Below are 62,308 nucleotides of genomic sequence, written 5' to 3'. Positions count from 1 at the left end.
CATAGTTGATACCTCACTTGAAATGTTTTTCACATAAATCATTAACGCTGTCTATTGATAGATCCCCAAAATCGCGTCGCAATATAATTAAATATATTTTAATTATTTGCCAATGGGTGTCACTAAATATATTTATATGTTTATTTAATTTTGTAATACTGTTTATTTTATAATAAAATAAAAATAAATGAAACACTATTTATTGACCAAAAGAAAATTAAAAGAACACAACTTACAATTATTAATGAAACCATTTACACGTCCTACTGACACGAGGTACGATTGAAAAGTGATTTTTTTACGCTCGTACGAACACCTATCTCGTGGGCGTAAAAAGTCTGCTGACCTTGAACTTTACCGCGGCGTACAAAGTCTGCCCGTGCGAACGCACGCTTAATGTTCATGAAGTTAGACGCGAATGATGCGTAGACACTTACCATAACGTGGATTCAAAACTTGCTAACTATGGATATCTCAATTATCGAATGACGTTAATAAAATAAATAATAATTCAAAAGATATTTATTATTCCCATTGTAGAAAAATCATGGATATAAATTGTATAATATTAAAGTTTTAGCCGCAAATCTTCAAGTAGCGTAGCTTTACGCAGCTTAGACGACCGCTCTTTGCTATAATTGCATAGCCTCTGTGGAGCAATTTCCTCGTAACGCCTTTTTAAATATATTTTTTCTGACATAGAAATTCTTCCCTAGGGGCAAAGTTCCCTTTACTTTAAATCTAATATTTATTTTTACAAACTGTCATAATTTTTTCTGTTACGTACAAAGACTGTTATCATAAAAAAATCTCTCAAGGATTTCTTGTAGATAAACGACAAGTGCCCTCATTTAAATCACCAAGTGGCTTTTATTAATTTGTGACTCCATTTTACTTGTTTTTCTTTACTTAAGAATAGTAATAAAATGTTTAAGAGTTTGGTATCGCTTTGGCCAGTGGAATAAAAGTGAGGCGCCATCTGCTAGCACGCACTCTTATTTAATTCACTTCAATAAGACATAATAAACATAACATGAACTGAATGTAAACAAATCATGACAGGAATATTTATTCGTAAAGTTCTCGTTTGCGGGTTGTATAAATCACGACTGGCATCTGCGGGCTCTAGACAAACTGCCGGCTAACGGCCGCAGATAAAAATGATTGCGTCCGACTGTACTCATCGTTCATTTGTTTTGTTATAGTTTGAGAATTGATGTTCAGATGTTTATATTTTCATTATAATGCCGCCCTTTTCGGTAAACTGTCATATTTCATTTGCATTCGACTTTCATAGAAATGCTTTTTGCGAGAAAAGATGGTAAACATGCAAAAGTTGATCCGATGTTTGTTACATTTTTATTTAAATGAAAATAATAATTTAGTTAGATGTTTATTATCTGCAATAATTTTCTTATTCTTTGCTATTCTGTAATTTAGTACAAATTGTATTTGCCACTTTCCATTTCTCGTATACTCAATGAAGTTTTTTCACATATAAAAGGTGGCCAGATGCATGAGTAATGATTATGAGTAGGATATCAATAACGCAACATTATGGACTTTTATAACAACTGGGAAGCAATATCGACGTGACGTAGAGTGACGCGACGCCACGTGATGGATGACCACGGATAATGGCGGCGCGACACACCTGGATATAACGCATACCCTGTCTATCCGCGCGAAAATAAAAAAAAATGTTGAGTAGATTTGCACACATTCCAGGTTTGTAATCTATCTCTGTTCTAAATTTCATACAAATTACTATCAGCCGCTCTGGAGTTAGGCCATAACAAACATCCATCCATCCATACTTTTATATTTATAACATTAGTAAGTTGTACAATAATTTATTAAACATAGGTCACTACTGAGTTTGGTATTGCTTCGCCGCTCGCCGCATACAATTCTCGCCGGTCGGAGAATACAATAAGTAAGGCGGCTGCAATGCTCGTAGATTCCCCGCCTGGTTAATTTAGCCAATATAACCGCCGCTTTCATTGCCGACATACTCAACATTCTATCGATTCCAATTTCATAGTGAACATTCATGTATGCAGCATATATCGATTATGGATGTGGTATATTAACTTTCAACGGAAAAGTTATGTTTTCTTTAATAAATCTGTCAGTATTACTTTGATTAACTATACTCGATATTATTGTATCATGAGATATAGGAAAAATCTTATGATTGATTATAAATCATATACAACGCTGGCAAAATAGAAATAAAAACCGATATTAGTGTAACTGGTAGAAGGTCGGTAACACATATGTAACTCCTCTGGTATAGCAAACGTTCAGCATGGTGTCCCACCGCTTGCCCCCTTCTTTTGTCAAAAATAATATATTCTGTTAATTCGCAAGTGCAGGTTCCAGCAACATTACATCGCGTACGCGCAAATTCGCCATTTGCCTTATCCAAAATACTGCAGCGTTCTCTGCGCGCCGCCCGCCCATAGCACTGGCCTAAACGTTAGAAATTTCTGTCGTGGAACCAGATTATCTGATAAACACTAGTTAAAAGCATAAAATTGTTTTCCACTACATGGTGTTGTAATGCCTGTTTTACATAATGCGCAATTAAAAAGGATTTACATCATTTCGAAAATATATCTATGACCTCTAAAATTAATTTCATAGATTTAGGGCCTTTCCCACCACTGGCTGATAGACGCTCAGATAGCTTAAAAATGACGTTACTGTCAGATAAGGCTGTCAGATAGGGGAACAAAATCCGATATTTCAATCACATATTTTACACGTTCGATTATTATCAGACAATTTACAATTTGGTGGGACAGGCCCTTAGTGTTACTTCAGCATATCTAATATTATATATAGCATATCGTATTGGGCGTGTAACCGTATACCAAGGAATTTCCATTATCACATTTCTCATTCGGAATCCACTTGTAGTGTAGATGCGATATGATAATTCGCTAACTTTATTTGTTGAGATCAGATCTCGGGAGGTTCTCGCGCAGGGCAATTTAAATTTTTATCTAAAAAGTTTTTATGGTATTGTTGTGATAATCTTGAGTTAGACACAAGTAAGTAATAATTTAAAAAAAATTAGAGTCAACGAAATTTATCCTGACTTTGGTTTTTTACAACGAGTTCATTAATAAAAAGTTAATATTACGAGACCATTTGAATCTTCCAATCTCAAATTTGAATCGCGGTATTCGAAACGACCCCTGTATTAGTAATCCATTTATTTGATATAAGGCCATTGTAAAATATATTAGTAACGTTAACATTATTAAATGTTTTTAACGTATAATATCTTCTGACTGTTCTGAAATGATTTGATGATAATCTACATGTGAGTTTAGCTGTTATTCAGTTTTATTTAGAAATATGTGTAATAAAATTTTACTCGAAATCATTATTGGTTTGTTAGACGTTAATTGCGTTCCGCGATCGCCTTTATGCGGCACTAAGCGAGTTTTAATCACCGCCACTGCCGCGCCGCCCTGCCGCTCCTCGCATAGAGACCAGCATGATTGACATCTTTATGAAAGGATTAATTTACAGTATTCATTAATTTAAATTTTATTTAAAACTAAACTGAAATAGCGTTGAACGCTAAAAAAGATTTATTATTGAAGGCCGAAGCCCACTTTTTGCTAATCAAAGAAATAATTGACATTGGTATACAATTAAGAGGCTTCTATTCTTATTCTCTAAATTGTTTTGAAAGTTTTTATATTATAAATTTGAGTTATGTCAAGGTTTTTAAATTCGAATTGTTACAAGTGGAAATAGTAAAATAAGCAAAGACAAGTGGAATACAGAACACAAAGCCGCAACAGCGGCGTGGCTCGCGCGATATTAAGCGGCACGCGGACAGTTTCATTTGCATTAGAAAATAAAAATGGCCGCCATTTGTCGTTACTCGCTACAGCGGCAACCAGCGACAGCCGAGAGCATTATTTATCGTTAGATTTTATTTACCAGCAATAAAGATGACTTCTTGTTTTTCAAGTTATAACGATAACCGTTTGCACTAAATTAAGACATTTATTAAGTTAAGAAGTTCAAATGTCAACAAGAAATTTAGAAAATTTAATTGGGACTCGGGACTACTATAAGCCGATCTAGGGATAGGATCGTTCTTTGATGTATATCGTATTATAAAATCTGTCTTTAGTAAGTCTTCATTCAACGTTAGGTAATTTTTCCTTAATTTATGTAGGCTTAATAAATGTTGAATTTTGTCAAAACAAATAGTGAAAGCATTTCTATTTAGCAAATCCGAAGACCAAAGGAGACAGCTCAGATTCCACGAAACGGTTCGCAAAGATTTCCCAATTTACTTCGTAAACTTTTTTACGCAACTTCGTCGTCGAGTCCTTTATTCTCGTTAAAAGAAACTGTCCACCTCGGTGAGAATTTCTTTCATTTACCCGTCAGCAACTGCGATTCCAGGAAACGATTTACTGGAAGATTTCGTGATCATTAGCGTTGTGGTCGATCACCGTGGAGTTTTAGTCGATGCATTCCGACGTAAAAAAGAGGAATTTTCAGCGATGGGTTCCAGGCAAGTAAATCAGTTTTCTGTTTATTACGACTTCTCGTTCTCAAAGTAAATACCTACTAAAATTCCTTGTTGAGTTCTACGGCTATTGTGATCGAAATGCATTGATAAAACGGCGCCTTACATCCTCCGTGACGTCGTCGTTACGATTGTCGATACGATTTAATTATTGAAAACTTAAATGTCTTTTGGCGAGATATTAATCACAAAATTAATTTTATACCTTTTTCAGGTATTACTGAAAATAAACTCCTTGTACTTCGTGATAAAATAAGGTTAAAACAATAAATAAAAACATTTTTTTTATTTATTATTTCGACATGCAAAATATGCACAAGGCATGGAGATTGTGGAAAAGCGTGCCTGTACATCTATAACCATATTTCGTTAATCTTAAAATCTCAAGGTGTAAATATCCCCATTCACCGTGTCTTCAGTTCACAGTCCACGCTGGATTAAGTTTTAATTGATCCAAGATTGCCAACAATACAAGCAAGCAGAGCTCTACTACAATAAGCGAATATTTTGCATAGACTCGACAATTGTTCAATAACTCGTATATCAAGCTATTGCTTTGCCGTTTATTGTATTGTTCTGGATCGTGAATTGTTATTTATATATAGCATGCATTAACAATATTATTAAGAAATAATTCCTGAGAAACCTTTAGTAATTTTTTGGTAACATATTTAACATTTATGAGTTTCATGAAATTAAATTTTGACGATATCAGTGTCTAAACTTGAAATATGGATAACTACTTGGTATAATACTAATTTATAACAAACTGTTTCTATTATAAATTGTAGAAGGTATAAGTTAGATTCTATATAATCCTTGAATTAATTCGACTGTTACTAGGGGATTTATTTACATTTCTCAGAGTAGCAAGAAAAATACGGGCTCTCAGGGAGCGTACGAATAGAACTTGTTCGATAAATCTTCAACGTGCCGAGGACACTGTGCCGGGCGGAAGAGTCCTTCAATATCTTTATTGTAATAATGTATCATCATTTGATTAAACAAGAAAACACACAGATAGCTACCGCTTATTATGTCACCTTGTATTAGTCTATATTTTCGTTTTAAGCTTGATAGTATGAATAATTATTAAATAAATACTGTTCCAGTACTGTGACATTAGGAGGAATTTCTCCAGAAAATTTCTTTGGAATCTTTTAAACGTATTGAAGGTATTAAATACACTAGGCTTTAGTTAAGTTCATACTAAGAATAACTTCTATAGTATAAAGTGCAAACAAGCGAGCGGCCACCGGAATTCACTAAAGTAGTGAAGTGACCGCTGCCCATTGACATATGTACTTTTGTATGCGTTGTACCCTCTTTCCGTATATTCCTTAAACCGTAGCCTAAACTTTAGTCTGAGCTAACGTTTAGAATCTTTTGTCAACAGAAATTTGCGCGCGACCCGCTCCAAGTACTCAATCCATTAGAAAGCGTGCGAGGAGCGCGGTGCGGTGTCCCGGGCTCCTCTTAATGGAGAGCCTTTGCCGACGAGATTACTGGGATCGAACCCTTTCTCATTTTAAGCATGTTTTAAATCTCTTTAAGTGTTGGCAAATTTCTGGGAATTTGCAAGCATTGTGAAATGCACATTCTTCTTTAAAGTTTACTTTTAACTTCTTATTATATTTAAATAATTTAATTGAGATAAACAAATAACATAACACTGTCAATAAAATGAGTTGGTTACATTGTGAAGAATTTCACTTTTACCGCACTGCTACACAATGATTCTGAAAACGTCTACTAGACATTTATTTTTCCTTTTTCGTAGATATTACACGAGCGAAAATTTCTTGATAATAAATATCTAAGCATATGAGAAGAGGATAATATTTAATTTCTAATAAGTCAAAAAATCCAATAATCGTATAATGTGCTCACCGTTCAGTGAGAGCGGCGGTGAACGTACAGCCAAAAACTTGATATTAAATTCCTTAACTTCGCTCGTAAGGCGGGATGAGTTTGTATTTTTAATCAAAGGTATTTTGAACAGATTAATAGCATTCTATTGTCCGATGGTGGATGGCCGTTACACTATTCATATTGACGGATTACATAAAAGTGTATTGTTCCGTCTTCACTGGTTATTGCAAATAAATTGTAGCTTCTTACTCGTAACCTGCAAGAGAGTGGTTCCGAAAAACCTCTGTAATATCGACTCTAGAAATTAAAATATTTAAGACAAAACGATGAAATATAGTTACTGAACTTCTTACTGAAGTTTTCTTAGATAGAATAATTATTTATGTTTGATTTTTTACCCATTTATGATTGACATATGACCGCTGTCATAGCCGCTAAGGTCAGTGAAGAGTTATGATGTAGGGTTTTTGCTTAAACTAACCCAAGCTCGCGTTATACAAAAAGGGGTAAAGCATCCACGCAACCATCAAGTACCATATGGATATTTGTATTCAAACATGTTTCCTTATTGAAATACGTGTCAAGTTCTAAGTTTTTTTTTTTTTATAATACGAGGTGACAAACGAGCAAGCGGCCACCTAAATCCACCGAAATGGAAAGCGACCGCTGCCCATAAACATCCGCAATTGCAGATGCGTTGCCTACCCTTATACGACGGAGGAGGAGACGCACATAAAGAGGACATTTTCCCTTCCTATGCGTCTCCTCCACCGTCAAATCCACTTTTCCCTCCCATCCTTTCCCCTTAAGAAAAGGGTGGAAAGGAAAAGGGACTAAAGTTAGGCCTCCGGCACCACACTCATCAGACGAAACGCGGAATTGCTTCCACTTCACGCTTGTTTTCTGTGTGGTCGTGGTATTACACCGGGCGAGCCGGCCCATTCGTGCGAAGATGTTAAAGCGTCACTACCACTGTTTATAAATAATATAGTATAAGATTTGATTCTTAACTAACTCTAACGGTTTAGGCAGCGAAAGTCGAGAAAAGTTTAGTGAATTTTTAACGCTGGTTTCCAGAAACACGCTGTTTATTAATAGTTTCTAAACATTAGTAATAATAAAATATAGCCTATGTTACTCACAGATAAATTACCTTTCTGATGGTGAAAGAATTTTTAAAATCGGCCCAGTAGTTTTTGAGTTATTTCAATACATATGTACAAAAATACAAATATTTCCTCTTTATAATATTAGTATAGATATTATAGGTATATATTGTAAGTATAGATATAGATTGTTATTACTTGAAAAGCTTCGCATTGTGCATTGTGTAGTGGTTATTGTAAGCAAGGTTAAGAGTCGATGGTAGCGCCCTCTTTCGCAACAAAGCAGCGTTTTCTAAGCAATACTTAACAGTTTGCCGAGGTCTCGAGTGGTCTGGCGATATTTTAATATTGCTTTACAGTGAAAAGCTTACAAAAAAAGTGTAGCCTCCATTAGTCCAGTCCGTAGCGAATCAATCAACAAATTCATCTAATACTGCGATTGATTTTGATGTCCGATATAATAGAAATTTGATGTTAGAAATATTTTTATTGTACCCATCGCTAAATTCTACTTGGAAAGTTCTTTAACTAAGTTATTAAAATAGTTAAGATACTTGTATTTTTGTAAAATTTTATTACTACTTGTGTTAATTCAAAAATTCCTTCTCCTGAATAAGATAAGACAGAAGATATAAACCTTGTAGTGCATTAAATGTTTTCTTATATTTTAATGAGTTTTTTACATCATGCTATTAGAGTGAGTTTTGAGATATTATAAGTGAAAGTATAAGTGAACATCAAATTGATTTTTATAAGTTTGCATAAACGTTACGTATAAAATTTGAATACTTCACATAATCCTAATTATGCGAAAGTTTGTATGTACGGTAATTTCTTAGAAAGTATCTCGTAAACGGCTGAAATCTACATGCATTTTGGTATACAAAGATGCAGAAAATGGTCAGAAAGGATACATAGGCTACTGATTCCTTTTTTAAGTACTCCCGGACGACGTCGAGGACGACAGCTAGAGTATATATAAACGAACGTTGTTTACAAAGCGCTTGTGTGCGTCTGATGTGAACTTAGAAAGTGTAAACAAGAAAATAATTATAACATTAACTAAGCAAAAGATTTTGAAACTTTGATTAACTTTTATTTAACTTCAAATTGATGTGATATTGATTAGTAATAAGTTAAACATGAGCTCGGTTAAGTGATGTTTAATCACATACTGTACTCAAACGTTTAGTTAATAATTAACACGATACTTACATTGTATAGAAAAAATACCCAGCAGTTGAATTTTAAAGTTATTTACACATTTAAAAAATATAGTTGGATAAATATGTAATACATAAATCATATTTAATATGATACTAAAATAATATTTACTCACAAAAGAAACGTGGCTTTAGTTTGAAAGGATATATGGAAGGTCGCTACGTAATTGGGTTAATCTTTTAAAAACGCCGATACAAAAATATAAGGAATTGTAGCTGTAGAGAGAGCGAACGTAAGCGCTTTGACTTCTGTTATCTAGTTTTGTCCAAAACATCTGTCGGATTACGGTCTTTTAAACGTTTTGAGAACATTTATTTATAATTTTCAAAAGTTATCACAAATCAGTATTCATTTTGCTGTAAAAACTGTGGTAATGTGTTTAATTAATAACAAATATCTCGGTGTTGGTGGTTGCGGTTTGATGGAAGCTTTTGTCTTGCAGTCTTATAAATTTCACCAATTATCAACCATGTTACACTTGCCACCGATCTCGTTATAATCTTCAAGGCGAAATTTAAACGAAATAATAAAAATTAAAACGAATGATTCTGTTCTACAAAATAACTTGGACCATTATATGAAGTTAACAAGTTTACTGAGATTCATTATGAACTTATTTTTTACAAGTCGCCATTAGAGGCAATAAAGTGAGTTGAGGCAGAAATCGCAATTTGTCTTAAGTTTGCGTCTCGCTTTCATATTTCATTGATAATTGCTTTTGCATGAATTGCGCAGTCGTTGGGTCTCGGACGACGTTAATCTGATTTGTCCACACTTTTATCTCTACAGGAGTAGTGTATTTACATTTACTTCAATGTTTTATTATTGAGATGTTGGTTGCTTGATAAGTTGCGCTTATAATATAATATTTAATACAATCCAATACAAAATGGCAATTATTTGCTATATCTACCTCAGTAAACAGCGACTCTCTGTTGGATTTCAAGCAGCAAGGAATTACCAGATATACTCGTAACCACGTCTCGGACTCTGTTGATTGATCTCTATAGTTTACTTGCCCCCTCTGGGAGTAGTTTGCCTCCTTGTATTCGGACTCATTCTCGTCTACCTCCGACATCGGTGGGAGATCTGTGAGGCACGTCCGAGGGACTGCGACCGCTACAAAGAGATTGAGCCTGCCGGCTCTGCACGCTCGCAGTCTATTTACACACAACTTATAACGTCCATATAAAGGATTGAGGTTTAATATGAGTGAAGGAATAACGAAGTTCCTTTTTAAAATTAATAAATTCGATTATTGAAGTTAACTGAATTGTTACTAATTTAATTATTTCGAATTCAATATACCCAAATCTGTTGTTAGATCTCAAACATCTGTTCGAGATGATGACACAAAAATAAATTATTACTAAATATCACTATTTATTTGTACTTGTGAGGAGCAACGCATCGCCTAAGTGACCTCTGAAATCGTTTTGGCAAAATGTCGTCGCTCAGAAAAATTCAATTAAGGGAGAACCATTTCTCTTGGGCTTAATTAATGGAATGGAGTGATTAAGCCGGCGAGTGCATCGTACAATTTTATGAATCAAATATTTATTACTCAACTTTGACGTTGAAATGAATCTTTAAACGAAATACCATACAGTTCGTCTGTATGGGAATTTAATTACATTAATATTTAATCAAAGCTTTCTGACTGGTGTCTTTCATATTGAAATATAGTTCTTTCAATTATTTTAAGTAAGAATTGACGAAAATTCTAAGTAATTTTTATACATTATTATTCCACATAAGTGTACTAAAACGTTATTGGATTTTAATCTTACAAGTCCTAAGATCTTCCGCGTATTGCTTCAAAGAGGTCTTATTGAAACGGATGACACAGATATAGCCTTTGATATTTCTCTCTAGATTATATTCAAAGTGTATTAGAGAACATTTCAATGTTGAACGTTAAGAGATCTTTGTATGGTAGAGTCTTAGGAATTTTATATAATGCACCTCTGAGAGAGGTCACAAATGATAGATATGTATAGTAATAGAAATCATAATAGAAATGACAATTAAAAATTAATTTAGATAGATTTAACATTTACTTATTCCTAGAAGCTTTTCTATTGATTCAGGGAAATTCGCTTTGTAGCCGACGTCTGCTGGGATCATAAAGCTTTCAGACGACTCCTCTTACTGCTTACGATACGCGAGCGATACGATTTTAAACATCTGTTAGAGGTGTACACAAATTACTTACATGTCGATTATTTGTACTGGAAGTGAGAATTATATTAGACTAGACTTTTCTTGGAAGACAGAGCTAAGACTCCACTATTAGATAATATTTAAACATCAAATAATGTGACGAATTCCATAGGAAAAAAATTCGCATGTAACATTTACATGCTTGCTATGTTTAGATTAGTTTTAATAAATCTTGCAGTGTAAAAGGCTTTATTCACATGCTCTAAAGCCAGTGTATGAGTAGCTCTAGATTAAGTTTTAATCGTTGCAGGCGTGCTACACCAGCGACCCCTTGCCTCCGGAGACGCAATCGAAATTACTATTCAATGATATGAGTCAAGCTAGCTTCTAAAATACAACACTAAACAAATAAATGCCTTAAAAATGTTAACCGTAAATTAAAAAAAATTAGCGGAAACTAAGTTAATGTTTTCTGTTATAAAACAAGGCAAAATGTGTCTCTGGGTTTTGTATTTCATATTGAAACCTCTTAAATTAAAATTGCATAACTATTAGATTACAGCTTTGTATAAAGGAAACAGATATTTCAAACAGATGTTAATCTGCCAAAGCAGGTACATACTTACTCATACCGTAAACAAGCGGCGTCCTTAGCAAAATCAATATTATTCTTGACGGAAGTGTTCTAAGAAGATTATGTCCATTACGTTTTGCTCCTCGTTTTAATTGCTCCACGATCTTGAGCAGAGATAGCTTACGTCGTACAAGTGCGGGTATTTCAATTTAGCATCTTATACAAAAAGGGAAAATTCTTTCACATAAAGTATTTCTTTACCGATTAATAAAATTATATAGATCAAATATTAATATATAACATGACATTCAATGTGTCATTTGTTCTTGAGTCTCCTTATAGAGTCAAAAAATCATTGTCTAAACTGAAATAGTGAGAGGCACGCCGCGACATTAGCGATGCTCAACGCGGGGTCAAGGTTAATGCTTTGTTTTTTTTAATTACCACTGGCTTAAATACCAAGCATGAGAAGGCACAACAAGACTCAAAAGCCTTCTTTATTTCAGAGCAAAGCTTTGAGGCAATTCGTTATGTCCTTTCGTTACAATCTACGAAGGACTGCGTCAACTTATGTGACGTGAATTTTAAACATCTCCTGCCATCAAGACAAATGATCACTTTGAGCTCGAGATTTGAAAAAGTATTCTTACTCTTTACTTGTCACTTAGTGGTGAGTAAAGTAGATTAGAGTCGATACGAAGTTCATGAAGTCACTTTTTGAAATAAAGAAAACGTAAAAGAACGATCAATACGTCAGGTCTGTAAGTATTTGTTAGTTACTTAGGTCTGTTTAAATTAGTGTACAGTAGGTGCCGCGCGGCGCCATTACGCCGTCACTCCGCTGCCGGCTTTCCTTCTTTGATGGATGGTCTCCATTAGACCTGACGACACTTTAAGCGTGCCTTTCTCCTAACTAGTATATAAAATACCTTCAATTTTCCTATCAGATTTTAAATTATAACCTTTACTATTACCTAAAACATCTTGTCAATAATATTCTGCATTTTAATTTCAAAATCTAAAGTTTAGAAGAGAAAAATAAAAAGATTTTTTAAAAAGTTCTGAGGTATGTGTAGAAGCGTTTTATTCTCAAAGGACTAATTAAGATCGCAAAGGCCTTTTCACCTATTTTTTCTATACTAACGCAATGATTTATATAAGTTGAATTCCAGTCCCTTTGTGATCTGCAATGCAATCCCGACTATAATACAATTGGGTCAACTTGCATTTAACCTAATAATTAAGGCGAGGTAGTTCGGTTATACATTTGTCTACACAATAGGATTCAATAACTAAGCAAAACTTAAAAGAGTTGATACTGTATTAGGCAAGAATCGTTTAGTTCAAAATCCAAGGTATTGTATATAAAATATGCAGAGAAAGATTGTGGTAGTACTTCTTAGCAGTATATTTTCTTATGTTCGATTTGTTTAATACATTGTAGCGGTCGTGTTTCCCTCGCGCCTGAACAATGTTCTCGTCGTGGAGTGCTACTCGTGTGTACTTCAGGTTACATTTAACACTCCGCTTGCGATGGACGACTCTCGTGCGGTGAGTTCATAAAAGAAATTCACGTTACACTTTTCCCGTAAAATGTTTTCTGGAAAGCGAAATGCGGATTATTGTTATATAATTTGTTTAGATACCAAATATTTTTCAACGAAAACGTCTTTTACCTCGAGGTAAAATGTATATATAAATTCACTTTGTACTTTTTAAATTTTTTTTTGTTTTTTTTTTTAAATGGTAAAATGATATGTCCTTGTCATGTGCTTGGAGTAGGTAGTAGAGTAGATAATTTTGTAGTTTGTAGGAAGTAAGTTCTAAATTATTACAGTAAATATCCTTTGTTAAACATTAGAATGTAGAGACCTTGTTAAAAAATTGCGTGCTTTTTTTAGCTTATCATGTTTTAGGTAAACTGTAGATAATAACACATAGAAAGTATTTATTTATCATATAAATAACATTATAGTTAATAATATTAGTTAGTCCTTGTGCTGTAAATTGTAAATTTACCACACAAAGGTTACTACGAGTTACGAGATGGCTACGCGTGGGCGTAGATCCACTACGAGGCTACGAGCGTAGTAGTAGAGGCGTGTCGTTTGTTGTTATTTTGACGCCAAGCTGTCTGGAAAACTCACACATTTTTTTACATTTCTACAAAGTTCTGCCTAAATTATTGCAATTGCAAGTTAATTAACTGTTTTCTTAAAGTGTATGAAATATCAAATCATAAGTAGGTACAGGAATAAAAATGTAATACATGGTCTAATTAATAACATTTTTCTCAAAAAAAAAATCACGATGCATATTTTTTTCGCTCTTTGTAGAACAGAATAAAAGAGATTCGACAAATTTACTTGTTATGTTGTTAAACAACAGAAGGTCTTAGTCGAATTATTGCTAGACTCTCATCATTTTTCTATGTAAATATTTTTTAAGACAAAATGAAGTCTATTTTTAATATTCAATATAACATATTACAAGCTTTAAAACTCTCAGTCTCATTTTTATGCTTTTGAAATATCATTAGTTGATAACAATTAAACATTGAATAAACATTATTATTTGTATGGATACAGTTGTAGCAATAAGGTTTACTTAATAGCATCTGTCACAAAAGGTATAATTTGTCAGTGAGGCGTGTAAGATAGAAACATGGCTCCCTTTGTTTAGTCATACACATGTAAATAATGGTCTCTTTTTATAATAGCTAATTATATGAGTCGAATAGATCAAATTTCTCACTGCTCTGTAAGAAAAATTATTCTATTCTTTATAATAATCCCGACCTAAATAATAAAACAATTGAAGATAGAATACAGTTCAAGATCGCATCCTACACTTTTGCTTCATCGAAGCATAAATAATTCTTTTTATAGGTCGTCTCGAAAGTTACGTAGAGTAAACTATTTTTTCCATGGAAACGAAATACAATCGTTTTTATATCCAAACTATATGAACAATCATTCGTTTTAAATTGATTTGTAATAAGTGAGTAAACGAAGGGAAAAATACATACTATTCGTGCGTAACCCAACAAAAGCCAGATAATTACGAGTAGGGAAGAAAAAAAACATTATTGACGCGGTACGTTATCGCGAGAGGGGTAACCTCCCGGGGGTGAGGTAGAGGCTCGTCAAGGGGTCTGCGGGACGAGGGAGGAGCGGGGAGGGGCAGGCGGCAGCCGGCGGCAGACGAACGCCGACGCGGTCGCGCGCGGACGAGTCGACTGCATTGCGGCCGGGCCACGCGCCCGCCGCGCACGCCCGCTACACGCATACAACATTTATTACTTCGGGTGAGTTTTATGTATGATTTTAACTGTCAATATGGTTTTTCTTTTATTGATTTTTTACATTTTGGTTTCTTATTTTTTATTTTGTTTATTTGGTTTTGTTTCAGTAAAATGTTTGTTGTATTGCGAGCATCAAAACCTAGTGCCGGAGAATCTTCAAATTTGACTTAAATAAATTTTTTTCATATAAGTTTAGCATTTCTTTGAATTTTTCTTAAAGTTTTATTTTTGCGTTTCTTAAATTACCCATTACTTAAGTTTAAAAAGTTTGATAACTTGTCAGTTACGTTATTACCTTATTTTATGTTAATTGAAATAAAATCTAGAATATTTAAATTAATGTGCAAATTATTTGTATATTAACATTAATTAAAAATTTACTTGATTTATCGTTTAAAATAATGATTGTGAATATTACCTTTGATTGTTAATTAAAAAAAAATATTAGTTTTATGGACATCTACGATCATGCATGCCGTTTATGCCGAATTATAAATAAAAGCATTCACGTCAAATTTAATCGAGGTCCGTTCAGCACATTGAGCTACAGCATCTAACATCCATCTAAATATTCGCATTAAAACCATTTGTAAGATTAAAAAATAAAGTAATAAATAAAAATGTGCACCTGTAACTTGTCTGCATACTTTAAATTATATTTTTTAAAAATGTTTCTTAATGTACTCAAAGAACCATATTAGAACATCTTACGTTAATGTCAATTTATCTTTCATAGCGATATCTTTTTGGCTCGAGGCTCGCGATAAATTGATTACATCAATTAATTACTAGGGTCCAAATTATTTAAATAATCCTGCTAATTGCGCTCTTATTGGGTCTGATCTTATGAAGATTTCAAAGTACTTATGACATGAACAGGAATATTAATTAATTTTCTTTTAAATGAATGGATTACTTAAAAAAAAACATCAAAAAGCTTTAAAATCGTGTCGTATTGTTCTGTTTTTAAAAAGGTAAAGAAAAGAAGTCGCAATAGAAGTTTTTTACTTCTAATAAAAATCTATACTATTATATTAAAGCGTAAACACACACTTCTTTGTTGCCTAAGATGTCAGCAATTACAGCATATTTTTGAACAATTCTTTTTTAATATTTTTTTTATATTTTCACATTAAACTTAGGGGGTAAATATTTTGGATGAAAACCTTAATGCGGGAAAGAGACCATAAGTTGCTGCCAACATCAAGGAAGCAAGATTGCCAAGGTTTTTCATGTCATGTCATTTTGACATTTGCTATTGATAATTTGACAAATGTAAACAATAAAATAACAAATAAATTTTCATAATTTCATGCAGATGAAGCCGCACTGGATCAGCTAGTATTTTATAATAACATTGAATGCAAAAAATAACATTTGTTGCTCTGTTCGCAAAACATTAGTGTATTGAAAACCCAAGTAGAAAAAAATCAAATCCATTTTCCAACATCCATTCCAACAAATTACATTAAATAACATTAAAGTCGTATATTTTGTGCACTGTAAACCTTTATGTATGTAGCTTTTTTTTTATAACACAAGGTGGCAAACGAACAAGCGGCCACCTGAAACCGCCAAAATGGCGAAGCGACCGCTGCCCATAGACATCCGCAATTGCAGATGCGTTGCCTACCCTTGTAGTACGGAGAAGGAGACGCACATAAAGAGGATATTCTCCGTTCCTATGCATCTCCTCCACCGCCAAATCCACTTCCTCTTCCCAACCTCTCCTTAAAAGGGTGGTAAAGAGAAAGGGACTTAAATTAGGCCTCCGGCACCACACTCATCATACGAAACACGGAATTGCTTCCATTTCACGCCTGTCTTCTGTGTGGTCGTGGTATTACACCGGGCGTGCCGGCCCTGCAGTGCTAAGATGTCAAAGCGGGCACTACCACTGTCAAAATAAATTAACAAATAGTCAAAATGAATAAACCATTTTTTTAAATAATTAATGGCTAACGAAAATATTTTCAACATTCCAATGTCCTTCAAAGGACACCTTGGAAGGTTTAAATCCTACATCTATCAAGTGGCACTCGCTGTCTTACTCTAACCCTTCAAGACGGAGTAAGACGTACTATTCAAGGGTACGGAGCCTTCAGAAGTAGGTCAAGCTGAGCTGACATCTGGACACGAATTTAACGCCCATATCTCTGACTTAATTTGACAATAAATAAAGTGCTTTATCTGTTAGTGAAACATCTTTAATGGAATCGTCTGACAAAAGTTACGAAAAACTGTTAAATTATATTTGTTTGTTTTAAAATTTGAATTGAACTTAGATAAGTTGGAGGTCCCAGCTATCCCCTGTTTAGTTATGATTTTATTTTAATATATTATAAGGTGGCTATTGAGCAAGCGGCTACATTAATCCACCGTTATGGAGTTGTTTTTTCTATACTTAATAAAAAAAGCAATAAAAGTGAGTTGAAGCTGAAATCTCAATTTGCCCAAACTTTCCAGTCCCACAGTCTCGCTTTCAACTTTCATCATAATTGCTTCAGCATGAGATGGGGGTTTCTGTTAAGTTATGCGTGATATTTTGTGTTATGTTTATCTATTTTTATCTAAATAATAAAAAATACGTGCATTGTAAAAAAATATTATTTTTTTATGATTAGATTTTATTAAAATGAATTACGTTGTATAATACAATAAATAGTTTATGAAAATGTTTTGAACTGTTATAATATTTCTTTATCTTACCTTTTTCACATTACTGTGCGGGACAGTTGCGTCTGCTCAGTTGGACTTGTGCCAACTATTTGAGAGCTTTCATCGCTTTTTGTTATCTACTAGATTACTATATAAATGTGTATAACTCGTTTACTCTCACTTTGTGTAATTTGAAATATACATTCTTCGTTGTAGGAATAAGACTAACGATTCGTTTTAATTACCTAAATGCAATAATATATATACGCAATGCATACGCAACGCATGCAAAATATATATATATACAACAATAATATATAATATACCTGAAAAAATACATGTTTTAATAGAATCTATAGTAAGAAATGTTTGTTAGTTTAACTGGGGTAGAGCCCGCTTTAACATCTTCGCACGAATAGGCCGGCTCGACCGGTGTAATACCACGACCACACAGAAAACAGGCGTGAAATGAAAGATTTTCCGCGTTTTTTCTGATGAGTGTGGTGCCGGAGGCCTAATTTTAATACCTTTCCCTTTCCACCCTTCTCATCAGAGGAAAGGTTGGGAAGAAAAATTGGATTTGACTGTGGAGGAGACGCATAGGTAGGAGAAGTGTCCTCATTATGTGCGTCTGATCCTCCGTCATTTAAGGGTAGGCAAAGCATCTGCAATTGCGGATATTTATGGGCAGCGGTCGCTTTTCTTTTCGGTGGATTCAGGTGGCCGCTTGCTCGTTTGTCACCTTGTATTAAAAAAAAAGTTATCGTAAAAATATTTCGCACCTACTAAACTCTCGTTAAGGTTAATATTGATAGACTTGTGCCAGTAACTATATTCTATCTCTCAAATAATATCATCTCGTTAAATGTACTTTAACTTGTGTTTATCGTCGCAACAGTTATTTTATGGTTTCTTTTTAAGAAAAAAAGAAATCTCTTAAACGATTAAGTAATTAATTAATAACTAGCTGTTGCCCGCGACTCCATCCGCAAAACAAAAGTAAGTAGGATATGTGTTCTTCCAGATTATCCTTTACATTTGTACTAAATGTCATCGAAATACGTTCTGTCGTTTAGGCTACAAACTCAAACAAACATCCATCTATCTATCTAAACTTTAACATTTATAATATTAGTAAGACTAATAACTTTTGTTATTAAACGAAAGATTTAATTAAAAACGAAAACTGTTTTGGCATATTTTAACATGGTTCAAAGGAGCTGATTTGATAACATCTTTCATAAAGATGTAAGCAAAATTCGTCGAATAAGTCCAATCGTTAAATTAACTAAATTGGATTAAACAGAAGCTTGTGTTATTTAAATACCGACCTGTCGACCTCATTTACTTTAAAAAGCCACGGAGAAGATAAATAATAACGTTAATGAGTAATTATTATAATAATAACAATATGAAATTAGGTATAATTCATCTCTGATTTAATAATTTAATCTCATATATTTACATAATAAATAAGATGTGTTTTCATGTACACGTTGTGACTCGTTAGTGGTAAAGTTTTCAGAAGCGAGCGCTCGTTACAAAGCTTTGTGGTTGCAGTGTCTTATAATATCTTAACGTAATAAAGAATCTTCTTTTGAGGAACATGTTTGTAAAATTTGATAACTTCGTAATAAGTTTCTATCAGCTTCGGAAGTTTCTTTCAAGCTTTTCACAGCTTTGACTGAATATAACACATAAACGAGACTTTATCGTATATTTGTGGCATATTTGACATTTTTGGGTTCGAACAAGCTTTTATTTTGTCAAAACTTATTTCACTGATAAGTATTATTTATGTTCGACATTATTTTACTTATATTCTTATATTAAACACATTACTTAACCGTTCACAAATCTATTTATTTAATTGTTTATTAAGTGATCACCAGGTCACCGGTATATTCCAAATCCAATGAAAAGAGTAAAAGAAACAATAGGGTAGGAAAAAGAACCATTTTTTGTCTTGCTAGTGATAGCATTGTCCGAGTGTCTGTTGCATTTACAAATTTCAATTTAGCACCAAACCATACGCCACGATTTCGATAATGGATTTCAGCATTTAGCTTACTACCTTAAATTGATTACGAAATTAAATTATTATCATCGACTGATGCATGAACCTGTATGAATTGGCTTTATAGAATTGGATGAAATCAAAACATAATGATACTCTACGATAGTTTGTAAAATGCTTTGAAAGTTAATGCCTTTTGGCTTCAATGTTCTTCTTTTGTTAATGCAAACAGGTAAACGAAGGAGAAAAACAACTTAATTAAAGTTTTAATTAAGCATAACGACACAGTGCTTTGTGTAATTAAAAGAAAGTTAATTGCGAAAAACATGCTTAGGCTCTCTGCGTAAATTACGATTTCGCTTGTCGCATAACTGTGTAACTAATGTAGTTGGCATTTTGTTGTATTTGTTATGTTCTTTATTACTTTTTTAATGTTTTCCATGATTATTTGTGTTTTAATTTGAAAGGTTCCAAAATATTTTTTTACGTATTATAAACACAAAATGTATTTCTAACTTAACGGTCATTTTAACACTATAAAAACTCAAATAATGACATAAAGATGTAATATTTCTGAATATTGTATAATTTTTTTAAAAGAAGTGATTTTACATAGGCAACGAATATTGTCAGATATATCTTGAATTTGAAGTTGAAAAGGTAGAGACAGGAAATTAAATTGCCAGCCGACGTGCGCCGCGGCGAAGCAGCGAGCACACGAACCACTACCGAATGTAGACCTTTTTTACGGAATATCTATTCACTGAAACCTCAATACCGACTGTTTGTGAATAAAAACTTTTCTATCGGATTTTTTTCCAATGTTTATACGCAAACACCTATTTAATTACATGTAAAGATAAACGATATAATCGACGGAACACTAGACACAGATAAACAGGATTTATCCCCTTTCTGTGTGTGTTCCTGTTTTTTCCTCCCCATTTTCTTTGAAAAAAGAGTAAGAAGGAAAATTGACTAAAATTAGGACACCTAGACCATGGTATTTTCTATCGTAAAAAAAACTTGGTAGGTATAAGAAAATATTAGAAACATAGCTATTAAAATTTTATACGCGCATCTGACGAGAGCACATAATACATCAGCCATCAAGCGGAATGACACGCGTCACTCTGCTGACGTTATGTTAGTGATGAATGAATGGATAGGAGAGTAACAATTAAATACAAAAGAGTTACGAATAAGTTAATTTACTGTACGTTTCTTAAGTTTATCATTATGGGAACTAAGGAAGGGAGTAGACAACTTAATTAAAAAAAAACTCCGATCTATTTTAATAAGATTTGTTTAATTATGTACGACATGTCTAAGGTACAGTAGTTGTATTAGTACTACCACAAAGAAAGTTTAATAAAGTGATGTTCACAGGTGCTGGCCGGTCCCGCGGGCGTGTGTTGGCCACGCGTCACGCACTACGTACGACGCGCCACTCGCCGCGCAATCCAATAGATGAGGACAGACCGTGATGGCCTCCTTCAAAGGTAGGTGATCTCTTTATCACTTATTTTCCGTACTTTAACAAATTGTTAATCGAAAGTATTGTTTGTACAGAATTGTAACAATATGCTTTTTTTGAGAATAATGATATTTGCTTTAAATTATTCAAACTGAATAGAAATAGGAGATAAGTATGACAGATATTGACTAAACGTTTTTTAGAAACATTGTGGAGATTAATATTCGCAATATTACAAATGGTGCATATCTTGACTACAATTCTATTTTCGATAGATTTTTACTTTTCATTACAATGAGTATAATATATCAAATTGTTTAGAAATACACCTGAGTTGATATTTTGGTTGAGGCAATATCGTAAGCAGCAAAACAGAAAGCTTTATTCCGCGCCACGGCCGCGCTGCCGTAACTCCGTTATCCCGCTCCGCTGGCGACGCAAGCTTTTGAAAGCTTACAAGCCGGATGTGTATAGTACGTTTCAAATAACAAGAAAATTATTACGAAAAATTAACATTTTTAGAAAACATTTTCAATATTGACATCTTAATCACTTAGGCAGACTTGCACGTGTAGAATTATTTATATTTGTATTTGGATATGTAAAATCCTCAATTACAAATGCCTGGTATTAGCAAACATCTATCCATCTAAATTTTCGCATTAATAATATTAGTAAGATTGATTACGCAATAACAATTGAAAATACCTTAATTACGTAAAATATAACATGGCATTTAATTCTTAAGAGATGACGTCAACGTCTAATCTTTTGCGGATTTACGTCTTCGCCGTAAAATAACTCATAACAGATTATCAGCAAACTTTTTGGTCTCAATTCTATTTCCAGCCACACAATTGATACCCTGAATTGTGTGTTTATTAGGTTCCACTTCAAGGATCATTAGGAAGTAGAAAGGTACGAGTATACGGAACTTTTTTGGTTGTAAAAACGATTACCATAGTTGTTTGCTGTGGTTTAAAGTTAAACAGAAATTAGAAAACAGCTGCAAAATGTGTAATAATGCAATAGAAATAACTCAAAGTATTGCTCCCATAACCACATTGTTTAGGTTCGCTTTGTGGTCGGCCGGCGATAATCTCAGAGTTAAATATCGCCCCGCTTTAATTGTTCTCCAACCTTTATACTAATGTCATTTTAATTGTTAGTTTTACAATGATTTATATTATACAAATATTCAAATGAATATTACCTTAATGGGGCAATTCAGTCAGTTAACATTTTGAATTGCTTTTACAATCATTTATTTTGAAATATGACAATCTATTGCTTGGGATTAATTCGCGTAAAAGATGAAAGTCCCAAATCGTTTGTCTTTAAATGTAAGGAACCTGTAAGAGAAAAACATCTCCATTTGAACTTTTGATTCCACCACGTTAGATCTTTAGAGATTAAATTACGAAAAAAACAGTTTTAGTGCTCGCCAACGTAGTTACAGAAATCACAAACTAAAATTATAAGTAAATTCTTATATTTCAGTTCAGAACAAGCAAGTCAGAATAATTCCGTAAATAACAGATCCTATATTATAAAAAAATTAAAACAAGGACAGATAGAGATTGTAAAATTTTAAAACACAAAAGTTCAACTAAAGTGAATTAATTGGGAAACAAAAATCTTTGCTTGTCTTTCATACAAGGACGTTATTATTTTCATGCTTCGAGTGAAAAAGTAAACTATTGCACGCGTTGATACGCTCTGTATGACTGACAAGCGTTAAACCATTGTCGTAAAATAAAAAGCGTAAGTCGCATTCGATGCGGGGGGACACGAAGGGACACGGTGGGACGAGCTAAATCTTTTATCAGACCCCTCAAGCTTTCGTCTCTATCATTCACGACACTCTATATAATTACAGTTTTCACATCTTTGAACGTACTTAGTAAAGTAATATATTTTTTTCAAAGAAAACGAATCTCAAATAAACATTATACTTCATTTTATGTCATTACATGTTTGCGTCTTGCGCCTGTAGGGTATGTTAAGCAAATACGTTTTTAATTAGAAGGCAACGTTAATATTCCGCAAGGCGCTTAATTACCGAACCTTGAGGATGCTACCTCCAATTATTTTTCTTGTTCGGGCGTTGATTTTATTGAAATTAAGTAAACGGGCTGCTGTTTAATTAACTCAGACCTCTGCTTTGTAAATCGTTTGTTTTAAATAACTATTAAATTTAGTAATAGTGTTTTAACAAAATTTAGTTTAAATACTTTAATCAAATCTTTATTACTTGTATTAAAAATTTAAGCTAACTGTAGTTAAATCAAAACAGACTGTTATTATCACAAAAATAATATTACTTCTCAGTTTATGTTCCTTATCTACTCTATTGATCTGTTATATATGATATATATGATAGGTATGATATATATTATATATGATATATATGATAGGTATTAACCTATCACTGGAACACAGAGTTCAGTGACATTGGGCGTCTCATATGACAACAAACTCTATTGCACTCCCATAACTTCGCCTAGCTCCCATGTGCGTAACGCTAACTTTATCATTGCTGTTCTTAGCAGTATAATTACAGTTATTAGATTTGTAGTACTTACTCTCATACATTTGTGTATAAAACACATTGAATGAGTGCGGGTCGTTTTTGAAGTTGTTGAGGCGTGTACACACGCGGAGTCACGACCCTTTTTGTTGGACAACTCTCACTGCCTTTATATCTCACTTTGATTTGTAAACTTTTAACCACAACTAGACTATTTGTAGTGTATTAGATTTGTTCGCACATCATCAGATAGACTCGTCGATATGCGAAATAATTTAGGCGACGTAACCAAAAAATAATAACATTTAAAAATGATGACAAACTATTTTTTTAGAAAGACTGCTGGTAATCTAATTTTATTGGATTGCTGTTTTACAGTAGGTATTTGCTTGTGATATTGACAGAGTAATGTTTCACCCTTTTGTAAGCTATGATTCTTTTTGGTGCATATTACTAAGACACTATAATCAATAAGCCACAAAGTATATAATATGTTAAAATGTGGGACGACTTCCGATGATACTCTGTGCAATGACAACCGCAGCGCCACAGCCGCGGTCTGCACACGCCCGACATGTGCATCTCTCTGTGTGGTATAATTCAGTTAATTATTTCAATTAGTAATAACTAGTAGCTTTCGCCCGCGACACCGTCCGCGGGGAATAAAAGAAAACAAAAGTGTGTAGCCTGTGTGTTCCTTCAGACTATTCTTTACATCTATACCAAATTTCATCGTAATCCGTTCTCCCGTTTTGGCTACAAACTCTAACAAACATCCATCCAACCGTCTAAACTTTCGCATTTATAATATTAGTATGATTAACTGGGATCTTTATTCGCATCTCTGCATACTTGAATAAGATAATGTAAGAACAACGAAAAAGCAGTAACTAAGATAAGATTGGACTAGGATTAAAGCCACAGAATACCTAGTCTTACGTATTTATAGGAATTAAAGGTTTTTACTCATATTGCAATGTGTACGAAGTAGAACTACACGTTCTAATTTGACACATTTCGCTCTGATTGCCCGGTCGCCTGTGGCAGTTGACGGAGAACTCAAACAGAAGGGCAGTTGTCTGCGGTCTTGCGTGGGTTCATTACAACGCAGCCCAGCAGTGGAGGTTTTGCTAAGTTTGTCAATATGTAGTCGGTAGATATACGAGTAGTGTAAAAGGATTCAATAGCTGTACGAGTCAACTAGTTTATGTCAATGTTTAGTGTTGTTTATGAAATTTATGGCGGACTAGGGTAACAATGTTTTTTTAATAAATTTTTATGTTGCTTTTTTTAAAATCGCTTTACATTTGATAATCCCTCCAGACTAGAAGATTAGTATCAAAATATTATAGAAAATAAAAATTTACATCTCAAAAATAACAATCCTTTCGGGTTGTGTGTTTTATCCAAATATCAACATCTGTTAAACATTAACGCTAAAATCTTTAACAGTTAATAAACTTGTCTACGACTGTCTGAGATGTGAACTATGATCTAACTTGACAAAAACAATCCCAGCATTCAGCGCGTACCGAAGTGTTAGAGCGTCATTAACGTGTGATCAAACACCCTGTGAACACTGAAGGCTGGAAGCTCTCCGAGCGAGCGGCGCTTATCAGATGCCTGAGTTTACACTCTTATGGAACCACCGAGCTAAGCAATTAGGGCGGGGCAATGATCTTTTTAGTGTTATCGGCCCTTCTGACAGAGTCTGAAGTTCGATGAAAGCGACGTCAAATTATATTTGGACTTTATTCTTTATTGGACGCATAATAGTAAATAGTTTTATCTCATAAAGCTTCTATTCCATTATCAGTTTATACAGATCATTAATAAGCATTAATGCGAGTCACAATTGCGTGTAATTAATTGGCTTACACTACGGTTACACTGATACTCTGCGGGAGACGCACCTGATGTTAAGTCGTAATGAGCCTTTGATTAATTAAAAAAATGACTGCATTAAGAATAATAATAATAATAATAATAATAAAACTTTATTTCGAGAAGATCTCATATTTTGTTAGTAAAAAATCTTATTGACTAGTGTTAGTAAAAGAGTAATTAAGAAACAATTTATAAGCAATTAAACTAGTTACATTATTAGCAGTGCAAGTTATTGAAGCGCCGCACTATTGCAGTATCCCATCTGGCTGCCAAAACAATCAGGAGAGAGTTTTTACTGCTGTAGATACGGTCAAAAAGCGAAGCGCACCTGTACCGCATGATCGCGAAAAAGTCATTAACCTTGGCTTCAGCAAACATTGCTGAAGCACTCCCAAACCGTGGTAACCCCAACATTGTCCTGAGTCCGTTGTTATACTGGACACGCAGCGCGCTGTATGCTTTCTGCGTGAAGGTGGTCCACAGGCTGCACGTGTAGAAGGACTGGCAGAACGCTCGAAAAAGAGTTATTTTCACTTCACGCGTACACTTTGCAAACCTGCGGACCACCATATTGCATCGAACAGACAGCGCCCTGCGTTCCCTTTCGATATCCAAGTCATCGTTCATACCGGAAGTAACCCAGTGCCCAAGGTATTTAAATTTATCTACAACCTTGAGGGGAACACCCTTTAATAGTACAGGCGGTATACTGCGAAAACGATGGGAGGCTGCCTTAAAGACCATGATTTCGCTCTTTTTGACGTTATACGTAAGGTCATATCTTTCAGCGTAACTCTCACATATAGATATTAACTTCCTAAGTCCCCCGATCGTGGGACACAAAAGAACCATGTCATCAGCGTAGCTTATACTATTAAAACAGACACCATCTACGAAACAGCCAACCCCGACGTCATTTAGTTCGGTAATCAACTGATTAATATAAAGATTAAAGAGCCGGGGTGACGTTATACCACCCTGTCTAACACCACATTTCAAGCCATACTCCTCAGAGTGCTCCCCTGCCCACCTGACTGTATTGACCTGACAACTATACCAATGCTTTAATAGCCCTATTATCTCCCTCGGAACGGTTGTTTCTTGTTCCATCTTACGCCAGAGCTTATCGTACGAAACAGAGTCGAAAGCCTTCGAAAGGTCCAAAAAACAAGCTACTACTGGTGTCTTACGAGCCGTATAATACTGAACGGTGTGCTTAAGTGACAGAATTGCAGTCTCGGTCGACAGGCCAGGTCTAAATCCAAACTGTGCGTCATGTATTCTAATGTGTTTCGCCATGAGTCTATCGAGCAGCCCATCCAATACTTTGGCAATGACTGTGGCCAAAGAAATTGGCCTATAGTTAGATGTATCAGAGGGATCCCCGGTTTTGTTTTTAATGATTGGGGCTACCACCGTTCTAGTTAAGTCCGTAGGCAAGTATGTGTGACGTATGCAGAGCGTAAAAAACATAGCCAAGATTCTCGGCAAGTGATCACCGGCATGTTGTAGGTGTTCTATGCTAAGGCCATCGTGCCCCGGAGATTTAACTGATAACAGTGTTTTCTACGATATTATTTAAATTACATTGTAAAATAGCAACCTTTAAATTGAGTAACGGCATCTTTTTTTAATAGTCATCTTATTCGTCTGTAAAATTAGGAAATCTGTCAGATTAGTTGTTCAGTGAGGTGAAGTTACTACACTACTGCGCCGAATGCAAAGTCAATGAATTCGAGGTTCTCCGGGATATTATTTCTCTTGTAATTTAAAAACTATTTCAGGTTTATAACACGCTCAATAAAATTTTTTGTTCAAACAAATCGTCGGGCCTATACAAGAGACGCTTTAATTAAATTTTATCGGCGATGTTGTGTCGAACGTTTTATTTTGTGTTTAACGAATATTTGTGTGTGCAAATATTTGTGGTAATAATTTCATAATTAAATTTGCCTTAACCATTTTTTTTCTTCTTTACACAATGCAAAATCTGCTATTATCTTTATATTTTCTCTAACGGATCTTTCAGACTTATTGTTTAAGTTCTGTCAAGTTGAAAATGGAGTTTTTTTCTTGACTTAAGAATTTGTTTCGTTGGCTTTAAGAATTTTAATTTCATCAACATTGGCAGAACTTTAAAATCTTCGAAGCATCGTTTTAAATGCGTAATTAAAATATTTTGTTAAATTATAAACCAAATTTGAGAATGAATTCTTTTCTCCGTCGTTATTTTCCTGCTCTTTTCCAAGTTAACGCGATGTCAGGAACAGCAGGTTTTAAAATACTAATAAATTTTAATCATTAAGAAACAAATGAATAATAATAATTGAAACATATTACATCCCTTCAGCGAATACGTAGATAATTATGTATAAAGATTGTAGATTTATACCCTTTTAAGGTGGTTCTCAAGCAAAGATGTGAACGACGTAAGAACTGTTTGATGTATGTACTCGTACATATGCAAACACCTTTAACCTCTGTTCCATTAGTTTCGCGCGTTTCTCTGAATACATTTCTTTTAAGAGTAAAACATCACGCGAAGGGTTTTATAAACATCGTCTTGTTTCTATTAAAATTGTATTATTCAAATTCACATACAGAAATGATTTTGCAAACAGATTTTGAATCTACGCTTTCAAATTTAAAAAAAAAGTCAAATAAAAAGGTTTTAAAATGTTATTATAAGAACAATGTACGCTAACCGCGTAAGCTCTAATACCCACAAATGCATTGGAAGGACTTCAGAAGCTTATAAAAGCTTTGTCACTAGGAATACTTTTGAAAGTATTAAAATTTCTTAGCAGGTCTTTTATAAGATATTTTAAATGAATACCTAACCAGGATTTTAATTAATTAGTATTCGTAAGGTTTCTGTTAGTCTTAATTAGACGATACAGTAAAAGGTTTAAAAAAAAAAATTCTATAAACAATCAATGTGCTAAACATGTTGCGAGCTTTCGATTCATATCAATACTCAATTTAACGTTTTACATTAAAGTTAACAACGACTTGGTAATCCCGAGTGATACAAGTGCAAGCTTTAGTAGCTTTTGAACCTAGGAATATCATACCTCAACATTTGTTAAACCTATCTTTGTAATTAGGAAATAAAACGTAGTTATATTTAATGTCAATAATTATTTTTTGATACTTTTTCCTAATTCATTTGTAGTATTATCATGAAATAATTTCCTCCAAACAACAGTATTATTAGATCGCAATATGGAAGAACGTACATTCTTTGAACAATTCATTATTCTATTCTCTAATCCGGATTTCGCAGAGAAGCCATTAGCTGGTACCTTAGTGCGGCTAATGGATACACCGATCACCATTCTTCTCATAAAACAAACGACATTTTCACCGGATATCCGGGGATCGAGAAATGTTTAATACTTATAGAATCGATTTATTGCGCAGACTACACAGATTAAATAATTTAATTGACCTAGTTCAAGTTAATATAATTGCTCTAATTACGAGTACTTTGCCGCACAATTGGCAAGATTAATGCAATTTAATATCAATAAACATGTACTTGTACGTCATACGTTCCTTCATTTCCATTTCATTTTCCAGAAATTCAGGCATACTTTTATAGTTTTACTAGTTTTCGCCTGCGACTCCCCCAACGTGGAATTTAAAAAAAAGACTATCCTCTACATCGATGCTAAATTTCATCGAGATCCGTTCAATCGTTTAGGCTACAAACTGTAACAAACATCCATCTATCCATCCATCCAAACTTTTCCTAATTATTACATAAATTGACAAACAATCTGATCAACTTTCCTGTGTTTTGTGTTATAATAGCGTAGACATTACTGTCTTAATTCTATTCAGAACTATAACTTACCTAGTACCAAATTCATCTCACCCCCGCCCCCTTTTTGCCCCCGCTCCAGCAGATTTATTACTTCCCCCAACTGCTGATATTGGAATCGGCTCAGCTCTATTGCCCCGAGACTTGACTTTGTCTGATTGCCCCGGTCGAGGCCCATTACTATTCAATATTCCTTCATTTAACATCTTTAAGAACTTCCATTGAACAGCGGTTCTCATAAAGGTATTTTAAAAGCAATTTTAAGGTTTAGGATAATTTAAATTGTAGCTGTAAATTTTAGCTGATTGTAAATGCACGAGAGCTTAGTTGGTTTGCAAGTTAAGGAACAGAACGACTTTAGTCATCTTTACGAAAGATTAAAAAAAAATGAATATATTCGTCGTAATGCTTCCAATGAGACTCCATACTTATTTGTTATTAGTGCATCAAATATCATATGGTTTTGCATTTTTTCCTAACATGGTCTTTACATTGTAACAATTGAAAACTGGAGTGAGCAGTTACTTTGTAATAATGTACATTTCAGACACAAAGTTTTTATAAGTAATTAAGCTCGGGTCTAAGCTAGTATTGAGTGAGTGCTTGAGTTTGAGAGCAACACGTGTGGACACGGTCTACGCAGCTATTAAATGTTTACGAGCTAAAGTTGCTTCGCTCCGCCCCGATACTGCACAACTTTCACTTTAATTATTAAACTGTTTTATTACAGTCGATGAAAACTGAATAACAGAGTCAGTAAGTTCATTTTAAAGAAGGAATTATTTACCTCTCCGTAGGAATACAGATTATTGATAACTAAGGAATAAGCAGAGTTAAAAAAAGATAAGCATAAGATTTGTAGGATGTTTCTCGACAGTAGATTACATTCTAAAATATTGCTGTAACTGGACAGATTGAAGACAGATGTAGTTTTATGCATCTTCTAAATCATTTGTAGAATTTCAATCAATTTCTATTGAATTGTAAACCTATGTTTGTAAATCGACCGTCGGAGTCCTATAATAACAAGCATTAAGATCTCGAGCCACGGCTGCCGATTTAATGAAACATACCTAAGGGTCGTGGGGGACGGACGGCGGGGGGCGGCGAGGTCTGATCGTACAGGATAACCGGCAGGATATAGTATGGTCACGCGCCACATAAATTGACGACTACGTGGGTCCTCTTCGCCTAATTCATATTTAAATCAAGTATATCATGACTTAAATATCCTGCGTTTTACAATATAAATGACCTTTACAAAATTACCTTCGGTTATATTTGTGTTTCTTAATATCTCGTTTTAACTCTGACATAAAAAAAAAATATATTTATATTACGATGTACATAAAAGTTTGTTGTCCATTTCATTGTAACAGGATCCGGTGACGTCACGGATATAACTTAAATCATTAGCACCGGCGCTCGTTGGAGCTGACTGACGTATCAAAACAAAAACTAATAGAGAATTTGTCCTATTAGCAAATAAACTGGCAGCCGAGAGCAGACCCTCGTCAAATTGCGTACGGCCGCGTCTCGTCTGTATAATTCAATATAACTGTAGATTTATTCAAAGAAAGATTCTATAACAAGAAATAAATTATATCATAAGAAAATTATTGGCTTAACCACTTTATTACCATTAGATCAGGCCATTTAACTTATTTAAAAAACTTACAAAATTTATAAAACACCTTTTAATTAATTTCGCCCATAATATCTGAATCAATAGCTTATATGCTATTTCTCTGAATCGTTTTTATCTGCCTTTTCGCAGATATCCGTAGTAACCAATGCAGCAACGAAGTAAAAATCTTATTACGCCACTATTTATATCTTTAAATGTAGTTCCATATATTTAACAAATCCTCCGTATGTTTTCTTTAATTTGACCTTATATTCCCATGTGTTTTTGAAAATCGACAATGGAACTTTATTTTCTTACTATTTTGTTGACACGTCTGTCTCTCTGGAAATGTTCACCTCAAGCCAACAGTACGAAGTATACTGAGAAGCCTTTAATTTTATTTTATGTAAACGCACACGTGTTAGGAGCGACTATATTCATTATTTATACGTTGTACGTTCATATTATGTCCCAGCTGTTGTAATAATTCATTTCGTAAATTACTCGACCAAGCTATCGGGAGCCCCAGTTTAGTAATAACCAAACTCTTTTCGTATAAAACCCCGTGCGCCGTACGGAGTGCGCGGCTCCTGGCCCACCTGGTCCACCTGGCGGCAATAATTCAACTTTCTATACGAGCTCGTGTCGGTGACAAGTTTCCTATACTTTCCGCATTAATGAAACATGGCGATATTTACTCTGCAATGAATTTTTCCGAACTTTCTTTATTTAGAGCGCGCTTAGATATCTGATCACCTTTTATATCATCATTCATTAAATATTAAAAGTATGTTTCTTAGCTTTGTACTTGATGCGGTAAATATATTTTTCTTATTTAAATTTTCCTCCAATCCATTACAGAAGGTCTCATCTTACTTAAATGTCAGTCCTTTACTCCGTAAAGCGTAGGTTTACTTACGTACTTTTGAGGATATTTTAGTAGAGAATTATGAATTTTCATTAAATGAAATTGCTCAGGATCGAGCAAATAATTACATCAAAAACTGATTTTAGTGTGCTTAGTGATTTGAAAGGAAACTTTATGTATCATTTATTTTTAAATATCCTGTTTGAAGTGGCGTTGAAAACGGAAAAAATCTCTTTAGTTAGAAATATATGAGGGATTCATGCAATATGTATAGAACCAGCTTGTTTTATTAACATTACGTAGAGTTAGAACCTCTCAAAAGAAAGACGTGATAGAGTAATAAATTTAGTTTAATAAGTTGCAAATCCAGTGCAGTAATTGCAGTTTTCGTACACGTGATGTCAATATTAACAATTAAAGTATCGCAGACTGGCTGACGGTGACGTGGGCGCAGAGCGGCATGCAGCTGCAGCCGGCCGCCGCAGACGACTCTGACCCTGCCAGGAACCGGTGAGTCCCATTTGTTTAGTTTACTGGAGGTCACAATTCATTTGTAATTAAAACATATATTACCTCTCCTTAATCTTAAGTCGGGTAACAAACAATGCAGTAGGCATATTCACTAGAAAAATCCTTATTTTAATTTACTCTGTATAAGAATATTTATATCAAATGTTATGGTGAACCTGAATCGATATATCATTGACTTCCATGCTTACAAACATAAATAGTAAAGATATCTCATTCAGTAGCTGTTCCGCGAAACCCATTTACCTAACGTTATTTATAAATGGAATCATACATTTGCAAACAACAAACATTTTTCTGAAAGTGAGAAAAACATATTAAAATATTACACACTGTAATTAAATCAATCAAAATGTTGATTCTTTTAAACGACTGGGGAAATGTTTAAATGGAATCAGTAGGGTTGTTACCAGGTATTTACCGAAGCTTGGATGACCTGAATAAAAAGAAAATCGTAATTTTGTTACAAGTAATAAATAATACATTCTGTATTGTGTAAAAATCACATGAATAGCTAAATTATATGTGTATTTCATAAGAAATATCTACCTTTTCCCAGTAAAGATTTGCTTTACAAAGTAGATGCTTTCATCGTATATTCGTGCTGTGTGAGACTTCCGAGGAATAATACAATAGAACATTCAAGGTAATATCTTCGTCTTTGTACAAGATATTATTTTTCTCTGTAGACCGGCCAAGCTGGCGAGCGGCCAACATGTAACCTAGATATATTTTATTTCATGTCTAACCCTAAAAACTATAATCTTAAACACCTCAAAAATGCTTTTAATTGCTTTTTTAAAGCAAGTCAATAACAATGAACCTCGTCAATATTTTTATATTACACTATTCTTATCTACATTTTCTAAATATACATGTATTGATATATTTTATTTTTTAGTGACAGCCCTATTGCTAATGTTATTTACATCGGGTCAAACTCAATCAGTTGGACATTAGGCGGCCTCTAATTGTGTCAGCTGATGTGCCCAATGGTTGTTCGCGGCTATTACCAGCCTAATGACATAAAGTCATGTTTTAAAATTTCATCGAACGAAAACTTTTTTTATCTTTTATCGTTTCAATGAATGGTATACTCGTATGTGCCATAAGGGCAATACAGCTGTGTAATGCGGGCGCGTTACTGACGGTGTTATGATGACCATTTCATTGAAATCCAAACTTTTTGATATTCGTCGTATTCATTTGATGACCATATAATCTGGTTTTTTTTTTACAACAAGAGGTGGAAAACGAGCAAGCGGCTCATCTGTTAAGTGACCACATATTAATTATTCGTAGCGCGATAATGAGTTCAGTTGAAGGCGGTAATAGGTTACAATTATCTCTTATCAAAGGTTCCGGCACGTGTCCGCACTCCGCTTGACGTTAACCTCCGCGACAACCGCTCACAGTATACAACTGACAGGCAATCACCGGCTTCGCTACCGGTACATTATCGCGGACATCCGACTCCAGCTGTTTATTTGTACTCATGATTTCTTACCATGTTTACCTTCACTATGTAAATGAAGTCAGTCAGTTGCAGACCATTGTCTAGTTTTTGTTACTGTGGCTTTGTACGCGAGCAGATGCGGACGAGCCGGCAGCTTGGCGGTCACGCCAGGTGAGCGGCTGCTCGAGCTGCTGCGGCCAAGCGCGGGGCCGGACGGGCCCCTCGCGCCCCGCCGACACTCTACCGCCGCGTGTGCGCCGCCACCGCGCCCCGCCGGCTTCGTCTACTGCCCCTCCGACGCGCTGCCCTACTGCCCGCCCTCGAGACTGGCGCCGCCCAGGCCACACGTCAAGGTGCTTGCATACATCATCATTATCAGCAACATTACATTTTATCTATCCACTGTTGGACATATCCTTTCCAATTCCTTCTACAGAACGCGTTATCACCTAAAAAAGTAATGTTCTTGTCTTAGATATTCATTCTCTTTTGATTTTTTCAAATCAATGTTCAAGAGTGTGAATTCAATGAGGAAAAAAGCGATGCGATCAGTGTCTTAGAGTTATTTGAATAAATACACAAAACAAATTTAATAAACGTCCGACGCATGGTAATGGTACAAAACTGTTAAATATTAAGTTTGCTTGTCGACATAGATTCGGCCGAAATTGCGCTCAGTGAGCTGCGCTACTCTTAAGATTTTCTCTCAGCTTCATCGATCCTTCTCAAAGTCATTATAATTAGCTACTCAATGCGGCGGCTATTGTTGCTGAATGTAAAATAATATATTGTACAAAGAGTATTAAAATATCCTCTATTACCGGCTTTCTTTGCCAACATTCAAAGGATCCTCGGCGGGCTATCGATTTATATAAGAACAATAAGGGTGATTAATTGTTTCACCGGCGCTACGAGTCGCTACGAGCCGCTACGAGCCGCTACGAGACTGTACGTTTAGATGTCTTCATTGACATTGATTGCTTTGATAATACAATTTTATTAAGCCCAACATCGCTATGTTCCCGGGCCTATTAATATTGTTTAGCTGTATTTAAATATAATAATTGTTAGTAGATCGGAATAAAAGCTCTATCTTTGTCAAATTTTAGACAAAACAAAAATGTACTTTCAAAAATTCTGTCAAAAAATCTGTTTTTTTTTAATTCTAATCTTTTTGTGACAGTTACCTCCGCCGCCGCAGGCGCCAACCGCCCAACCGCCACCGGTGCCGCAGCGCGTGTTACCGGTGCCCCCCGCGGCGGCCACGATGCCAGTATCAGCGAACCCCGCGGTGACGCCGGTGGCGTTGGCCGTGCCTCCACCCGCGCCGCCGCGCCGTTCATCGCCGCAACCGCCGCGTCGCGTGCCCCCGCCTACGCCGCCGCGACCCGCGCAACCGGCCGTTCCGACAGACCCCAACGGCAACCGACGCACGGTGCTCCCAATGGCGACACCGACACCTACGCCGACGCAGCCGGCACGTCTCGACTGCAACAAGAACCCGCAGCCGCCGCCCTTGAGAAGGCCGCCTCAAAAGATGCCAGACACACCCTACATACCGCCGCAGAACCAGATCAAGCGTTCCCCGAGCTCCGGCTCCAATATCAGTGTCCGCCAAGATTCCAACGTGTCCTCTGATTCTTTTAGCCAGACTTCCTCGCCCTCTTACACCACAAAGACGATGGAGACGCCGCTACTTCCGCATCAAAACGCCAACAAGAGCCTGAATGCTAAAATAGCGCGCGGCTTGCTGCTGAAGGAACAACAAGACAAGGAGTCCGGGAGCAGCTCCATAACGAAGAGTATGTCGACGCCGGCCTCGCTGCAGACCATCGTCAGGTTCCAGAACGGCAGCAACATGTCGCTACACCACCGGGTGAGTCCTATATCATGCCTAACAAACGACACAATTTAGTCACAAATCAATGATTACTGCAATTGTAATATGAAATAATGAACCTAATGAGACAGATTTACTTTACCTATAGTTAAGAATAACAAAACAATTACGTATATTACTGAATTGATTATGTTAGGTAATACATTTTACAGAAGATCCTAGATCACCAAAACATTACCTATAATGTACGACAAGAATTATATTTGAGAGTGGAGTCGACCGCGGCTGTTGAACAACTTCTGATTTTGAAGCGTCCGGTGTTTGGCATACGAAGCTTTTGAAAGTTTCCACGTTCATGTGCTATAGGAGCTTTCATCGACACGAATAACGCGCTACTTGAAATATGGGTATAAATAGTCGACATAGTCATGTTGTACAAAATTCGTAGTTTGAGAATTGTTAAATTTCATTTGATTCTGGAAAAGATTCAGAAACTGGTCGGTGCCTACACCGAAAGTTCCCACGTGAGTTTTAGCCGTGTTATAAATAATATTCATTTGATTGGTTCGATCAATAACATTGATAAATTATTGTTCCAAGTTTTGTAATAAGTATTAAATGAAGACACCATTTACTTAGACACAATTAACTTCACTTATATCTGCCTATTGTTTATACTTTTAAAATTAATTATTATAACTAACAATACTATACATACATTTAACACACAGCTTAGAACAAATAATAAAAGCAGATTTACTTTATTTATAGTATTTCAAATGTGAAATACCTATTACAATGGTTAGAGGTAGTAATTTGCACAACAAAACGCTTTTAAGCCGTCAGATGAAATTTAGAACAGTACCACAGCTGACCGTTGTGAGGATAACAGCCTCGCAACATTTAGTTACACGCGCGTTGTAATGGCCGAGCCACGACAAAACTGCGGCTAGCTGCCCACTACTGGCTTCATTCAATTCTATTGACCAGTAATACGAATTATAAAATCTGTTTTTGATGATGACCATCATCCTCCTCCGTGACATGGTGAATAAGACGATGTCTAGCTTGATAGCATTTTGTGTCAAAAACTATAACATTAAATAAAACCGGTAACTAATCGATACCCGTTTTTATTTAATTTTATAGCAACTTTCATAGAGCAACGTCCGACGCGTATCACTTGCGGCGTGGAGCATTTTATTTCACACTTGAAAGCGTTTCCCGTAAATTACACTTCATTTGATCACGAATCTCGATTGCGGACTGGATTAAATTGAAAATGTGGATTTATCTGATTATTTCATTTAAGCGAGCAAGGATTTTAATCAGAAAAGCGAGCAAGTATTTTTTATTAGAAGTAAATTTCTTTAAGTTACGCTTTTAGCTTAAGATCTTTTGATTAGTTATTTTCTAATTACAAATTATTGATATAAACACAATGGATAAAATGTAACTGTATATTGGTATGAATACAGCACAAGAACATTTCTTGAAATTGCTTACATAACAAGAGAAGCGATTCAAGGAAACGATTATAAGATTTAAGCCGGTTTAGTTGAGTTGATAGTCAATAATCCTCCAAAACCATAAAAAGTACGAACTTACCTAAGTAATTTTATGTGACTTTAATACGTAAAGCTACGATGAATTAAATCCATGATATGAGTAGAAAATTTAGCGACATGTGGTCGTTGGAGTAACGAGCAATCGGCGAGGCCGTTGCAATCTCGTCTCAGCAAACATAATATGCTGCCCGGGAGCTCGTTCGCCGCAGCTCAGCCGGACGTATTATATCTGTACATTGAGTTGTTATTGCAATAATGATATTTGGCTTTAGTTTAGTTCCTTCTTTTATATAACCAACGTTTATAACGTTTAAAACATTTAGATCACTAGCAAAATTGTTTGTTCGCTTTACATGGATGATGCCGAATTGAACAAAGAAAGTACTTGATCGATTTGAATGGATCTAATTTTGGTTAGTTCTAACTTAGGAAAGTCTTTGGGAAGGAATAAAATAATGGTTTTCAATATCCGATTCTGCACATATATCTTGCCATTAATTAAATTTTGAATTGAACTATCGATCTAGTTTGTTTGTTAGGTTATCTTACAAACTTCTTACATAACTTTGCAAATAAAGCTTAAAATAATAAACCCGTTTAGTTAATTTTCGTTAAGAAATCGTGAAATTTTACACTCCATTTTACACTTTGTTGAAGGGTACTTCATCAGTAAGTAGAGGGAACTCATAATTATTTATTAAATACAAGCATGTGTTCAATATGGTGAAATTATGAAATATATGAAAAAAATTACTCTTACGAATATACTTTTACACAATCACAATTCGATTAAGAGGGCTAATACAGATGTATGGAGAGTACGTTCTGTGCCCCCCCCCCCCGTCCGCTTAAAAAAACCTGGAAAAGGATATATTTGATTTCAGTAGACGTTACTAGTGTAAATGTAAACAGAAATACTAGAAAGCTTGGAGCGTGAACTGCGGACTGAGCATTTAATTGCACAACTTGTGTCAATAAATGTGTCTGCCGGCCGCAGTTTGGGATCTTACCCCGAGCAAACATCAATGCGGGCCGCCGCTACACGTGCTAGATGCCCCCTCAATGCACGAGGCATTGCACACATTGCAACGTTGCACTCCAATTTGTGCAAAAATGACATTGTTGTTTTATTGTTTGCGATACTCATTTTATTGCATTGCTTACTGAATAATACAGTCGGAGAATACACTTTTTTTTACATAATATAAGGTGGCAAACGAGCAAGCGGCCACCTGAATCCAACGAAATGGAAAGCGACCGCTGCCCATAAACATCCGCAATTGCAGATGCGTTGCCTACCCTTCATCGACGGAGGAGGAGACGCACGTAAAGAGGACATTTCCCCTTTATATGCGTCTCCTCCACCGTCAAATCCACTTTTCCTTTTAATTCTTCCCTCATAAGAAAAGGGTAAAAAGGGAAAGGGACTAAAATTAGGCCTCCGGCACCACACTCAACAGACGAAACGCGTAATTGCTTCCACTTCACGCCTTTTTTCTGTGTGGTCGTGGTATTACACCGGACGAGCCGGCCCATTCGTGCGAAGATGTTAAAGCGGGCTCTACCACTGTGAAAAACATTGTCACATGGAATTATCACTTTGACAAAAACATAAAATAATATTAGCACTCGCAATGTGAAAGCTTTGCTTAAATTAAAAAGAATAAAGTTAAGACATTTTTATTTCATCAAAGCAGAAAGCGCTCACGGCTATAAGCGCAATTTTTGTTACTTTCAAGCAAGCGCTGGAAAAAAATCTTTTTACTTCTGAAATAAAAACAACCTAAGCTTACATAATCAAGAATTAGCTAAAGATAATTTAGTGCATTTGCATATTCAGTCCATAAAAAATAAATTTCGTGGTCTTTCTTTTGTACTAGATCTTTCCAGAAGCTACAATATGTAGGCTGCGAACATTCTCATCATATGACGTGGGCTCCGTCTCAAAGGAGTCATGACTTATTCAAAAGACAATCTCCCGCTTCTCAGGGCGGCTTTGAACGAGCCGTGTTCCCGCACGATGCGCTGTCTTTGTTCAGCTCTATTCACTTACATGTCTCCGCCTGCACTCTAACACATGGGGATTCTTCTAGTTATTTAACACATCTACGTCTGCATTTAATTTGTGACATTGTCGACAAGGATTGACAACTTGTCGAAAGTATAAGTATTGAAAATGAGATTAGGAATTTAGTATCAGTGGTACGACATTTTCATAATGAGTGTAAACATTTTAAACTCTAATCCATCCTACGTCAGAGACGACTACTAACATATTTCTCATATTATTTTCAAATTTTGCACTTTTAACTCACTTCAGAATCTAATATGTTTCAATCTGAATTTGCAGCTTGCAATGTTAGCAAAATGTCTGCAAAGCTCTCCGTCAGCAGATCTGTGCGAGATGCAACTCGTTAACAGCTCACACACGTGACTCCCTTTCACACTGCCACTATCTCGCTCTTACTTGATGCCTTTGTTCTCTACACAAATATTACTTATGCGTTTTTCACTTTTTCATAATCATTACAGGTGGTTGATAAATATTTTGTGTCAGATGTTGCGGGATATGCGAGGCGCGGGGGGCGCTGCCGGCGCCGGCTCGGGCCACAGGTTCCGGCTGGCGCAGCTCGTGCTCAACGCCGTGGCTTTGCTCGCCATTACCGTCGCACTCTTCGCTTATTTCCGAGCCAACCCTGCCGTACAGGTAACTACACCATATACGTTAACAGACTCTTTTCATTCAAGTATTTAGAATAATATCATCCCTTAGGTACTCGGTTCAACTTTCAATTTTAAAATTGAGTAGTATTTACGAATTTATACAACTCAATATGAAAACAATTGTTTTAAAACGATTGGTAGTCGGTCTATCGTCGCTCTTGTTCATAGAATTTCATCGTGTGAAGTGGCTGTTTTATAAGCCTCGCCGTCGCGTCGGAGCGTGAATCGTTACTTCGGACACTCGGAAATAATTACACTTAGTTAAGTTTCCCACGGTGAATGTTTGAAGACAAGTTTTGAACTTGTTACACACCTTTATTGTTAACTGCACTTAGTTAAAACAAGGTTGTGTAGACAATTTTTTTCTGTCAGTTAAATATGACTGTTTTAACGGCCCTGTTCCACTTGTCATTTAAAACGGAAATTATTTAGGGGGCTCTTTGAAGTTTAACGTCTAATTAAATAAATAACAACCTTTTGTCAAAAACGTAAAAATGAAAATGAAAATTAATTTTATCCCATTTTTTTTTCTTAGGTATTAGGGTTTTTATTTAAGGGGCAATTACGTTTGTTCAAAGTGTGGGCGCATGTTTGTGTGTTCATGTGAACTGTGCGTTTCGTAGCCGCAGGTCGTAGACAGAGCGTAGGCGCCGAGCGCCCACAACACAGCGCCCTCTGGAGCTACAACATATATGAAAACATGCTCAAGGGCAGACGAGCTACGTAAGCGCTCATTAGTTTCATGTAGTGTCAATATCTACTTAGAATTAAACGGTACACAACATGAAACGAAATAAACATGTTCTTTTTGATATTATTTTTATGTTGTGAATGTAATCTCAGGAGAAAAATATGTTTTTATCAAATCTTCATAAATGTTATTCTGAACGTAAGAAATAAAATGCCGTTTAATGTGAAGACATTAAAGTAATAGAAATAAAGGTACTTTTGTTCACTAATTTCAAAAGATATTTGTTTTCGTTTGTTTATTTTAACTTTAAGTCGCTTGTGCAATTTCTATTCATTAGTAAAGGTCGAAAACTTCATTGTAAAGGAAGCTTTATTGCTAAGGAGATTTTATAAGGTTTCCTTTAGCTGTGACCTCCGTTACGATTTAAGTTTTACAATGGTCAGAGGTAGATTTTTTCTTAAATCACGATAACGCCTTGAAAGTTTTTATTGTTTATTGTTGCGAAGGTCGTAGTATAAGATGATATTGCTGGTAAATGTCAATATTTTTTTAATACAAGTTTTAATTTCTGCGAAAAAAGAATAGAATTAATCTTATTTACCAACTGATAACGTAGGTTTCTAATGGTGAAAGAATTTTTGAAATTAGCTTAGTAGTTTTTGAACTATTTTAATGCATACAAAAATGTATATCTTTCCCCTATTTAATATTAGTATACACAACAGATTAATAGTAAAGACAAAACCTTAAAAAATAGATATCGACATTTCTGTTGTAATTAATTATTTAGCAGTGTTTGGAATTGAGTTTAGCATATCCCCCAGTGGATAATAGCTTGTACTTTGCGCTAAACTTAAGTTATTCTAGAAATTAAACGATGATTGTAAAAAATGTTAAACCTCGTCAGAACTTATTATAAGAGGTTGTCGAGAAGCCTGAATTACGTTACTAATTATTCAAAGGGCTTTGTACGACATCCATTGTGTCCCTTCGAAGTTTTTGTACTTTAACAAGTCAGAAGAAACCTTCCGTTTTTATGTTCAATTACAACAGAACTTTGTAATTTTATAGAAGCCATAAATATGTGTTTTTATACCGTTACTTAGTGGCGTAATACTAAACATTATTAGTGATCTGGTGTAGCCCTTAACCACAACCTTACTTAATATTTCAAAGCAATATTTATGTACTTTGTTACCTATTTGTATTAATTTTAAGACATGTACGTCATAATAAACAGCACTTAGTTACAAGATATTTTAAACTTCGATGTTTTAGCTATTTTCTCTAATATTTATCATACTCACTGATATCATAAAAGCGAAAGTTTAGATAGATGGATGGATGTTTGTTACGGTTTGTATCCTAAACGGCTGAATGAATTTCAAGAAAATTTTGGTTAGATGTAGAGGATAGCCCGGGAGAACACATAGGCTACGCACTTTTTTTAATCTCTTTAAATTAGAAAACTAGTTTAAAATAACCTCCACAAACACAACTTAGGTTAATCCTTTTTAAATTATCAATAAGCAGTCTTTGCTGACTCAAAAAAGCTACCGGCATCTTATCAAGACTTTCTCCAGCGGCGGCTGGTTTAATGCCGCGACCTAATGTCAACACTCCCACTAAACCTCACCCACAGATAAACCTCTATAGTAGAATACTGCTTATTATGTACAAAATTTGGTATAAAAGTAAATTTACAAGAGGTGAGGTTCCTTTTTTTAGCTTTGTTTTGAAAATTTTCGAATTTAACTATTATTTCGGTAACCATTCATTCAGTTGGTAAAAACTATCTAACGAAAATCTATCAATGTTTACCTTTAGGTTTTCCATTACTTTTTCCACGTGACCTGGTGATTTGAACGTGTCGACTTGTCGTATATAAGATTGCGCTTTTACCGCAGTTCATCGCCTGCGCGAAGTGGGTCAAGTGCGGAATTGCTGTTTATTCCGTTCAGACTTTTCTTCGTCTCAAGCACTCGAGTAGAGACAAATTGTTTTTGTAGTTTTCCTATCCGAGTCGACAGTTGTACAAGAGAGACGAGTCTAGTTTGAATATAACTACTCTGTTGGTTTTTACAAATTTGATGGTTCTTAGTGACCCTGGCCTTAACCAAAAAGTGGCGCTACATCTTAATAAAAATGTTTATATTAATGTGAAAATAACCTTTACTTTTTATCTTTAATTATTTGTAATTTAGAGTGACTAAGCCCTCGCCACACATTTGTAACTTTTTACTCATGTGAACAATGTAAATGAATTAAATTCTCTGCATAGTACCTGGTGTACCCACATTAAGCACGTTTGTTCCGTTGACAAAAAATCTCATTTTAATTAGCAACGTTTCGGGCAAAATAATCTTGAGAGGTAGAGGGACGAGGAATGTGGGACCATTGTACGAAAAAGTTAATGTTGGGATGCCTCAGGGCGCGCTACATGCCCGCTTTTGTAATGTATTCTATTTAACTTAATTTTTAGTACTCTAATTAAAATGTTTTAAAAAAAACTCTACTAAAACATCTCAGTAATTTTAATCTTCTTAACATGGCGAAAATCATTAACAAAGTTTAGTTTTAATTCAAAATATATTGTATAAGACGATTATCCGCAGTACGTATCCCAAGTGGTGAACCGGTCGGTGATAGTGCCGTGGCCGACGCCGGCGGAGCCCCCTGGCGCGCGCAACCCCGCGCCCGGCGTCTGCCTGCCCGTCATCGTCACCTTCTGCCATCAACACCGCATCTCCTACAACTTCACCGTCTTCCCCAACTACATCGGACACTTCGGACAGAGGGACGCTCAACAGGTGAGCTATGTCACGTAATGCTTTCAACTAAAAAAGCAGTTCTAGAAGCAAGGAAGCCAATGTTACAGTCCAGTTTGTCGTGCTGATTGGGATCGTGAAAGTGGGACGTGATTCAAGGGTAGACGTTGAGATCAGAACGTGTCGCGTTTACAAACTAATTGATAGTGAGTGAGTTCGTGATAACGAGCTGTCACACGGGAACTATCAATTAACTTCGTTCCCTCCGCGACTTACTGCCAAGCGACATCATCCTTAACTTCTATTAATTAATATGTTATCAATTGTTTAAGATTAAATTTCACAGGACAGACTTTGATGTTCGAGAACAACAAGGAAATCTGCTTTTAATTTTTCATCATACCAAAAAAAAATACATGGAATGGTAATATTAATATTAATACAATAAAAATGCACCACATTTAAATGAAAAACGTTAAATAAACTGTTAACAGCTATTAAAGCTATTAAATTTATGCAAGTTTGACAAATCTAAATTATAAATAATCTGTTATGCCTTGGTTAAATTGAGGCAGTTTGCTTGGCAACGCAGATCGCGAAATTTAATTCGTCGACGCCGCGCTGCCTCCAACTAGCGTTAATAAATAACCCTTTGTCGGTGGATTCCGACAGGCAGATGTTAAACGCACCCACCATTGTAGCGGTGACATTGATTGATACCCCTTCGATGAAAGCAACCCCTTAATTACTGTAGATGTCGTGTTCACGACGCCTAGGACTGTATAATTGTTTAGTTTACGGCCGCGTACGCTTCGTAGCTTGTGGCGTAGCATAGGGCTACGAGACTTATTTTTTATCGTTGTAAGAAAAATTGAGTAGATTAAGCTATAATGTCATTAAATTATCTGAATGTAGTGATAACAAGTTTCCGTATATTCCAATTGTGTTTTTAGTGTTTTCGTTTAATGTGAGCGTGGCTAAATGATCGCAGGCCGTCGACCCCTCGTCATGAGGGCGCGTGCTTGCGGCTTCCGATCATTTAATCGGCTCCCACATCGCCCGCGCCCGACCTCTGCCGCCCATTACCCACACTGATCGAATTCTACAATGGACTTTTGGAATATGTCAATAGTGGATTTACTAACTCAATCGGGAAATGTTCATTAATGACCGTTCGATTAAGCGATTCAATTCAATTTGAATGAGAGATATATGAATAATTTATAATTTCAAGTGTCCCAGATAGTTAGTAATGTCTCATGTCAGGATTTGGAGATCTACGACGCTGTGGTGGACGTGCGGTGCTATGAGCTGACGGCGCTGTTTTTGTGCTCGCTGTTCGTGCCCAAGTGCGGGCCGCTCGGCCACATGGTGCGCCCCTGCCGCAGCCTCTGCCAAGGTTAGCTTCACCCGTGTGCGGCACGCTCGGAAATAAATCTAATCAATAAATTCCATGAATTATCGTCTCGAGTGTAATCCTAAATACTTCAATCATTAACGATTAAACAGAAACGATGCGGCGTTGCGGGTTCTTCTTGGAAGTGTTCGGGCTATCGATGCCTGACTACCTTCAGTGCGAAATATTCCCAGAGTCCACGGACACCGACGTCTGCCTCGGTAACAGGGAGGTCAAGGAGGCACGGATCAGGGCCGCCAAGCCGGGTAACTGCTCAACTTCTCTTTACTAGTGCGCAAATAGTTGGTCGATTTTTTTGCAATTATTATAGAAAAGGCAAATGTGGGATCTTCTGAATTATTTGACTATCTCCAACTGAGATCATTTATTCGTTGTTCGCAGTTTGTCCTAGCGGGTTCCAGTGCGACGTGCGGCGCTGCATCCCGCACGACTGGCGCTGCGACGGGCACGTGGACTGCGCGGACCGCTCCGACGAGCTTAATTGCCGCGTGTGCAAGCACGGCGCAGACCTGCACTGCGGCAACCAGCGCTGCGTCTCGCAGGCGCACCTCTGTGACGGCCGCGTCGACTGCCCCTGGGGACAGGACGAGAGGAACTGCTGTGAGTACTGTTAACCGATGGGTAACTTGCACAATAATCCATGCGTAATAAATCTAATAAGTCCAGATCGCGTACAATAATAGGTTCTATTTTATATTACCTAGATTTTGTGATTCTTACTTTTTAATGTAGTATTAATAAGTATGTGTATATATTGCTAGTACGCTCTAATCTTGTGACCGGACTGCAATTTTGATCTTGGATTTCAGCCAATATTTTATAGAGATGTAATGTACGTACTCGCAGCTGGAAATCGGTCAGTTTATAGAACTCTGTGATTTTGCACATACTGATGAAATCAGCGACTATATAGTTTAAGGAACAATAATGTATTTCTTTTATTCTGTTCTCTTAAAAGATTAAACATAATTTCTATCTATCGTGACTTTGACGACTAAAATATAGACCTTTTTTAGTAAAATTCAGAAACACTAAATTTAATTTAACAGTAAATTCATGTTTCCATTTTGTAGGCTTTCAATTCAGTTGCATTCAATAGCGAGGATGAATTATGAAAATCTCTCCAATTTCCGACGTCGAGCGATAAAAATCTTTCATTCTCTAAGCGATCGCTTCATTGTATGTAAATCATTTCCAACGGCGCAGGGACATGCGACCATAACTCAATTTAGTGTCTCTATCAGTATGTGAGCAATTATAACCTTGTTCATCTGAAATATCCATTAATCAAATTAAATGTTGCATCTGTAGATTGTTGGTCAGTTAATATAAACTAAATGAATGCCTCTCAAATGAACTCATACTGGGTAAAATAGTCACTAGAGCTCCGATAAATAAATTTTATTGGTGTGGAAACAGTACATACTGGAAACAGTACCTGCTGTCCCATGTACGGGATAGATGCGTGAACAGATGTTTGTGTGTCAGTGCGTCTGAGTGAGGCGACGGGTGATGTCGGGCGCGGCGAGCTGCAGGTGTTCCGCGCCGCCAACCAGTCCTGGGCGCCCGCCTGCATGGCCGCGCGTGCGCTCGACCCTCCCACCGCGCACAAGCTCTGCGCTATGCTCGGATACACGTTAGTTCACACTACCCTAAATACCTGATGCTTTATTTATATGACTGGAATTATTTATATACTACCCAGTTAAAAAAATTAAAAATGTCGCTCTCTCCGAAACAATTAAAATCTGTGTCCGATTTAATAGTGTTCATTTCGTAACTTGTCGTAGTTTGGTGAACCGGAGTAGCACAGTGGGCGGCATGGGGCGCGCGGGGCGCACGCACGCCCACGTAGGGTCCGAGCACGCGGAGCACGCGCACGCCGAGCACGCGCACGTAGAGCACGAGCACGGCGCGGCGCAGTCTTTCCGCGCCTTCCAGCGACGCGAGGGCGGGCTGCTGCGCGAACTGAAGGACTGCCGACACGACTCAGCGCACATACACCTCGTCTGCAACAACTATGGTGAGCTGTTTTATCCATTGTAGGTGCCAGTCTACCGGCACTAGAATTACAACTCTATCGTATTCGTAGAAAATTATTTGATTGTACTTCTATAAGTTCTGTATTATGTTTAATATTTTGTCACCTTGGTATCAAAATGTTACAATTTTTTTTTTTGCATTGTAAGCAGAACTAGCATAATTGAAAAAACGCTGTAATGTTGCACGATGTTAACACACTTGGTATATAGACTTGATAATAAAGCGGGCGTCCGCCGCGTCGCGTCCTATGCTCCTCATAAATAAACAATAACACGGGAACGTGCGGGCGTCGCGTCGCGTCGTCGTCCGGCGCGATGCAAAGCATTCCACCACCGTTTTAATAAAATAACGTTCGCATCTCAGTGGCGCGTCGCGGCGCTGCCGGACTCGGCTCGCTGCTTTATTACAAAGGGAATTAAATAAGTTGTTACTTTGTTTGCAGGAAAATAATCGCTAACTCATATTGAAATCTACTCGACTCGAAAATTTCTTTCAATTATGTATTTAAATTCTTAATAATCGACCGGTGGTTTGATGCTCAATTAAAAAAGTTTCAATGTACTTTTTTCTTTTAAGCCTTTGCTCGGTTTCTTTAAATCTCGGTAACAAACTTACTTTTAATTGCTTTTACTCCGTTACGTTCTGAAGCCGCGTATATTCTTCGATCAAAGTTGTATAAAATATTCATCTATACTTTTATAATAAAGCGTTAGGCAACAAAGAAGTGTGTGTTACACTTCTTTGTTGCCTAAGATGTAAGCAATTACAACATATTTTTGAATACTCCATTTTGTCATAAAAAGCTCTACATATACGTCACGCTTTAGGCTATATATTTTCACGTCATTAAGCTTAGGGGTAAATATTTTGGATAAAAACCCTAACGTGGGAAAGAGACCATAAGTTGCTGCCAACATCAAGAAAGCAAAGTTGTCATCAAGTCATGTCATCAATAAAATAAAATTTTCATAATTTTACGCGGAGTCACACGGGAACATCTAGTACTCATATTGTTACACCTACTTCACAAACACGCTCGTTTTGTCTTGTGACCTTTACGTAAATTACCTTACAATATATCATTTCGAAAAAATATCATAATTCGTCATCATTATCGGCTTAAATCTCTAGACCATGGTACGTCGTGCGTAAATGTGAATACCTTCTGGGAAACGACAAATACACATTTTTTTCAATACGAATGTAAGAGCAGTGTAATACAAACAAAAGTCTGTCGACAAACAGAAATGAAACAAAAAAAAAACTGCTGTAACGTAATTTGTACAATTCTGTAATAAACATAATGTTTATCGAAATATTGTCGCGGATGTCGTCAACAAGGAAGTCAAAGATGAAACGAAACCGCTTCTCATTCGGAACAGATTTGTGGAAAAATACTTTACAAACGTAAAAGAAAAAGAATACTTAAGTTCTTTTTCAAGGAACAATAAAGTTGTTTACCTTTGAACTGATTATAGAAATAATAAAAAATCTACTCGTTTTGTAAAATATAATATTTCGTACTTTTGTAACGGATAAAGTAAAAACTAAGAAAGAGATTTCAATGATTTTTCTCTATCAGAATTTTACATCAACAGTAAAACATATAATATTTATATTGTTTTTTGAACGTTTAAAATATAAATATTAACTCGAGTGAAGCCAGGGCAGGATACAGGTATTACATAAAAAAAGGTAATTTAGCAAACTTTGTCAATAAGTCAGTTACTGCTGAAGCACCTTGTCGGGGCGAGGAGTGGGCAGCAGGGGGTGGTTGTTATAACCTCCAGATTTCTCCTTAATTTTATTTTGCCAACTTTCTTTACTATGTCGAAGGCCCTTGCTAACAATCTAACGCAAGGTACTTTTGTAATATTTTTTGTAACAAATGTGGACATACAAAAACGAATCACTTTACGTTTAATAAGATTATAATATAACAAAACACGTTATCCGCTTATTTCGCAGGAAAATAACACAAAACTAAAGCGAAAAAAATATGTACTCATATAAAATTGAACAAATCTTTCTTCCAATATTTCGGCTGCATAACATTTTATTATTTTCTTTGGAAAATAAGAAGATTTACCTATTAATTTAATACACAATAACGATACAGAAAGGTTCGAAGGTTTATCGGTGAGTAGTTGTTGCTTGTGACTTCATCCGCGTGAAATTGGTAAATTCAAAATTAACTTTCTCTCCTTATTTTAAGGCCACCAAGTAGTTAATGATTTATTGTTTATTAAAATGTATGCGCACGAAATTTTTCCACCATACTATTCATATAAACCTTCCTCTTAAGTCACTCTATCTATTTAAATCAGTGCACCAAATTCAGTTGAATAACTACTCACTAACATGGTCGCTTCCCGCTTTCTGTCTGTATCTTTGTATGTATAAGCATACAAAGATACAGACAGAAAGCGGGAAGCGACCATGTTTTATATGCAATGTTAAACATTTGACAAAAGTTAATACATTCTAAATAACAAAGATATTATTTCATTACAAAGTCGTGATTCGAACAAAATACTTCACTTAAAACATTTGTACAATGAAAAGTTTGGACCAACTTTTAGGATCACGAAAACTGATGTTGAATTTCTCCGCCAAAATCAATTTCACTTCGGTTCGTAAATATTGTAAGTTCATTGTAACGTTAAATAATTTATGTAACATATGTATGAAAATTCAATGGTGGTAAACCTGTGCTGTTCTTTCCTTTGGTTTATTAAAGTCATGAAATTTCATTTCGTTTCACGACAACATCGTTACACATCTGGGAGTGTGTTTGTCCCACGCGTGATATAAAACTTATCAATATCGGGAGATCGTAAAAAATAATGTCACAATAACAACAAAGACACCTTTGTCATAAAGAATTCTCATCAACGAAAATAAAATCTGCCGCAGACTTTTGCGTTTATACAGAATTTTTACGGGTAAAAAAATTAAAGCTACGGCCCTTTGATAATGTCTTTGTGCGTACCTTGAAGTCAGCCCCTTCATCAAATTGAAATCTAAGCGAAACCCTTTTGTTGCAAAGCAAACAGATTTGATTCACGGTTCGGAAGTTAATTCTTTTATTTACATGTTCCCTTTAAATTACAATGGTAGGTACATTACAATTGTATTCTTGAATATTTTTAATATCTGAGTTAAGAAAACGAAAATATCAATTTTTTCGTCATATTAACGCATTTGGATAAGTTACATGTCATGCACTCATACTGTTTGTCTCTTTCATAGACAAGTTAGACAGAAGTAGATAGAAATTATCTTTCTAATTTATGTAAATAGCAGTTTTGTCTTGAGCCGGACGGCACCTGCCGCAGCCCGAAGCTTCTCCATCTCAAATATAATTAAAGTTTTTGTAATCCCCGCAAATTACAACAGAAAAACAAATTACTGCTCGCTAAAGTTGTCCCCCGTCCTTGTCGTTCTCAATTAATTGCACCTTCTGAGTTAAGAAAAACTTAACCGACGTAGACAAATGAAGAAATTGAATTCTTTTACCTTATTAATTTAATTCCCATAGGAATATTTCCATAATCGTCTTACGTGTCCGTGTTTTGGAGAAATCTTTTGTTCATATTTTTTATCTGTTTTTAACTGATTATAAAATCTACAAACCTTGTAAAGCACAGTAACATTCAATAAAGTTAATTTGATCGTCTTACTCCCGAACCAGTTTCTGGGTTAAGTAACAATAAAGAACAAAAATACGCGTGAAATGAACCAATTCACACAAGGCAAGCAAGTTTATCTTAGCCCTTTAAATAGTGCAGACCCAAGCCTCTCGACGGTTACGTTAAAAACTGTGCTCGGCTGAAAGTAGAGTTAATCAGTAAATTAAATTATTCCGGCCGCATCGCAACGCTCCTCTGAATTAATTAAACATCAGGTAGGTCCTGAGGAGCGCGGGATAAATGTGTTATTAATTATTAAGCAAGCAAATTACGAACTCGAAGCCATCGCTATTTGTAACATCGACATCTCGTTTTATAATCCACAAATACATTTACAAATGAGCACAGTCGTAGCTACAATTAAGGGTTGCCACGCAAGTGGTTTTGTGTTTGAAATGTCACATTAGTCTTGACACTTAAGTATAATTTAGTTAAAATATTTGAAGCATCTTACTACAACATGACAAGTATGTATACTATAATTACTAAGACTTCACAGCATTACAACAATGATAATAACAAAAACTTCTTCAAATGCGCTCGTATTCATTATTTAAATGTCGTAAATGTATGAGTTTTTATTCACATCGGTTGACTCAGCGAATATAAAAAGGGGTTATATTTCAACTTCAAGTAACGCAGCGCTCCGACAGATCCAGATCATTACGCAACTGACCGCAGAAGCCTGTCACTGTGATGAATGAACAACTCGGAGTTTTCCATTACACGTTTGTACGTTTTATACCAAAAGTCTTGAAACGAAGCAGATAAATTCTAATATTTGGACATACATACGGTTGACCGTCTAATTTCACCGTCATAAAATAATCATTATCTTATATTAAGCGCATCATTGATTCTGTTATACCAAATAACTTACAAAATAGACTTATAATAAACTCACTAAGTATTATACGTATTGAAGATCGGAGCGAGGCGTGCGACCGGTGGCAAAATATTGCGGCAAATCAACAAACTTTTAATTGAACAAGTCAAGTTTGAAACTAGGTTATAAGCAAATATGAAATGGGAATCGGAATTCAATAAACAGTTTACGTTTCAAGTTTGTACGAGAGCGATCCTTTAAATTTTGAGTTGTAGACAAACAGTGTAAATTATTGACTATCTTTATAAATAAAACTGAGTACGTAATATTTTAATATGTGTGTAGAGTGCGGCAAGCGTCGGACAATAGGCGGTGGTACGAAGCGTATAGTGGGCGGAGTGGAGGCCTCACCCGGCGACTGGCCCTTCCTGGCCGCCATACTCGGCGGGCCCGAGGAGGTCTTCTATTGCGCCGGCGTGCTCGTCGCCGACCAGTGGGTCCTCACCGCCTCGCACTGTGTCGGCAAGTGAGTCACTGTCTATATATATTTATTGATGACGAGGATCGCAGATTTTGCCTTTTAAGAGAAGGGCACCTTTTATCATCAAACTTGAAACTAATGGAATAAAAATTAGTCCTGTTTCAGTCCTACTTCTAATTTCCGTTGCAGTCGTGAACTATCTGATATTTCTATAACAGCCACTCCGACGTGAATGGCTGGACGATCCAGCTGGGCATCACGCGGCGGCGCTCGCACGCCTACTATGGCCAGAAGGTGAAGGTGCGCCGCGTCGTGCCGCATCCGCTCTATAACGTCGGCGTCGCGCACGACAACGACATCGCCCTCTTCCAGGTACCACGTCCGCACACTTGTAGTTCACAGATGTATAGACTGGTGGGCGGAGTTACATAGTAATTCGTAAATGCTGAGATATTAATGTCATGTCTGATGTCTTAGCTGGCGGTGCGCGTGCGTTACCACGAGCAGTTGTCCCCGGTGTGCCTGCCACCGGCGCGGCGTGCGTTGCTACCCGGCACGCTTTGCACCGTCATCGGCTGGGGCAAGCGTGACGACAAAGACAGTCAGTATACCCATTATCAGGTAACAAGTTGGCGTCAGCCAGCGAGCGGGGCTTGATGAAATTTCGTATGTTCAGTGTCGGAGTACGAGCCGGCGGTGAACGAGGTGGAGGTGCCGGTGCTGAGCCGCGAGTTATGCAATCAGTGGCTCGAGCACCGCGACCTCAACGTCACCGCGGGCATGGTCTGCGCTGGTTACCCCGAGGGTGGCAAAGATGCTTGCCAGGTAACACTCTCGCTTTTTGTCTCATTTGAAGATTTTAACTTTTTGAAACATAGCCCATAGTAGGATGTAATCATAATATGTAGGCCGTTACATGATCGGCCTATTTAACAGATTTGTAGAAAATTTTGGCTTGATATGAATTTGTGAACTACAGGGTGACTCAGGGGGCCCGCTTCTGTGCAAGGACCCCGAGGACCCATCACGCTGGTACGTGGGCGGTATCGTGTCGTGGGGCATCAAATGCGCGCACCCGCGGTTGCCCGGCGTCTACGCCTACGTGCCCACATACGTGCCCTGGATCCTGCGCCAGCTGCAACTTTACAACGACGACGACGCGCCCTCCGAGGACACCTAAACTGAGCGCCTTGGCACTTTGGACGTGGGAACTGTTGCACCATTTTTATTCGGAGATTTTCTTGTTAAAATATCGACGTGTCGTTTAAAAGGCCGGTTCAGTAGTTCTTGAGATCGTCGCAGATATTGATTGGTAGCGGTGTTCTTCAACGCCGTAAAATAATCGTACTGGTAAAACTTTGAATTAAGGAACATCGATTCTTCATGGACATGAGAAAACTTCCAAAATTAATGGTGAACACATAATTGTTCTAACCGCGTCATAACTGTGTTACTAGATTTATATTTATACGAAAACTAGGAAATGGAAACTATTGACAATAATAAATAATTCATTGACAATAATATTTAAACTTTGGACAATAATTTTACAAGAAAAGACAATATATATTAAAAATGTATAAATAGTAAGTATATAATCGGTGTAGTGTCGCGCGTGGCGGCAGATAGTTGCTGTGATAGTTGTCCCGAGCGCGACAACACGCCGCGTTCTTGTATTCAACTATACAATAACGAGTCGAGGTACTTTTTCTAAATAAACTTTGTCATTTTCTCTCGAAACCTTTTTCTCGAGACGTGACGCTAAGTCGCATTTATACTGATGTTTAGGAATCTTAAGTCGCTTTAGGGTAAAGGAAGTAGCTGTTAGTGGAGAAAAGCTTTAGACATTTTTACATGATGCGCTTTTATTTGTCTCGTGTGTTCCAGTGTTAGTGCGTTTGTTTGACGTTTGATGTTGTAGTGTTAGTCGAGGGCTTACCAATTGTTGTAACGTACTTATGCGTCGTTTGGATGCAGATGTGTCAATATTTTTATCAGTACCGGTCTCCATCCAAACGAAGTCGTCTATTTATGAATAAGATAAATGTTCTAGATAGATCTTCCCTAAAATGACAATAAATATATTTAGTTGAGTTATTGATAAATAATCTATCTCCAATTATGTTCAAACATTGAAATATTTACATTTGAAAAAGTGACAATATTTATGTAATTATTAAAATAGCTTTAATAGTTTGTAAGAGAAAAATCATAACTAGCGAAAATATCAACTAAAAAAAAAACTGTAGATGTAGATTACGGAAAGAGTTTTATTTAGATAATAGGCGATCTTTACTCAGCAAATATTTTTATTTGGCAATCTCTCAATTTACCTATGTACAACATTTTATTTTTGTTGGTTTACATATCTGTGCCATAATAGTTTATATTTGCAAAATTATAGAAATTTTTATATAACAATTAAATTGCGTTAATAATGTAATTGAAATATAAATGATATGCTCAAAGTTACTGTAACGGGTAATACTTGTATATTATATATTTATTAGACGTAGTTATATACAGCCTGCAGCGGAAGTCAGTCGGTGCGGTCTGCACAACTTAAGCAAAGGAAACTGTTGCCTAATTTCATTACATATTTCAGTTGTAATAAATATTATTTATTCATTACTGAGGCAGGATTTAAATAAAAGAAAGAAATATATAAAATTAGTAAAATAAAATTTACATTCCTTTCGTAATTTCACATTTACTAAATTATGGTTCACGACAATCGAAAAACGAATGTAGACACGAACTTTCTTTCATTTTAATCTAAGTTATTCATTAAAAACACAAAATTGGATCGTAGAACTGCAGACCAAACTGACTGGATGTTAGTTGTGTGATGTAGGTATAGTGAGATCCAAACCGTATTGTGGCTCGCGTTTTGCACAAAGTGCGCACAATTCAATTTTTCATAGAGCGATGTGGCGGGTACACTCCTGCTCATATTTCCTCCCTGGCAGATAGTATCTGGAAGTCTCGTGGAAGAGCCGGCGTACAGTTTGGGTCTTCTATTACATCATCGATGACTAACGTTTGCGCTTGCTGACGTAAGGTTGTCGACTTCTTATGAGTCTCCTTCTTAACTCGAGCTTTTCTACTAGAGTAAAAATGTTGGGAATTTTATATAACTCATGATATTGTTAAGACAATAATTATTAAAAACCACTATATTATACTATGTTATACCACGTATGAACCTCACTTTGTTAAAACCTCTCAGTCGTATTTATTTAAATTGTTTTGAATAGAAGAAATATTTAATATCGAAATGTTTTGAAACACTTTAATGAATTGTTATGTATTTATTCCTTAATCATAGTATATTTATACAATTTTCTTTTAACGAGTTTCGTATATTCGGTAACGTACTGTTTCAAAATTTTACTTTATAAATACTATACGAACTTAAATAGTCTTTGTAAGAAGTGTACATAATAACGATATTTCTATTAATTTTACACGAATAGAATAATTAGTAATCCCAGTAGGAACTAGCATAGAGGAAGTAGATGAACCCGCTCTAGCGTTTCCTATCTGTCAATCCTAACCTCAAACCTTCTTTTTTACTCACTTTATATGTTAAATTGTATTTATTTCTAATGAAAATCTTTAACTTGACGATACGTAATTTATGACGTCGAAGTTGTTTTCATTCCCACATACTATATGATGGTACGAAGGACAAATGACAAAGGGAGAAATAATTAATTCTTAATCCGTAGTTTTTTTATATAATTCGTTATCTGGAAAGACTCTATCAATGTCAAAAACGTATTCAGTCTTCCCGCTATGCTTTAACCTTTTGTAAATGTCATTTCTAAATCCCAATCTCTTCAGTAGTATCGCTTGCGTTGTTTTAGGAACAGCCTAGTGTGTAAAACACTCAAGATACATAAAGATTATAAATAAACAAGAAATGCATTGGTAATTGGCTTTATACTGAACATGTAGTTGACATGTTCACTCTAAGTGTAAAAACATAGTCCGACACAGCTCAGAGTTTGTGTCATTACTTAATATTAAATGTCGTATACATTATATTTAGATAATAATCAATGTTGAACTTTTTCTAAATAGATTCTTACGTGTTCAGGGATATTTTGAGCTGGTTTGGCTCCGAAACGTAACCGTAATACATGTTTTAAATAGCGTGTGTTCTAACTTGTATGTGCAATTTGACAATAAATATAGCATTGTAATGTAAACTGACATACTGTGATCAAATCCTACTTCGCTTGCGAGACAATTAGATACAGTAATATTGTAATATATTAACATTTTTAATTTGCTATGTAATAGTTTTAAATATAACAGATGAGTAAAATCTAAATTTTAATGTATGGAAGGATGTATTCTAAATTAGCTATTTGCGGACTTCATTATACAAGTAGGTAAATAGTTCTGAGAAATATATATTACAGGCAAATATAAAGGTTGTGTATTAGACGTTAAAATTGTAGTGTTCATGTCAGTAGCGCTGCGGCCTCTTAGCTCTCGCAATATTCCTCGTGAGACGTCCTCGAACATACCAACCAATAAAAAAACTTAAACATCAATAATTTGGCCGAATCAAATACAATATCATTGGTCAATTTAATTCATCGATTTTGGACGATTATGTCGAAAAAAATATCAATTATTTATACAGTAATATCTAAAAAGTACGACGTAGATAGCGACTTTGTAAAGATTAGTAATTCTATTGTAGACAATAAAGATAATGTTAAACTAAATGTGACAATAAATGTCTGACTAGATACTATCATGACTTGATAAATATTTATCGAAATTTGTATTTTTTTAACGTGAATGCGCGAGTCTTCATGTAACGTGTCGGACGGATCGATGCGCGAATCATTTTTTGAATCTATAGTTGAAGGAGGACTTGTTTAGCCTCGTTAGTGTAAGCTTATGTGAAGCGTAGCCTGGTAACATACACGCACAACATGTTCTCAACTTTAATACAGTATTAGATGTTTCCGTTTAGAAGTGCCGATGTAAATGTTAGTTATTGGATGTTTAATGTCGTAGCCGCCAGGTGTCGCTTTGTCGCACTTCTATTCCAACTCGGTTCTTGTTCACTTTGTATATTCTATTTCTTTGTGTAGTTGAAGTTATTAAGAGATTATTTATTAAACAATAATGTTTACTTTGTAGATTATACTTCTGCAAATAACACATATCACCATAGTTATTATAAATTCGGAAACATTTAGGAAAAAGTTCCTCTTGTTAGTATCACTTTCATGACATACTATGTTAAATTTTATTTTAGTGTCAGTGAACATCTCCTTTTATTTAATTTGTGCAATTCAGTAGATATTTTAAAAATAAATGCCAACATATTTTCGATATCTTGTAAAACGTGGTAAATTATGAAAGTGGTATACACAAATAAAAAATATTTTTCTAAATTAAGCTAATTATACTAGGTAATTATTTTTCTATTTAACACTGTTAGCAAATATTACATTTTTGAACCAGCTACACAGGATGTTAAAGGAAATGGCAACTTTTTTTTAAAATGTCGTCTTTAACTGCTTTCTATGTTACATTTTCTTACTTTAACATTTATGAATCTTTACTTATATAAATTCTATTTAAATGTTAGTTTTCGTATTATTAAAATGTGTGATGAATGTTGCTTCTAATAGTTTATATTGTGTAGCTTTTCTTTGTCTCTGACGCTTGTAATAAAAAGATTAAATAAATATATATTTTTTATTTAATAACACAATTTGGACTTGTGTAGAAGGGAAGGGGTTAGGGTTCCTGCAGGGAACATACAACAAAAAGAATGTGTGATCCAATGAAATAAAAGTCAAGTTTTTCAATATACATTTTACTAATGGGTATATCGTAGGTATATAATCAACAATGGGTATAAGTAACTAGGCATATAACCACTAACTAGTACAATACGTGGTTTCAAGTCTGACACAGTATACAAGCTACGCTCACAGCCGGAGTCAGCCTCGCAGGTTTAAGCCGAATTTTAAAACAAAGTTTTACTAATATAATTCTTTATTGAAGTTCGTAAATTTATCTAGATTATGACAACATGAGTTTTATTAGGTTAATTTTGTTTAAGAAAACATTTGAATTGAAATTACGTGTACATTTCTTGGCAAGTTAGGGCTGACTCCGGTTTTAATTCTCATATCTGTATACATTGTAGAATGTATTGCAGGTGACGGCCGCTCCGTGCAGACTTATTGCCTACATTTAAATATTGTCTTGATGTTAGTTACTAGACGTGAGACCGAACTATGTACACGTTAATGGACAATGATCGAGCGATTTACCAAATTGACTGACCTTTAAATATTGACATGATAGAGGTCGGAAACAAATGCAAATTATTTCAAAGTAAAACGCATCTTCTACCTATATTTAACTGTTTTCTTCCCTCTTGTAAGTAACTGGAGAGTTTATTTACTTTACGCTAAAACCATAAACAGAGCAAACAAGAATACATTAAAATAGGTACAAATGTGTTAATTTCAAATACAATAAGTACATTGATAACTATCTACATTTATTTATTTGGCGGCTACATGCGTACATTTGGACCGACATTTATGATTCTATAACTTGCCCAAGTAATTAAAGTTGTTTTTATACCTTAATATAAATATTAAATAGAACAATTAATTCATATAAGTTCGTTCAAGTTACGTTTTAAATACAATTTTATAATGTATCTAATTTTCGATGTATTAAATCGAAGTTTCATATTAGATTAAAACTGTAGGGTCTAATCACTCTGCACTAACAGCTCATAATGACGTTTTACAATAAACGTAGTATGCAGACCCTTATAGCTAGGAAAGTAAACAACTATAGTGAAATGTTGCTCCCAGCTTAACTAATCGTAGCTATCTACATCTATAGAGGAATAAATAGTGAATTGTAAATAAAACTCTTTGAAACAAGTAATCTTAAACCTTATCACAACGCGCTAAGACATATTTTGCTCTAATGAGAAAACGGGAATGAGATCGCGGCCATATGTAACTATTTCTGAAGTGTTCTGAAACGAACAAGCACATTTTGTCGTCTGCATTTTTCAATGCAAAACATATCTTTCCTAATTGACGTTAACCTTCTTGATAATTATAATCAAATGGGCTTTTACAATGTGTTATTATTTTCGTTGGAATGTTCCAGTGATGTACTTTTTATAATTGACTCTACACAACCTAGCACACGGCCGCGTACGAAATACAAAGTCCCACTTCCTTGCTTCAGTCTTGAGGAATTCTTCTAAATTGACTAATTATTTCATCATTATTCCGCTTAAAGTAACAACTTAATATGTTAACAATTTGACAAAACAGGACAAAGAAATGACTAAGGAGGAGAGAATAGTAGTAAAAATACTAAAGGATCAAATATGAAAAAAAAACTGATTTAGAAAATAGTGAGTATGCGACTATCTATTACGTTGTGATATGAAAATGTTTTTTTTTTAGATGATCTAGACACAAATTTAAGCGGAATAAATGATACACGTTCAATGAGGCTTCTAGATTCTTTGATTGAAATATTTACGTGACAAGCTTAAAAAACATCATTTAGTACTTTAAATAGTATTCGAAACTAATCATTATAAAATCGTTAAAATACATTTTTAAATGCCCATACAATCGCTACTGAGAAATCTTATTTTATTACATTTATTTCAAAAGTTAGATTAGAAAAAGATATGTGCAAATTGTTAGTTTCACTAAGATAAATATAGAAAAAAGACGCTCCGGACTATTCTGCTAACAGTACTCTTTGATTTATTAAACTAACATATAATGTGATAGAATCTTCGTGGGACGTATATGGACATTCAATGCGCTACAGAAAGTTACAAACCAACAAACACATCTGCACGTACATAGACTGTGTCTTTGTTTATTCTTGTAATTTTTATTTTAATTACTAGCTTTCGCCCGCAAATCCTTCCGCGTGTTAAAAACAAAAGTAAGTTGCCTATGTTTTCTTCCAGATCCTCAACATCTATGCCTTACATCAATCCGCAGCAGTTTGGGCAACAAACTCTAACAAACATCCATACATAAACCTTTGCATTAACTAATTGTCTCGTTAAACTTAAGATCGTGCTAAATAACAGCACAATTTGTGTCAAACATCTATGAACGTGCACATATTTTCGTCAAGGACTATGACTACGCTAGTAAATAGAGCCATTTTGCATCGGGCAGATCAATTTAGATAAATATATGAAAAATATAGCTCAAACAACAAACATCTAAAAGTAATCTAATAAATATGACAACGCTATGGCGTTACTATTTATGCTTATATGTAATGATATGACGCGAACGCAAAAGTCACTTACACTAATGCGACGTGAAATGTACACACGGAATTTTTTAGGCCGAATGGCAAAACTCAAATTTCATAAAACTTCTAAAACGATTAACATATTAATTCAAATTTTCATTTTGTGTCATTAAGAAAAAAATGTATGGAATACTGTAAATTCATGTGTACATTTCAAGCCACTATACAATCTACTTCACAAAGAATTTGTAATGTCCTTGATGTTTATGAACGTAGGAGCATTGAATAGAAACTTACAAAGCCTAATAAAGGTAACGACATTACTAAACGCTATATAAATAAATGCAAATTACGTGTTAATTATTCTTAAATCTAAACAAAATGCGAAAGTTTTAGTATTCACAAAGATAAAATACTTGAAATCTTTGGTGCAGTCAGTCAATAATTTATATTGAGATTAAAAATAATAATTGCTTAATAAAAAATAATGAGATTGTGTTACTGTGAGAGAAAACAATTAAAAGATCTCACTAACACATGTTATGTATCATGCAATGAATACAACACATGTTAGGTACTGTTACAAGTAAATGTTTGTAGACTCTAAAGTAACTAAACAAAATAACTTTTACTTGACTCCTACATTTACTACCCAAAAGAACATAGTTCTATGATATTCGATACATTAAAGTGTATATTCAAAAACAAGTCATTAAATAAAGTATTAATTGAGAACTAATTTGAACTAGCTAAAAATACCTAACCTAAAATAATCCTTGAATATAGATTTAGAGGAAGACTAGTCATGCAGGCAGCAATTAAATATATAAAGAGTAGTCTAAATAAATACATATAATCAAAATTCATTCGAAATACAAGTAAAGTGAAGCTAAACAATGAAAATTCGCTTTTATCATCCGTTAGGCCTCGGCTCAACAGCACATAACACTTTTAATCGATTAGTAATAAAGTAAAAAGTAAATTATTATTTTCTTACTTAATCAGATCCTAATAATTATTAAAAAAAAACATTGTACATATCTATTGTACATTAAACATTTACATTTATATATCTCAAACATTAATCATACAGAAAACGAACCTTTGTTAATCTTTCACAACATTGTTTATAATTTAAAAATTTAAAACATGAGCAATTCTTTTTTAAACAAGCTTAATGATAAATTCAATCAAAATTCGATTGTATTACTTAGTGCTTAAAGTTGTTATCGCACTGGGAAAATACTATCGATATAAAAACGAAAGTAATCAGTACTCAAGGTTCAGTTGGACTGGTGTATGGAGGCGAGGAAGGCGGGGTCCACGGAGGCCACCTTGGCCGTGAGGAAGGCGTGCATGCAGAACAGCAGGCTTTGCAGGATCTGGCACTCCAACTCCTGCAAACAATTCACACATATTTAGTATTTAAGCAATTAATTCAACAAGTATGTTATTTTGATAATTTGTTGCAATAGCACACCTTGGTCTCGATAACTTTGGTCTCCGTGTCCTGGAAATGCAATTTCAACTTTGATTTTCCGTCGTCGCTCGAACCTCTTAATTGTGAAAACCTATTACAAAAGAAAAATAGTTAATTTAAATACTGCAATCAGTGAAAGGCTAGAAACGAAGTGTTCCTCACCTGTAAGTCCAGACGGGCGGCGCGCCGGGCGTGCCCTCGCTCAGCGAGAAGCCGCTCGCCCAGTCCAGCGTGAGCCCCGCCGCGCGCCCGCCGTGCACCACTGTGAACGTCTTCTTCTGCAACAACACAGCTACAATGTTGCCGCTTCATTCAACAATAAGGGCCTGTCCCACCACTGGCTGATAGAGGCCTAGATAGCTTAAAAATGACGTCACGACAGATAAGGGAACAAAATCCGACATTTCCATCACATATTTTACAAGTTGGATTGTTATCAGATAATGAGAATTTGGTGGACAGGCCCTTTACTAATCAAAAATGTATAACAATCACACCAGTTTAATAAGTAATTGTAAGAAAAAATAAGAGCAAGAAAATGTGATGAAGAGTATGAATACGAAGTTTTTTCCCCTTAAACCTTAACCTTAAAGTTTTATAATTCAATCGCTTGTAAGAGTAAAAAAAATACGCTGTTTTAACATTGACATCTGGATGTCAGAATTAATTCTAATTCGTAGGGAACATTATTTTTTAAGAATGTTAATATCTAAGCACGACGCGATCTGCACACTAACGCCGGCGCCGGTGTTCATGGAGCTGCCGCCGACGGCGGGAGCGTGGCGGC

The 62,308-nt window shown here is 35.5% G+C and overlaps 2 protein-coding genes across 2 annotated transcripts in view; one reads left to right on the top strand and one right to left on the bottom strand.

The window, feature by feature from the left end:
- The first annotated feature begins 31,643 nt into the window (after positions 1 to 31,643).
- LOC106112001 (atrial natriuretic peptide-converting enzyme-like) lies at positions 31,644 to 52,914 on the top strand. Its single transcript, XM_013294230.1, has 17 exons — positions 31,644 to 31,648; positions 32,121 to 32,210; positions 33,821 to 34,107; positions 34,866 to 35,560; positions 39,650 to 39,799; positions 43,123 to 43,317; positions 44,542 to 44,674; positions 44,785 to 44,937; positions 45,074 to 45,292; positions 46,181 to 46,328; positions 46,483 to 46,543; positions 46,601 to 46,715; positions 51,599 to 51,779; positions 51,953 to 52,106; positions 52,212 to 52,335; positions 52,411 to 52,559; positions 52,714 to 52,914. Exons 1-17 carry the CDS (start codon positions 31,644 to 31,646, stop codon positions 52,912 to 52,914), a joined length of 3,060 nt encoding a protein of 1,019 aa, XP_013149684.1.
- A 4,676-nt stretch (positions 52,915 to 57,590) lies between these two features.
- Positions 57,591 to 62,308, bottom strand: part of LOC106112000 (gamma-1-syntrophin) — a 12,272-nt gene continuing 7,554 nt past the window's right edge. Inside the window, exons 7-9 of the mRNA XM_013294229.1 lie at positions 61,684 to 61,827; positions 61,522 to 61,612; positions 57,591 to 61,438 (exon numbers count right to left, since the gene is read on the bottom strand). Of these exons, the coding sequence (XP_013149683.1) occupies positions 61,325 to 61,438; positions 61,522 to 61,612; positions 61,684 to 61,827 (349 nt within the window). The 3' untranslated portion in view covers positions 57,591 to 61,324. The remainder of the gene's footprint in view (positions 61,439 to 61,521; positions 61,613 to 61,683; positions 61,828 to 62,308) is intronic.

This window comes from Papilio polytes, unplaced genomic scaffold, assembly GCF_000836215.1.
Source record: "Papilio polytes unplaced genomic scaffold, Ppol_1.0 DF824135.1, whole genome shotgun sequence".
Taxonomy (NCBI): domain Eukaryota; kingdom Metazoa; phylum Arthropoda; class Insecta; order Lepidoptera; family Papilionidae; genus Papilio; species Papilio polytes.
This window is presented reverse-complemented; position numbering and strand designations above follow the sequence as displayed.

Coding starts and splice junctions, on each gene's coding strand:
- LOC106112001 (XM_013294230.1), top strand. Junction 52,336..52,410: donor CAAGCGTGACGACAAAGACA/GTCAGTATACCC, acceptor TCGTATGTTCAG/TGTCGGAGTACGAGCCGGCG. Junction 52,560..52,713: donor GTGGCAAAGATGCTTGCCAG/GTAACACTCTCG, acceptor TGTGAACTACAG/GGTGACTCAGGGGGCCCGCT.